We start from the raw sequence: 72089 nt of genomic DNA, 5'->3' as shown, positions 1-72089 counted from the left end.
TTGGTTGCCAATATCATTTCTAAGCTTAGTGTTAGTTGTTTAAAATTTTCAGATTTCAAGCTATGTGTTTATTATTCCATTGATCATTTTTACAGTAGGAATTTGGCAAAGTTGCCAACATGAAAGTTGTTCCTTATTGTGTCTAGTTATATTTAATTTTTTGAATCACTCCATTTGGAGTTTTGTAGCTCAAGTTATGGCCTAAATACCATAACTGGCCGAATTGCAAACTTTCTAGATTTTCTGGGCTGACCGAATCTACAGTTTTTTGTGCAGTGACTGCAGGTCACTTTTTGAGCATGTTATGTCAAAATTTGGGTTAGGTTTCTTCATACAAGTTGTATTTCTATATCTCAGATTTCTGCTGGTAAAATTTCAGGTCAATTGGACCTTACACTGAGTTATGACCAAATGAATAGACACTATTCATTTGGTCATTTTGCCCAGGCACAATGCAAGTCACCCGGATTTGGTCAATTTTTAAGGCATCCTAAGTTTGGTTTCTGGACAAGGTTCCTTCATCAAAGTTGTGCCATTATGTGTCTAATTTCATGTCCAATTGTCTTTGCACCAATTGAACCTATACAACCCAAGTTATGGCTACCCAAACTTGCTGGACTCACATCCAGACCTGCAGGTCATCAAGGGCAGCCTTCCTAACTTCAATTCCCATGGAACAAATCACTTCATTTCCTAATTACACATAGCCAAATGGTCACTAATTGACCATTAGAACTTCCTTTCACCAATACATGAACAAAATCTCAAATTTGTGCCCCAAACCCTAACTCTCAATTCTAGGTTCACCCAACACCTAGCAAATTAAGCAAACTAATCGATTTCAAATTTATGTTTACACATCAATCACCATTTATAAGCCTTTCAAAATCATCAAAAATATCAAACTACCATTCCAATAAAGCTGGCCAAAAATCCAATTCTTCATTCATGCATCATTTATATCATTTTTTCATGAATTTCACCTTCATTCAACTTAGTTTCCACATATGAAAAAGAAAAGAAGTAAAAGTGAGGCACTAACCTCTTTGGGCAGAATTTTTCCCAAGCTTAAACTTTACTTTTCTTGATTTTCTTGGCTGCCAAACACCTTCCCAAGAGGTAAGAACAATTTTTAATGAAAAGAACTTAGGGTTTAGTGGTGAGAATTCAAGGTTTGGAAGAGAGAAAATGAAAGGAATTTTAATGGAGGGAGAGATGGGTCACGGTTGGAAATGGGAAGAAGAAGGAATCTTTTTTTTTTTCATTTTTTGCCCATTTTATTCATTTTAAATGGGTTAAGGACATGTGTCATAATGTTATTGGTCATTAGGGTTTTAATAACATCATAATGATGTCAAAATTCCCATTAAATCCATTTTCTTTTTTTTTTCTTTTCTACTCATTTTCAATTTAATTTTTAGCAATATTTATTCATATTTTATGTCATAATAATTATTTACTTAACTGGACAAGTCGATCAAAAATCATCTCTAAAGACAAAATGACCAAAATGCCCTCCGTTTGGCTTATTGAGCTAAAATCGTCTGTACCAATCAAAAAAATTTTCTAAGTATTTTCTTGGCATTCTAATGCCATAGAAACCTCAATGACTCTTCCCTAGAGTCTCAAAAATTATTTTATGAATTTTCTCCAGGGCTTAGGGCTCCTAGTTGCGAGAACCACAACTTACCACTGGGTTACCCATCGCTAGGGCACCGGCTCATATAACTTGGTTGTATTTTATTTCTAAAATTTTTATTGAACTTTTTTTATTAATATTTGAGTTAATTATGGTTCTTCACTTTAGTTTAAATATTTTTCTAGATGTTCTAGCTGTCCGGACCGACACTAGTCACCAGAATAGTAGAATGTACATAATGGTTACAGTGAATGTGTTACAATTTACATATAGGAGAATGCCTTTTAGTCTTTGTAATGCCCCTACTACCTTTCAAAGATGCATGATGGCTATCTTTTCTTATTAAATTGAAGATATCATGGAAGTTTTTATGGATGATTTTTTGTCTATGGAACTACTTTTGATGATTGCCTAGCTAATTTATCTAAGGTGTTGCAAAGATGTGAAGAATTAAACCTGATCTTAAATTGGGAAAAATGCCACTTCATGGTATGGGAAGCCATAGTTCTAGGACATTTGATATCAGAAAGAGGCATTGAAGTTGATAAGGCAAAAATTGAGATCACTGAAAACATGCCACCACCAACATCAGTCAAGGGAGTGCGAAGCTTTTTATGACATGCAGGATTCTATAGGAGATTCATCAAGGACTTTTCCAAAATAGCTAAGCCACTTACCAACTTGTTAAGTCAAGATGTTCCCTTTGATTTTGATGAAAATATCCTTGTCTCCTTTAACAGGATCAAAGAAGCCCTGATATCAGCACCAATAATGCAGCCACCAAATTGGGAGCTACCATTCGAGGTGATGTGCGACGCGAGTGACTTTGCAGTTGGAGCAGTGCTCAGGCAAAGAAAATATAAAAAGCTCCATGCTATTTATTATGCTAGCAAGACACTCAATGATGCGCAAATCAATTATGCCACCACAGAGAAGGAATTCCTAGCAGTGGTGTTTACAATGGACAAGTTCAGATTTGACCTCATTGGGTCAAAAGTCATTGTATTCACAGATCATGCTGCAATCCGGTACCTTTTTTAACAAGAAGGAAGCAAAACCAAGGCTGATTCGATGGATTATACTCCTGCAAGAATTTGACCTTGAAATTAAGGACAAAAAAGGATCAGATAATGTAATAGCTGACCATCTTTCCAGACTAAAATTGGAGTAAATAGGGGACTTCGAAGATTTGGCAATTGATGATTCATTTCCTGATGAGCAATTACTTGCATTCTCCAAGGCTCCATGATACGCTGACTTTGTTAATTTTCTTGTATGCAGGGTACTGCCTCCATACATGACTTATCAGCAAAGGAAGAAATTCTTACATGATGTGAGATATTACATATGGGTGGAACCTCTACTGTACAAGAGATGTAATGATGGGCTGATAAGAAGATGCATAATAGAGGAAGATATGGAAAGTATCATCCATCACTGCCATTCATCACTATATGGAGGACACTTCGGCACCTCAAAAACCACAGCTAAGATTTTGCAAGCAGGGTTTTAATGACCACATTTGTTTAAGTATGTAAGATCCTTTGTGCTAGCTTGTGATCAATGCCAAAGAATAGGTAACAGTTTAAGAAGGAATGAAATGCCACTGCATGGTATACTTGAGATAGAATTGTTTGATGTATGGGGAATAGACTTCATGAGCCCATTTCCCTCTTCCCTTGGTAACAAGTATATTCTGGTTGGAGTTGATTGTGTGTCAAAATGGGTAGAAGCAATTGCAACACCAACCAACAATGCTAGAGTGGTCACAAGGTTCCTTATGAAGAACATCATTACAAGATTTGGCACACCACGAGCAATAATCAGCGATGGAGGAAGTCACTTCTGTAACCAAAAATTTGAAACACTACTAAAAAAGTATGGAGTGACTCACAAGTTGGCCACACCTTATCATCCTCAAACCAGCGATCAAGTAGAAATCTCAAACATGGAACTAAAAAAGATTATGGAGAAAACTATAAACAGATCCAGGAAGGACTAGTGCATGAAGTTAGATGATGCACTATGGGCATACCGCACTGCATATAAAACCTCAATTGGTACAATACTCTTCTGACTGGTTTATGGAAAATTATGCCATCTCCCTGTTGAACTTAAGCATAAAGCTTACTGGGCAATTCAGATCCTAAACTTTGACCTCAAAGCTGCTGGTGAGAAAAGACTCCTACAACTGAATGAGTTGGAAGAAATCCAACAGGATGCATACGAAAACGCTAAATTTTTCAAGGATAAAACCAAAAGATGGCATAACAGACGCATAGCAATGAAAGAAATAAAAGAAGGAGATCTTGTCCTCTTATTCAAGTCTAGATTGAAACTCTTTCCAGGGAAGCTAAAATCAAGATGGTCCGGACCTTTCAAGGTCACCCAAGTCTTCCCACATGGAGCAGTAGAAGTGTGGAGTGAAATCTCAGGTGCATTTAAGGTCAATGGGCAGAGGCTGAAGCCTTACTTTTAGGGAGAACCCATAGAAATGGGAGTCAATTGCACCCTCGACCATGCTACCGACAGACCATAAACAAGCAAAGTCTAGTTAAAGACTATAAACAAGCGCTTTTTGGGAGGCAACCAAAAAAATTTTTTGAACTTTTCTTTTTTATCCTTTTTCATATTAATTTTTGTTTCGTACTTATTACCATTTCATTTTGTAGGATTTTTTAGAAAGGGGAGTAGAGAACAAGAGAGGAAAGGAATCACCAAGTCAAAACCACAAAAGGGAAAATTGGACAAAACCAGGGAAGTAGTTCTATTGCTAAACTTTACATCCATTTCATGTGTTGTGATGATAAAAATTTTTCATTTGACAAAAATTTGGAAAATCAGAAAATTACACTGGTCATGTACTGGTTTTACACGCCCCGTGTAACTTTCTAGAAGTCCGTAAATTTCTTGTATTTTTAACTCTGAGGGAGACAGAAAGTTACACTGGTCCATAGCCCAATTTACACGAACCATGTAATGTCTCTAGCAAAATAACTTAAAGCCAGGGAGTTACACGGGCCTCCTTGTATTTGACATGAGCCATGTAACATATCCAGTAAAGCAACTTGGGAGACATAAAGTTACATATGTCCCAAAGCTCATTTACACGGGCCGTGTACTACAACAAAATTTGAAATTTTCAGGCAAAAATTTACACGGCCCTACATCTCAAGACCCATCTAGTGATAAACGACCCATATATCATGTCGCAGACGCGACTACTGGGGCGTGAAATGCGCGAAACGAAGAGTCCTAACTGCTCTTTAAATGCACCCCTAGCATTAAAACCATTCATAAAGGCAAAACCCTTCATCTCTACCCCTCCTAGTCTATAAAAACCCCTCAAATCTCATCTCCCTTCACCAAACCCTACTCTTCTCCTTCCCAAAAACTTATCAATGGCTCCTGTAAAGCAATATGTGAGAAGAATTGGCTCTTCCTCGAGGCAAAGAGGAGAATCCTCATCTTCTCCACCTCAGCTGCCTCCCCAATGCCCAAGAACAAGGGTAGTCTCTCCCCAACCATCTCAACCAGCCCATCCTCTACCGTAACCCCAACCACAAGCCGCTCCACAACCCGAAATCTCCATCCCTTAGGGATTCCGTGATGATGCCCATAAGGTAATGTGCACCCAGCTTCACACCTGGAAAATAAGCTCCACCAAATACATGGATTTTCTGCTGCTAGAGTAAATTAGGCTGCACAATGAATTCAATGGGCTACTCGATAGCATCGGGTGGACAAGGTTCGCCCAACTCTAGTTTCTAGCATACCGGGACACCACACTAAAGTTTTTGGGCAGTTTCAAGGCCACCTTATGGCCTACCAATAGGGAGGATAGGGGTAGGATTGAATTTTGCCTCCTCGGTGTCGACCAGGTGATGAACATAGATGAGTTCAATGCCATCTTTGGCTTTGACAGTGTCGGCCACTAGGAGATCCCTAGGAATCGCATGCTCTACAACAGCATCAACTTTTAGAGTTTCATTACACTGAACACGGAGCCATCTAACTCCAGCAAGTCCAAATCCATGGGCATCACAAGTCCAGCCCGGTGCTATATGCATCGGTTTGCCGTCCACACCATCATGGGCCATGGCGATAGCCTTGGCATTGTAAATAACAACGAGCTATTCTTCTTATAGTGTATGGTCACCAGATAGTGCTGCAGCACTGGCTTCTTTTTGTGCAACCATCTCTGCCACCTCTATCATCAGTCTACTGGGCACATCGTGCTTTGTGGCCTTGTCATAACTATTGCCCTCCACTTCAGCTTCGTTCCAGGACATCACAAGCTGCACTCTGTCACTAGAACGATAAGAATAGAACAAATTATCTGTATATCCATAGGGATATGTAAGAAGGTGGGCAATACATGCTACCTGCTGGATGCCGAAAGGAACGCCATCCCTCGAAGAGATGAAGCATGAGAAGGACCCAGCGAGACTTTGCAGCCTCAAGAAGAAGGCTAAGAGCGGATGTTCCAAGAGTCCCCCATTCGAGTGCCTCCATACACACCACCACCAACAGATCCGGTCCTCGCATACCTACAGCCCACGGAGACCACCATATATAACATAATGCGAGCAATTGAGGACAGCCTCCAGGAAGCCCACAACATATTGGACATGCTAATGGAGAAGCTAGATGATGAGGAGGAGCCAGCATCGCCATCATCACCATCAGAGATCTTTTAGAGCTAGGACTATAGAATAGGTGTCACACCTTACCCCTCTGTCAGGCATAACATGATCCTGTAGAATACCTAATGAACTACCGAACTTCATCTACCGATAATTCATTAAGTACCCTACAAGGGATTTTAAAAAAATTTTCTTACTTTTACAAGTAGTGAGCATTTTCAAATAGATATTAAAATCATTTATTCGAAGTTTTAAGATTAGTAAAAATTTTTGACCCATTTTATTTTTTCACAAATTTTATAGAAATTTCGGCAGAGTGCCGTCTGTATTTTGAGAAAACAGTTCTTCAAATACCTAAAAAAAGCACTTCCAATAATTTATCTTAACAACTTCATCAATTCCACAACCATCCCAACAGTTTTCAACATCATTTCTCAATTTCTAAAATTCAACAATCATCAAAATACTATTGATCAATTTCATTAATTTTAAAATAAAATACTTTCATTCATATTTCATTAAAGATAAAACAATTTATATACATTATTACAAAAATTTACATTAAGAAAAATCCAAACAAAAATTTATTACAAGCTTTATATAACTTTATACAACAGCTCATAACCAAATTGACATGTCCATACAGTTACATATATTTACATATATCAAAATAGTTTTTACAATCAGGGTATAAAATATAACCGATAGACTTCAAGCAGGTAGCTCCTCAATCCTCAACAACTTACTCTGTTGCTCCTCTAGTCTTTATATCTACGACAGCAATAATAGCCATCTCTGAGTACTAGGAATTAGTGGTACACAACATAACAAAAATAATCTTTATGCAGAATTTAAATCGTACTTATTCAAAAATTAAACTGCACATGCGATATAAATCCAAAACATGATTTATAAAATTTTAAATCCAAACAATTTCATTTTAAAAGCCTCAAAACAAATTTCATAAAAACACACACAGTTATATCATGCCATTCGAAACATATTAATCTCACTTATGAGAAGTCACAACACAAGGCTAACTAGCTCAAATATATGGGAACCCATTCTTTTTCTTCTTCTACTAGCACACACCTCAACACTTCAGCCAGAGAAGGAATCAAAATTCGAAACTAATTTTCCCCACTAGCCCCACTAGTCATGCTAGTGAGGTATTCAAATATGTGATCATGACACTTTGGTTTCAAAAATATCTTAACAATTTACTAAACATTTAATACCATTTCAAATATATACAAATAAACTTTCAACCATTTGAAACAAAAGCATAATAAATATTTTAATACGATAATGTCACAATTAAATATTTCAATTCATTCAAAACGATGTGCAGAAGAAAATTTACGGAAATTCTATGTTGTGCACAAACCTTATACGAGTCGCCTCTTGGCCTTGATTCGACTCCGCGGGTTTTTTCTCGGTATTCTTTTCCACTGAAATACACAGTTTCATAGTGTTTTAGTATCATAACTTAGCATAAATTCAAAAATAAATTCAAATTCACTTTTACCTAGCTTTAATATGCTAAACTTGACGTTCTTTAAAATTTGTGTTTCGGAGTTACTATCCACGACACTATTCAAGTTAATTTGTTGACTTTCTAAGGCTTAATAGGTATGGAAATTCCAACTTCACCCACATACCACATTTTGGTAACCTAATTTGTTGGTTTTGGTTGTTTTCTCAAATTCTAAGTCTTTTAGGTAAAATTGCAAATTTTCAGTTTTGGTATCCTGTTTTGCACTGTTCCATTGGTTATGTTGCTGTTAGATTTTGGCTAAGATTTCTTCATAGAAATTGTTCCTTATTATCTTAACTTTATGTCCCTTTTTGAATCACTCCATTTGGAGTTTTTTAGCTCAAGTTATAGCCATTTGAACATGGCTGTCGGATTGGACTTAACCCAGATTTTCTGGGCACTAAATTGGTTATGGCAATTTTAGGTCACTAAATTTGGGTGGCCAAATGACTTGGTTAAGGGCATAATTTGGGTTTGTGTTCTTCATAAAAGTTGTATTACTATGTCATAACTTTCTAATTCCACAAAAATCAAGTCATTTGGACCTGCCTAGCCCAAGTTATTGCCAAATGAACAAACACTGTTCATTTGGTCATTTTTGTACAGGTCAGTATGCCCTAATTCGGATTTGGCCAATTTGTTTACTATGCTATGGTCACTTTCTGGGCATGATTCCTGAATGAAAAATGTGTCATTTTGTGTCTAGTTTCATTCTCAATTGGCCTCATACCAATTGGGTTGTTAAATTTTCAATTTTGGTCCCTGAAAGGGACCTTGGTCATGCTGCCTGCATAATGCCCACATCCAATCCAAATCTCCACTTGATTCCAACACTTCCAACATACCCCAATTGGTCACAAATTACCATTTTTCAGCTCAAACTAGGTCAAACACACTATTTGACTAATTCTCCAATTTTTGGCTTCCAAAACCTTAGGCCCAAACCCTAATTCACATATTTGTTACATTTAACTAATTCAAAGCATACCAACATCACTCCATCACTCAATTAAGCTTCCTAACATAATTAATTCAATCAAAATACATACATTTCCATCACAAACCCTAGCTGGCCAAATTTTATACCTAGGCCTACAAAGATGTTTTCATTTAATTTTAAGCATATTTCTAGGTTTTTTCAACTATAATCAAAATTAATTCAATTAGAAAATTAAGTTTAGTTTACTAACCTTAGTGCAGAAAACTTTTCCTTTTCAAACCTCTTATATTCTTCTTTCTCTCTTCTTCAATATCCTCTTCTAGTTGCCAAAACAAGTTTTAACTATAGTGAGTAATTTTTCTATGGTGGAATTTTTGGTTCTTCAAGCTCAAACAATGAGCTTCAATGGAGTTCAGTGAGGAAGAGGGAAGAGAGAGAGAGGTCACGGCTAAGGGAGAAGAAGATGGACTTTTTTTTTTCTTTTCCTTTTATGAATTAATCCTTTAGGAAGACCACAAATTAAATTAATTAAATTTGTTAATTATAATATTTATTGCATCATGCATGATGTCATCGCTTTTCACTTTTCCTTTTTCTTTTTTTTTTCTATTTATTTTTCTATTAGTTTTTTTATTAATTCTCGATTCCAAAATTTTCTTTTCTCCAATTTTATTTGACAGTTAGGTCAGGAGTCAGCTCCAGGGGTCAATTAACTGAATTGCCCCTCTTCAGTTCAACCCGGTTTATAAATAATTCAATATTTCTTCCGGATCCCTGACCTAATTATTTGACTAGCTTAACAATTCTTTTTTGTGATTTTCTCTTTTCCACTGTGTTCACAATAGTCCTAAGGACCGCAGCGTCACATTTTACGATTCAAAATTTGAGTTTCAATCAACCTTGCAGTCCTTCCCGAGAAGGTCACCCATCGCTGTGACTCTTGGCTCATTTAACTTTTTATGTTCTGTTTTTCTTATTTATACTTAACTAATTGACAATTACTAATTATTTATATTTAGGGCTTATCTAGTTGTCTTAAATGTGGTTCTAATCCCCTTAATTATCCGAACTGACACCGATCACCAGAATAGTAAAATATACCAGGCTATGCAAATAGGGGTATTACAATAGGATCTTTATTATAATATCTTACATCCCTTAGTCCTAAGTTGCAATCATAGGTCTCTTTTATATGCTTAATGTCCAAACTTTTCAATTTTTAATAAATAATATGCTTCCTTATAATCTTTGTACATTTTCTCTAATTTTGCATATTATTTTAACATTGAGGACAATATCTGGTTTGAGTTTGGGGGGAGAGGGGGGGGAGGGATACAAGTGCATTGCATATCATTACATTTGCATATCATTGGACTCCATGAGATAGAGGAATGAACGTATCTAGATAGGCAAAAAGTGATTCTAACATGTTGTTTATGAAGAAACTAATCTCTTTAATGGAACTAGACTAGTTAAACGTCTTCATAACTATTAATTTATCACATTGAACTTGTAAAATTAGGAGAACAATTTTTGAAATAAAAACAAACCTAAAAAAATGCCGCACTAGCTCTAGAACATATCTCTTGGACCTATCAAGGTGAAATCCTAGCATATGCTTGATGAAGAAATGATTAAGGCATCTTTGCTATAGCCTCACTAAGCCTTAGCCACCCCAAATTAAAATGTATATCCCTTGTAGCCAACTTGAAGCCTATATTTATCCCTTAGAATTTATTGCTTACCCATGTTATTTACCTAGCCCCTAACCTAAACACCTACCATACCCTTTTGAGGAAGAAAAATGCATAAGTACAGCATATTAAGTGTAAAAAAAAAAAAAAAATGAAGAGAGGATGTGGAACTCAAGAAAGAGTGCAAGTGTGCAATTGAAATCAAAGAAAAATTTACCTTTCCAACCCAGCAAAAGCAACGAGTTTGGGGAAGAGGAGAAAAGGGACATAAAAAATAATAATAATAATAATAATAGAGAAGAAGTCCCAAGATAAGTATCATGGAAGCATGCTTGGCACTATAAAAAATCAAAAGCCCCTCTTCTCCATACAAAATATGTAGAAACGAACTTAGTATACTTAGTATTTTATGCATACATGCTATCCTCATATTTGCATTCCCTAAAAACCTTTCATTGGCAGCCAAGTCATTATTCCCTTAGCCCCTTTACAACCCTTTTTTTAAAAACCTTTTGATCTTTTGAAAAGTTCATGCTATATTAGTGGAGATAGAAAATTGAGATATGCCTATGGAGTTGGAATTGAGTCTCTTCATCACAATTACTCACAATAGGGGCAAATTTGGGGGAGTTAGTATTTCTCAAATCTATCCTGATAAAACAGGTTATTTGTGGATTATTAATGGTCTTGTATAGAGAAATAATTAGTTGAAACACCATGAAATGAGGTGAAGCTCCAAACAGGCAGCTAATAGAACCCTTATGCCTTGAAAGAGGGAAATTGGTATGAAGGTTGGAGGAGTTCAATTCTATGCTTATTAAATTGTTGGTTATATTCCTAAGTATCCCCTGAAATGTGCTTTAAAACAGAATTTTTCTTTGCTTGAGGACAAGCAAAAGTTTGAGTTTGGGGGTATTTGATACACTTGAATTGTATAGATATTTTTAAGCACATTTGTATACTATCTCATAGCATTTAGGCAAGTATTTTCATGCATAGTAGTTGATTTCATTAGTTTTTTGTAATTTCTATTATCAAGCCCTTAATTCCATGTTTTCTGCATCATTTCAGGTGTTTGGGTGAAGCCCCATAGTATAGGAGTGCAAAAGGAAGCTTGGAGAGGTCAAGAGACTGAGTATTGTTGCTGATACAAAGTACACGGGTCATGTAAGCCAAGCCCCAGACCCATGTAACCTTCTGCCAGAAGAAAGCTAGATAGCCAATAGAGAAATAAAAGTACACAAGTCGTGTAATTAGACCCGTGTAATCTACAGGGACCCGTGTAAGTCTCTGCCGGGCACAAGCTTGAAGAACCTTATGGGAACAATAGTACACGACCCATGTAACCAGGCCCGTGTAGTTGGGGCAAACCTGTGTAACTCTTTGTGCCAATGCAAGACTCTATAGTTCCACTCTAGCAAGTTACACGGCCCTGGGCCATGTAGTGACACACGGGTCGTGTACTATGCGGCAGCCAGTTTAATAACTCAAATTCCCGCTCTTGTTTTCTAATTCAAATGAGACTCCTGAAGCCTTTTGGACTCAAAATGACCCAACCCTAGAGCAACCATTATAAATAGAAGAGAAAACATTAGAAAAAGGGGGCTCTTTTTCTTTTTTATCTTTTGACAGCACTTTTGAGGAGTTTTGAAAGAGAGAAATCCACACTCTGCACTCTCTCCAGCCGTCTCGAGGAGAGAAATATCAGTACCCAAAGGAGTTTTCCAGCCAAAGCTCTACAAGATCAAAGCTGTAAACTCTCTTCGGTTCCTTCATTTCATCTCCCTAGACAGATTTTTAGTGTTTTATTTCTTCTACATGATTTTCTTTTTACTGTTTTTACATTTTATCATGATATTTGTTGAACTCACCATGAGTGAGTAGTTTTCTTATTCTGAATTTGGGAGAGTAATACTTGTAATTATTATTATGGATGAACACTAAGTTTTATTTATTGGATTTGAGATTCGTTCCTTGATTTAATTTCTTATGATCTTAATGCATGCTATGTGCTGGTACCCACTTAGCCATGATTGTAGATGTTAATTGAAGGACTGAAAGATGAAGATTAATATTAGAAAATCAAGATCTTGAACCTAGGAATTTTGACCTAGACATAGGCTAATACCTTTGTGGAAATTCAAGGAAAACAATCCTCAATTCAATAAATAAACGAGATAACATCCCTAGTAAGATTTAAGTGTGAAATCTTAATTCCAGAATTGTTTCAAATAAATCATTTTGTTTTAAGTTTACCATTCTAGTGTTTAAAGTTAACAAACTGCATTCCCTAAGTATTTGATAGCCTAGAAAGTCAAAATTACTGTGTAGATTGGTACTTGCTAATCAAATTTCTCATGGGAATGACACTCTACTCATCACTTTATTACTTGTTAGCGATCCGTGCACTTGCGGGGTTGTAAAACCAGTGAAACAGCCATCATCACCAAAACTTTCTTGACTTTGACATATTGCCAACAAATGGGGAAAGGAATTGTCAAGTGTTGTGTTCAACTGTTGTATCTTTGGACTCTTAGCCATGTTTGCCTGTGATAAACCAAAGGGTTGACTTGGTATTCAGATCAGCCTATTATTGAAAAGATATTGAAGATATCAATAGGCGAGAAAGATGAGCATCAATGGCAAGAGCTAATTCTAGGATTTAATAGTCAAAACTATTATTGGAGAAAGCTGTGGGCTTCTAGCCAACCTTTCATATTCAATACAGGGGATTACCAGTTTGTACCTTTGGTTAGGGTAACCGGATGTACAAGTTACTTATCGGCTTTAGTAATGAGGCAGTTCGACTTTACACTGTTTATCTCGTGTACTAAGGGATTTTGCTGAGCTCATTTTTACTATGAGGCTAGTAAAAGCGATGAACTAAAAGCCTTGTGCAAGTCTTGGGAGAAAGTAATCCTGATGGAATGATCTTCCAAAGGACGTAGTACGATAGAAGAATATCCTATATGGAGAGAAAAGAGAGATTAAGGGTACGAAGTTCCTAAGTTGATGGGCCCAAAAAATAAATTGCCTCAAAAGGATACCATAGAGGACTATTTAGAAGAAGCTCATGCCAGGTTGGAAATTCATTTCCAAAGTAAGGTTTTAGTGTAACACCCCTATTGGTATAGCCTGGTATACTTCACTGTTCCGGTGACCGATGTCGGTCTGGACAATTAATGGGATTAGGGCCACACTTAAGACAACTTGAGAAGCCATAAACACAAATAATTAGTAATGTTTAATTAGTTAAGTATAAACAAGAAAAACAGAACATAAGAGGTTAAACGAGCCGAGAGTCACAACGATGAGTGACCTCCTCGGGAACGACTGCGAAGTCATTTTAAACTCAAATTTCGAACCGTAAAAACTGACGCTGCGGTCCTTAGGACCCTTATGAACATAGTGGAAAAGAGAAAATCACGAAAAAGAACTGTTAAGCCAGTCAAATAATTAGGTCAGGGAGCCGGAAGAAATATGGAATTATTTACAAACCAGGATGAACCGGCGAGGGGCAATTTAGTCAATTGACCCAAAGAGCTGACTCCTGACCTAACTATCAAATAAAATCGGAGAAAAGAAAATTTCAGAATCGAGAATTAAATTGAAGAACTGATAGAAAAATAGAAAAAAAAAGAGAAGAAAATCAAAAAGTAAAAAGGTGATGACATCATGCATGATGTCATAAACAAATTAATTAAATTATTTGTTAAATTGGAATTTTGGTCTTCAAAAAGGGATAAAGATTAAAGAAAAGAAAAGAAAAAAAAAAGTAATTAGTCATCTTCACCTCTCTCTTTGCCGCCCCATTTTCCCCAATATCCTCCATGGAATTTTCTTCCATTAAGCTTACACTAAGCTTAATTTTTTCCTTCTCAACCTTCATAAATCCTATAAAAACTCTACTAAATCTTGTTATTACTACTTAAGAAGGAGATTACAAGAAGAAAAAAAAGAAGCAAAAGATAAGGTTTTGAAGATTTAAGTTGAGGTTAGTATGTTAACCCCTTTTTCATTCATTTAAATGCATAATTAGTTGTGAAAATGAGCATAAAACTTGATTAAATGAAACAAATATGGAGGAAGGACAAACTGAATTTTTGGCCAGCTTGAAGGGAGTATGTATTGTATGAATTTAATGGGTTTGAATGTGTAACACCCTCCCGGTAACTACTCCGTACATCCTACTGTTCCGGTGATCGGTGTCGGTCCGGACAGCTAGAACGTCCGGAAAAATAATTAAACTAAAGTTAGGAACCATAATTAACTCAAATATTGATAAGAAAAATTTAGTAAAAATTTTAGAAATAAAATACAAACAAGTTAAACGAGCCGGTGCCCTAGCGATGGGTAACTAGAGGGAAGTTGCGGTTCTCGCAACGAGGAGCCCTAGACCCAGGGGAAAAATTATAAAATAATTTTTGGGACTCCAGAGAAGGGTTATTGAGGTTCTCATGGCATTAGAATGCCAAGAAAATACCTAGAAAAATTTTTCAATCGGTATAGACAATTTTGACCCGTTAAGCCAAACGGAGGGCATTTTGGTCATTTCACCTTCAGAGGTGATTTTTGGCCGACTTGTCCAGCTAAGTAAATAATTAATATGACATAAAATATGAAGAAACATTACTAAAAATTTAATTGAAATTGAGTAGTGATGAAAAGAAAAGAAAAATCAAAATAAAGCAATTTGTGACATCATAATGATGTCATTTATAAATTACCAACCAATCACAAGCTAATAAGCTTTCTTAAATACTTAAAAGAGACAAAACAAAGACCAAAATAATTAAAAATCCAGCATCCATCATCCTCCCCAATTGCATCTGAAATCAAGCCTTGCCCTAAACCTCCATTTTCTTCATTTTCAAGCTTGAAAAACCTCTCAAACCTCACCCCAAAACCCTAAGTCATCTTCACTAAAATTTATCTACACACCCTAAGGAAGCTTTAGGCAGCAAAAAGAGGAAGAAAGAAAGGAGTTTGGGTGGCTAAAAATTCTGCCACTTAAAGGTTAGTGCTATACTTTCACTCTTACTCCTTTAATCCTTGTTAGAGCATCATTTTAAGATAAGAAATTGTAAGAAATTGAAGTAAATCATATATGTTAGGGTATCTTCAATTTTCAGCAGCCCTAAGGAAGGATGATTTTGATTGTTTTAATGAACTTAGAGTGGCTAGAAATGATGTTTAAAGTATGAATATGCATGGGTGTTGAACTAGTATGCTAATTAAGGTTTATGAGTAATTTGAATTGGACATTAGGGTTTTGAGAAGTGAAAAATTGACTTGGCCTATGAAATTGTTAGAGAACATTTTAATGGTCAATTAGTGACCATTTTAGGTAAGTTGAACATAATATGGACTGAAAAATAGCTTGGCAAAGAGAATGACTATGCTGCCTAGGGACAGCAGTAATGGTGACTGAGATTTCAGTCCAATTACACAGCCATAACTTTGGCTGTGTTGGTCCAATTGGTGTTTGGCCAATTGGACATGAAACTAGGCTTATAATGGAACATTTTTTCTGAAGAAACCATGCCCAAAAGACCAAAGCAAGAGGACCAAAAGTTGGCCCCAATCTGGACAACCTGCAACTGATTCTGCAGAATGATCAAATGAACAGTAACTGTTCATTTGGCCATAACTCACTGTAGATTTGGTCATTTGACCTGAAATTTTTACAGCGACAAGTTAAGACATAGAAAAACAACTTTCATGAAAAAACCTACCCCAAATTATGGCCAGAACCAATTCAAAAATGCAATCACATTCACTGTTCATGTTACTGTAGAAATGGTCAATTCTGCAGATTGGCAATCCGGCCAGCTGTGGTTTTTGAGCCATATCTGGAGCTACAAAACTCCAAATGGAGTGATTCAAAAAATGAAATTCAACTAGACAAAATAAGGAACAACTTTCATGTTTTTCATTTCTTCAAATTCCCACTGAAACAGTGCTTAATGGAACAGTAAACATATGCTTTAAAAACTGAAATTTTCTGCCCTCTTGGTTTTAAGTTAGAAATGGTAATGGTGACCAATTCCAACAAGTTTTAAAAGCAAAATGTGGTATGTTGGGAGTGCCAAAACCAATGTACCTAATTTCTACCTAAAAGTCAACATTTTAGTTGACCATAGAGGTGAATAGTAACACCGAAACTTGAAATTCAAAGATTGAAGAATTTTAAAGTATCGAATGCCCTAGTATACCTAACAAGATTGGTTTGGATAGTTTGGCATGCCAATAGGGTTCAGTTAGCAGTACTGCACATGGCAATATGCCATTCCGTGATTTCATGGCTTTTAGCCATTCTGACTTTGTATTGAGACTTGGCCTTGTGCCTGATGTTATTACAGCTTATTAGCTATTCTGTTGCACACCGGGAGATGCATATGTGACTGATGGTGTGACGGCCCGAGGTACTAGGTACCCAGCGCCAGTTTACCCGTTATCCAGTCCAGTCGTCTAGTGTAGGTTACTTGGGCAACCAAATGAATGAAAGTGAACAAAGTTAATGAATTAATGTATATACCCATACTAAACAAATGAATCATACACATTTACGACATATTTGTTTTCTTGCTATTTTCTTTTATTTTATTATTGCACCACTAAGCATTATTGCTTAGCGTGTTGCTTTTGCCACGCGTAGGTACTGGAGATACAGATCGTGAGCCCAGTAGACCGCAGACTGGATGAGTCTATCCTGCAGTTCTGCTTAATGTCCGTGTCACCTCAACTTCTACAGTGCATTGGTAGGACACTAGGTGTCATTTTGACATTTTGTAACTAAATTTTGATTTTCTCATATGAAATTAAACTTGTGTAATGTATATTGATGTTTATGTAAATTATGAAAATTGTATTTGTGAATGGAAAAGTAAATGTTTATTTGTGATTTATATGTGATCATCACATGTGATGGATGAATGAGAATTGAAATTGAAATGTTGAGATCTTGATATTGAGTTTTGTGATGATATTGGAGTTGAGAATGAATGAGTTTGTTTATTGGAAGTGTTTTTCACAGGTTCCGAAGAATTGTTTTCTCCATTTTTAGCCGGTACTCTGCCGGATTTTCTTTAAAATTTTCGGAACCTCAAATAAATTACGATTTCAATAAATGACTTAAATGAGTTATATTTTACAAGTTATATTCAAAGTTATGATAAAAATTAATTGAGGTATATTAGAGTGTGCCGGTACACCATGTGGTATTACTTACTCGGGTATACTGTACACGGGTATGGGGTGTCACATTTAGTGGTATCAGAGCACGGTTTAGGCGTTTCTGGGCCTAGATTGAGTCCATACCATGCATTGCATTTGTAAGAGTCGAGGTGACACTAATGCAGATCTATTTGTTTTTCTTATTTTGAATAGGATATGGACCCTACATCACATAGAGCAGTCGAGGAGGAAGTGGAGAGTCATGCTCCACCTGCAACAGCTGAGACTGGGGGCATGAGAGAATTTGCTCACTTGACTCAAGCGAGCTGCTCGGCCTCCACAGCCATGTTCTAGCAAATGGCCGATTTCTTTAGACAAATGGCCGGAGTAATGCCAAGACACCACCACCACCACGGCTCCACAAGTAAATCACACCGAAAGGCTAAGAAAGTTTGGAGCGGTGGACTTTTTGAAGAGAGAAGATGACTCATTGCGGTAGAATTGGTTGAGCGAGCAGCGAGTCTTAAAACAACTCCACCGCACCTCGAGCAAAATCTAAAAGTTGCGATATCCTTGTTGCAAGACGATGCCTACGAATGGTGGGACACGTGTCCGATGAAGTGCAGCCGGAAGTCAGAACTTGGGACTTCTTTCTCTCCGAGTTCAAGAAGAAATATGTAGTCTTGTATACGGAAGAGAGAAGAAGAGAGTTCATTAACCCGAGGCGAGACATTTATCGGTGGCCGAGTATGAGAATGAATTTGTCCGTTTAAGCATCTACGTAAGGGAGATAGTCCCTAATAAAGCTGAAAGGTGTAAGAGATTTGCAGAGGGACTAAATTATAACATCTAGATCCAGCTCACTGCCTTGGAAATCCACGAATTTAGCAAGTTAGTGGAAGCTGCAATAAGGGTTGAAAAAGTGAGAATCGGTGAGCGGACCCGGAAGGGATAGGCAGAAGAGGGCCGGTCGGTCTAGCTCGGCTCCTGCATCGGGAAGAGGTTCAAGGGTCCACACACGCAGTTCAGTCAGCCACATGGTCGAGTCGGTCTCGGGGCCCAGCCACGATTCACCCCTAGGAGAGATCACCCACACCATCGGTGGGCGCTCTCCGAGGATGGGGTTCGAGGACCAGCCCCAACATCTTTTGCATGTCCGCATTGCCCGAAATGGCACAAGGGGGAATGTTGGAGAGAATCGGTGCTGTTTAAGATGTGGGTCGACGAGCATCAGTGAGGAACCGCCACGCAGAACTACTACTGTTGCTCCAACACAAGCGAGACACTGCTCCTACACCACGAGGGGTAGAAAATGCAAATCGACGCGGTGGGACCATCACAGAGGCTGCATCTCGAGCGCAGAGAGGCCAGATAATAGACCACCGGCCAGAAATTATGCCCTGAGAGCTCAGGAGGAGCAAGATGCCCCGGACGTCATCAGGGGTACGTTCTCCCTCTACAATACTCCTGTGCATGCATTGGTGGATCCAAGATCCACTCATTCATACATCTGCATCAACCTACCCGTAGAAAGGGGGATACTAGTAGGGGAAAGTGACCAAGACATTCTAGTCACTAATCCATTGGGTCACAGTGTAGTGGTGAACAAAGTATACAAGGGTTGCCCGTTAAGGATTGAAGTGCAATTCTTGGCCGACCTGATTGAGTTGCCCTTCCACGAGTTTGACGTGATTTTGGGAATGGACTGGTTGTCAAGTCATCAGGCAATAGTTGATTGCAAATTGAAGAGAATTTCTCTGAAAACTCCTGAGGGTAATGAGATCACAGTTGTGGGGGAAAGGACAGATTTCTTGTCCAATGTCATCTCAGCCACCGTTGCAAGAAGAATGATGAGAAAAGGCTGTGAAGCCTACCTAGCACATGTGGTGGATACTAGGCAGGCTAAGCCAAACCTGGGTGACATACCCACAGTAAGAGACTTCCTGCAGGTATTTCCGAAGAGTTGCACAGTTTGCCATCGAAAGGGAAGTTGAATTTGCTATTGAGACAACTGCACAGATCTGACACCCATTTCCATTGCTCCTTATAGGATGGCACCCACTGAATTGAGGGAGTTGAAAACTCAGTTGCAATAGTTGCTTGATAAGGGGTTCATACGCCCCAGTGTGTCACCATGGGGAGCTCCAGTGTTGTTTGTGAAAAAGAAGGATGGGACTTTGAGACTATGCATCAATTACCGGCAGTTGAATAAAGTGACTGTGAAGAACAAATATCCGTTGCCTAGAATTGATGATCTGTTTGATCAGTTGAAGGAAGCAGGAGTATTTTCTAAGATTGATTTCAGATCAGGGTATCATCAGCTGAGGGTGAAGGATGTAGATGTGCCCAAGACTGCATTCAGGACCCGGTATGGGCATTATGAGTTTCTGGTGATGCCCTTTGGCTTAACAAATGCACCAGCGGCATTCATGGACCTTATGAACCGTATCTTCCATCCATACCTAGATCGGTTCGTAGTGGTCTTTATTGACGATATTTTGGTGCATTCCAAGACCAGTGAAGAACATGATGAGCAATTGAGGATTGTTTCGCAAACCCTGAGAGAAAAGAAGTTGTATGCTAAGTTGTCCAAGTGTGACTTTTGGTTGAGTGAGATTGCATTCCTTGGACACATAATGTCAGCTGATGGGATTAGGGTGGATCCCAAGAAAATAGAAGCATCACTCCCAGGAATACAACTGAGGTCAGAAGCTTCTTGGGGCTAGCTGGGTATTACAGGAGATTTGTGAAGGGATTTTCCCTAATAGCTGCTCCAATGACCAAGTTGTTACACAAGAATGTCATATTTGACTGGAATGATAAGTGTCAGACCAGTTTTGAGAAGTTGAAGGCTATGTTGACAGAGGCACCAGTGTTAACACAGCCAGTGTCAGGAAAAGACTTCGTGGTCTACAGTGATGCCTCTCATAATGGGTTAGGGTGTGTATTGATGTAAGAGGGGAAAGTGGTCGCTTATGCTTCCAGGCAGCTAAGGCCACATGAACAGAACTACCCTACCCATGATCTAGAGCTTGCAGCAATTATCTTCGCACTGAAGATATGGAGGCATTACTTGTATGGTGAAAAGTGTTACATTTACATGGACCACAAAAGCCTGAAATACTTGCCAACCCAAAAGGAGCTCAACCTTAGACAGAGGCAATGGATTGAGTTCTTGAAGGATTATGACTGTGTAATTGACTACCATCCTGGGAAGGCAAATGTAGTTGCTGATGCTTTGAGCAGAAAATCCATAACAGCTTTGAGATTATTGAATGCCCGTCTATCCTTGGTTCGAGATGGAGCTATTTTGGCTGAGTTGCAAGTGAGGCCAAACTTTCAAGCAGATTTTAGATGGGCAAAAGGCAGATGAAAAGTTAATGGCTATTATGAGCAAAATCTCAGAGGGAAAAGCAACTGACTATGAGGTGAAAGCAGATGGGTGTCTGTATTACAAAGGAAGACTGTGTGTACCAGATAATGGGGAATTGAAAGCCAGTATTCTAAAAGAGGCACACACCAGTGTATATGCTATGCACCCATGAAGTACAAAGATGTATCATGATCTGAAGCTCCAGTATTGGTAGCCTGGCATGAAGAAGGACATAACTGACTATATGACTAAATGCTTGACATGTCAGCAAGTCAAGGCAGAACTTCAAGTTCCATCAGGTTTGCTACAGCCTATACACATACCTGAATGGAAATGGGATCGGGTCACCATGGATTTTGTAAGTGGTCTACCTCTCACCCGGAAGAAACATGATGCAGCATAGGTGATAGTGGACAGATTGACGAAGTCAGCACACTTTCTGCCAGTTAGGACTGACTACTCACTGGAGAAGTTAGTAGAATTGTATATCAGTGAGATAGTTAGACTGCATGGAATTCCACTTTCCATCATATCTGATCGAGACCCAAGATTCACATCGAGATTTTGGAAGAAGTTGCATGAATCCTTGGGTACACAACTCCACTTCAGCACAGCTTTCCATCCTCAGACGGATGGGCAATCCGAAAGAGTAATCCAGGTCCTTGAGGATATGCTGAGGAGTTGTGTCATTGAGTTTGAGGGAAGTTGGGATAGATATCTCCCACTGGCAGAATTTGCATACAACAATAGGTACCAAGCTAGCATACAAATGGCCCCATATGAAGCACTGTATGGAAGGAAATGTAGAACTCTAGTGTGCTGGACTGAATTGGGCGAAGACAAACTGGTAGGGCCAGACCTGGTGAAACAGACTGAGGAGAAAGTGAAACTAATCAAAGCCAATCTGAAGGTTGCCTCAGACAGACAGAAATCTTATGCCGATCTGAAGAGAAAAGAAATAGAATATGCGGTTGGCTACAAAGTGTTCCTCAAGGTGTCACCGTGGAAGAAGGTATTGAGGTTTGGAAGGAAAGGTAAGTTGAGCCCTAGGTTCATTGGCCCATATGAAGTCATTGAACGTGTGGGTCCAGTGGCCTATAGGCTAGCTTTACCTCTAGAGCTAGACAAGATCCACAATGTGTTTCACATATCCATGCTCAGAAGATACCGCTCAGATCCTTCACATGTCATCTCCAGGGAAGAAATTGAAATACAACCGGATTTGACGTATGAAGAAGAACCTCTACGGATCCTAGCTCGGGAAGTGAAAGAGTTGAGGAACAAGCAGATTCCACTGGTGAAAGTGCTATGGAGGCACCACAACACCGAGGAGGCAACTAGGGAAAGTGAAGAGATGATGAGGCAACAGTTCCCTCAACTGTTTGCATCAGGCAAATTCCGAGGACGAAATTTAAATTAGAGGGGAAGAGTTGTAACACCCTCCCGGTAACTACTCCGTACATCCTCTTTATTCGTGACGGTGTATCTGTCGATGCATAGAACGTCCGGAAAAATAATTAAACTAAAGTCAGGAACCATAATTAACTCAAATATTAATAAGAAAAATTTAGTAAAAATTTTAGAAATAAAATACAAACAAGTTAAACAAGCCGGTACCCTAGCGATGGGTAACCAGAGGGAAGTTGCGGTTCTTGCAACGAGGAGCCCTAGACCCGGGAGAAAAATTATAAAATAATTTTTGGGACTCCAGAGAAGGGTTATTGAGGTTCTCATAGCATTAAAATGCCAAGAAAATACCTAGAAAAATTTTTCAATTGGTACAGATAATTTTGACCCGTTAAGCCAAACGGAGGGCATTTTGGTCATTTCACCTTCAGAGGTGATTTTTGGCCGACTTGTCCAGCTAAGTAAATAATTAATATGATATAAAATATGAAGAAACATTACTAAAAATTTAATTGAAATTGAGTAGTGATGAAAAGAAAAGAAAAATCAAAATAAAGCAATTTGTGACATCATAATGATGTCATTTATAAATTACCAACCAATCACAAGCTAATAAGCTTTCTTAAATACTTAAAAGAGACAAAACAAAGACCAAAATAATTAAAAATCCAGCAGCCATCATCCTCCCCAATTGCAGCCGAAATCAAGCCTTGCCCTAAACCTCCATTTTCTTCATTTTCAAGCTTGAAAAACCTCTCAAACCTCACCCCAAAACCCTAAGTCATCTTCACTAAAATTTATCTACACACCCTAAGGAAGCTTTAGGCAGCCAAAAGAGGAAGAAAGAAAGGAGTTTGGGTGGCTGAAAATTCTGCCACTTAAAGGTTAGTGCTATACTTTCACTCTCACTCCTTTAATCCTTGTTAGAGCATCATTTTAAGATAAGAAATTGTAAGAAATTGAAGTAAATCATATATGTTAGGGTATCTTCAATTTTCGACAGCCCTAAGGAAGGATGAGTTTGATTGTTTTAATGAACTTAGAGTGTCTAGAAATGATGTTTAAAGTATGAATATGCATGGGTGTTGAACTAGTATGCTAATTAAGGTTTATGAGTAATTTGAATTGGACATTAGGGTTTTGAGAAGTGAAAAATTGACTTGGCTTATGAAATTGTTAGAGAACATTTTAATGGTCAATTAGTGACCATTTTAGGTAAGTTGACCATAATATGAACTGAAAAATAGCTTGGCAAAGAGAATGACTATGCTGCCTAGGGACAGCAGTAATGGTGACTGAGATTTCAGTCCAATTACACAACCATAACTTTGGCTGTGTTGGTCCAATTGGTGTTTGGCCAATTGGACATGAAACTAGGCTTATAATGGCACATTTTTGCTGAAGAAACCATGCCCAAAAGACCAAAGCAAGAGGACCAAAAGTTGGCCCCAATCCGGACACCACAGCGATTCTGCAGAATGACCAAATGAACAGTAACTGTTCATTTGGCCATAACTCACTGTAGATTTGGTCAATTGACCTGAAATTTTTACAGAAACAAGTTAAGACATAGACAAACAACTTTCATGAAGAAACTACCCCAAATTATGGCCAGAACAATTTCAAAAATGCAATCACAGTCACTGTTCATGTTACTGTAGAAATGGTCAATTCTGCAGATTAGCAATCCGGCCAGCTATGGTTTTTGAGCCATGTCTGGAGATACAAAACTCCAAATGGAGTGATTCAAAAAAGGAAATTCAACTAGACAAAATAAGGAACAACTTTCATGTTTTTCATTTCTTCAAATTCCCACTGCAACAGTGCTTAATGGAACAGTAAACATATGCTTCAAAAACTGAAATTTTCTGCCCTCTTGGTTTTAAGTTAGAAATGGTAATGGTGACCAATTCCAACAAGTTTTAAAAGGAAAATATGGTATGTTGGGAGTGCCAAAACCAATGTACCTAATTTCTACCTAAAAGTCAACATTTTAGTTGACCATAGAGGTGAATAGTAACACCGAAACTTGAAATTCAAATATTGAAGAATTTTAAAGTATCGAATGCCCTAGTATACCTAACAAGATTGGTTTGGATAGTTTGGCATGCCAATAGGGTTCAGTTAGCAGTACTGCACATGGCAATATGCCATTTCGTGATTTCATGGCTTTTAGCCATTCTGACGTTGTATTGAGACTTGGCCTTGTGCCTGATGTTATCTGACTTATTAGCCGTTTTGTTGCACTGCCGAGATGCATATGTGACCGATGGTGTGACGGCCCGAGATACTAGGTGCCCAGCACCAGTTTACCCGTTATCTAGTCCAGTCGTCTAGTGTAGGTTACTTGGGCAACCAAATGAATGAAAGTGAACAAAGTTAATGAATTAATGTATATACCCATACTAAACAAATGAATCATACACATTTACTACATATTTGTTTTCTTGCTATTTTCTTTTATTTTATTATTGCACCACTAAGCATTATTGCTTAGTGCGTTGCTTTTGCCACGCGTAGGTACTGGAGATACAGATCGTGAGCCCAGTAGACCGCAGACTGGGTGAGTCTATCCTGCAGTTCAGCTCAGTGTCCGTGTCACCTCAACTTCTGCAGTGCATTGGTAGGACACTAGGTGTCATTTTGACATTTTGTAACTAAATTTTGATTTTCTCATATGAAATTAAACTTGTGTAATGTATATTGATGTTTATGTAAATTATGAAAATTGTATTTGTGAATGGAAAAGTAAATGTTTATTTGTGATTTATATGTGATCATCACATGTGATGGATGAATGAGAATTGAAATTGAAATGTTGAGATCTTGATATTGAGTTTTGTGATGATATTGGAGTTGAGAATGAATGAGTTTGTTTATTGGAAGTGTTTTTCACAGGTTCCGAAGAACTGTTTTCTCCATTTTTAGCTGGTACTCTGCCGGATTTTCTTTAAAATTTTCGGAACCTCAAATAAATTACGATTTCAATAAATGACTTAAATGAGTTATATTTTACAAGTTATATTCAAAGTTATGATAAAAATTAATTGAGGTATATTAGAGTGTGCCGGTACACCATGTGGGATTACTTACTCGGGTATACTATACACGGGTATGGGGTGTCACAGAATGAGTTTAGAAACCTTCCTTAGTTGAATGGTTAAGACTAAGTGCACTACTTGTGATTAAATGCATGAGATGGAGAAGTTAGGGTTTGAAGGTTAGGGTTTGTGAACCAAAATTTGGAGAAATGCATAAATGGCATTTTTGACCTATTGTGAAGTGAAATAATGGTCAATTATGACCAAATAAGTTGTGTGGGAATGATAGGAAATTAAGTTAAATTCGGAGGTAAATGGTCATGCTGCTGGCAGCATGACCAAACCTATTTTGAAGGACCAAAACGGGAATTTTACAAGCCCAATTGATATACCACCAATTGGAGATGAAAATAGACATAAAATAGCACAATTTTCATTAAGGAACCATGGCCAAAAACTGACTAAAACTTGGTGAAACAATTGACCAAAGTGAAATGAGAGCAGGCTGCCACTGCACCAAACTGATCAAATAAACAATATTCATTTGGTCATAACTCGAGCTAGGAAGGTCAAATTGACCTGAAATTTTACCAGCAATTAGATAGGATATAGACCTAAAACTTTCATGAAGAACACCATCCCAAATTATGCCATTAACCTAGTCAAATTATTGAGCAAAGTGGAGTTACGTACCTGCGATTCTGCAGAATTGCCATTGAGCAGTAAAGTTCCAATGGCTATAACTCTCTCTAGAAAACTCCGATTTAGGCGATTCTTAAACCGATGGAAACCTAAGACATAGTAGAACATTTCATATGAAGAAAGTTAGACCAAATTATGAACTTAACTTGATCAAATTACTGAACAAAGTTGGGCAAAAAATCTACCAGAACCAAAATCTCAGTATGAACAGTGCACGTGAATAGTAATTGTATTTTGGCTATAACTTGAGCTACAAAACTCCGATTGGGGTGATTCAAAAGTGAGAATACACTTAAGACAATAAGGAACATTTTCTATGAAGGAAGTTTTGCCAAATTCCAACAGTAGATTGACCAATGGAATAGTGCAACTTCGGAGCACCAAAACCGAAAATTGGCAATTTTGCCAAATTGACCTAAGCTTTGAGAAAATGACCAAAACCAACAAGTTTAATGACCAAAATGTGGTATGTGGGTGAAGTTAGAATTCCCATACCTATTAAGCCTTAGAAAGTCAACTATTTGACTTGAATAGTGCAGTGAATAGTAACCCGAAACACAAAATTTAAAGAACGTCGAATTTAGCACGTTAGAGCTAGGTAATTGTGAAACTAAATTTATTTTGGATTTATGTTAAGTTCTAGTACTGAAACATTGTAAAATTGTGTGTTTCAGTTGAAAAGAATATCGGGAAGGAACCCGAGGAACCGAGTCAAGGCTAAGGGACGACTCGCTTGAGGTTTGTGCACAATAAACCCTACTTAAGCATTTTATCCTTGAAAAATTGATTTAGTACGCATTATGAATTTATGAACTTTTGTGTTGCCACCTTGTGATCAAATTGTAACTTTGGAAATTGATTTGATTTTTGTATGCAATATTTGAATGAAATGTTTGAAATGGATTTTTGATTCACACTTAGCATGACAGTTACTTATTATTCCTCCTCCATTTATGGGGTTGAGATCGTTTATTTTCCTCCCTCTCTGGCTTGCCAGTTGTGGTTGTAGATCGGATGAGTACTCATTAGCTAGCTAGCCACCTCCCTCATTGATTTTCATTAATGGGGTTGAGATTGCTTTGTCGTGGTGTACAACACGGCATTGATCGGAAATTTTGTGTCATTGCTTAAGTTGTGTATGACTTTGGCAACACTGTGTTTATGAAATTATTTGACTAAACTGTGTTTAATAGATTATTTGACAAAATGATGCTATCATGAACTTTAATATTTGTGAAATGTGATTGAGAAACATTTAAATTATGTTTGGCAATGAATAATTTATTTATTGCATTTTAAATTTTTATTGTGCACCATTGAGTATTTTTATACTCAGCGATGGCTTATTTTGCTGTCGCAGATAAGAGCAAGGAAAAGACAGCAGAGTGAGCTGCGATTAAATCGAGGATTACATTGATTTTTGTACGGGTATTATTTTATGCCCTTGTAGATAAATTTTGATGTAAATATGGAAATGTTGTATGTATCAATATAAAGTCGAGCACTTGTAAATAAATTGTAATAATATTATTTTGGATTTTCTATTGTAAATTAATATTTGTACATATGAATTTCCTGCTTTATGTTTTGTGAATGGAATTATTAAATATTCTGAGTTGACAAATTTGATTTGGATTGTGGAACTGTTTTGGAATGAATTGATTTGAGTTGAATTGTGAATTATTGAAGGTTGGGAGTTGTGAAATATTTTTTGGAAGTGCTTTTTACAGGTCTTTGAAGAACTGGTTTCTCAAAATACAGAGGGAACTCTGTCAAAATTTTTATAAAATTTGCGGCAAAACTAAAATGGACAAAAATTTTTACTAGTATTTAAGCTTTGAATAAATAATTTTTAATTCTCATCAAAATGCTCACCACTTCTAAAATGTAAGAAAATCGCTTTAAAATCCCTTGTAGGGTACTTAATGGGTTATCGGTAGGTGAAGTTCGGTAGTTCATTAAGTATTCTACGGGATCATGTTATGCCTTACAGAGGGGTAAGGTGTGACATGTTTTAGCAGTATCAGAGCATGGTTTTTCAATAAATTTTGACTATGTGTATGAATATTTTATTGATAAGTACAACTGCTCAAGTGTCTTTAATTGATACATATGACATATTTACATCATGAATATGTACTAACAGAGGTCAACCTCCTTGTGTTTGATCACAGGAGGTAGAAAATTTGAGAAAACGAAATGGAAGGAGGAGATCATTCCGAAGAACAATCTGTTGAGGCTGAGGTTCAAGGGGAAGCCCCAGCTCCAGAACGTGAGTGGGTCAGCCACTCCAGCTCCTGCTCCAGCACCGTAGTTTCCTGCTTAATTTATGTAGCAGATAACTGCCTTCTTTCAGCAAATGGCGGGTAATGTGCTACCCCAAGCTCAGATGCCAGTACCTGTAGCACAACCACAGCCCTCAGCTCGGCAGTATGAAAAGTTGATGAAATTTGGGGCCACTGAGTTTAAAGGCACTGTGGATCCACTGGAGGCAGAATAGTGGTTGGAAAGAATGGAACGAGTTTTCAGAAAGCAGCAATGTACGGAAGAGCTGAAGTTTGAGTATTCTGTTTTCTTGTTGCAAGGGGATGTGTTTGAATGGTGGAAGACCATCCCCCACAGCCTGGTTGAGCCACCTGTGCTGACATGGATAGACTTTTTGAGGGAGTTCCGACAGAAATGGGTTCCTGATGCATATGTGGACATGAAGTTGCAAGAATTCTTGAGTTTGAAACAAGGGAACCGAACTGTAGCAGAATATGAAAGAGATTTCTCAAGGCTAAGCCACTATACTGGAAGCTTAGTCTCCACCCCCAGAGATAGATGCAAAAGGTTTGAGTCTGGGCTAAGGCAGAGTCTGAGAATGCAAGTTGTGGGTTTCAGACATCAGAATTTTGCTGAATTGATCTCACAAGCCTTGGAATTAGAAAGGATAGAATCCGAAAGGGCAGTGAATAAGGGTTCACAAGAGAAAGAAAAGGCTGAAAAGACTACGGGACAAGCATCTGAAAGTGGTTCTGGCAAGAGGAAATAGTTTGGGGGATCTAGTTCCCGTAGAGGTAGAGGCAGATTTTCTGGCCAAAGACCACCCCGGTCTGGTCAGCAGACCCAACAAGCTTCTCGAGGATCTCTATCAGTACGACAGTGTGAGACTTGTGGGAAAACTCATGGCGGGGTTTGTTTTAAAGCTACTGGCGCATGTTTTAACTGTGGAGGGAGCGGACATTTCGCGAAGGATTGCACTAGCCCGCGCCGGTCTGGATCTTTCACTACATCTGAAGGATCAGCCCAAGTCTCTGCACCCAGAGGGTCACAGTCAGCTGCTAGAGGCAGAGGCAGAGGTAGGGGTCCTGGTAACACCCCTGGAAGTCAAAGCAACATTAACCACCCGGTACCGATGGCGCACGATCGAGTGTATACCATGTGTCAGAGGGAAGAGGCTGAAACATCAGACGTTGTAGTTGGTATTTTCTCCATCCTTGACCAAGATGTGTATGTGTTATTTGATCCTGGCTCCACACAATCATATGTTAGTGCTAGTGTGATGTGTTCTACTGCTATTTCATGTGTACCAATGGACTATGATGTGTTAGTAACTAGTCCATTAGGCCAAGAGGTCAGGGTAAATAGGCTATATAGAGACTGTCCTTTGGTGATCCAAGGACATACTTTTCTATCTGATTTAATTGAAATGCCCTTCAGAGATTATGACATTATCTTGGACATGGATTGGTTAGCCAGGCATCATGCTATGATTGACTGTAGACTGAAGACAGTCACTTTTGGTCTCCCTCAGTATGGTGATGTAGTAATACATGGGGAGAGGCAGTTATTACCTTCAAACATCATTTCAGCTGCACTGGCCAGAAAAATGATTAGAAAAGGGTGTGAGGCGTACTTGGCTCATGTGATAGACACCCAAGTGGGGAGTCCGGATCGAGGACATTCCTACTGTGTGTGACTTTCCGGATGTGTTTCCTGATGAATTGCCAGGATTACCTCCAGAAAGAGAAGTGCAGTTTGAAATTGATGTTATGCCTGGTGTGGACCCAATCTCCATAACGCCATATAGAATGGCACCAGCAGAATTGAAAGAATTGAAAGTGCAATTGCAAGAATTGCTTGACAAGAGCTTTATCCAACCTAGTGTGTCACCTTGGGGAGCGCCAGTGTTGTTTGTAAAGAAGAAAGATGGCACTCTCCGTTTGTGTATTGACTATCGGCAATTGAATAAGGTGACAATAAAGAACAGATATCCATTACCCCGCATTGATGACTTGTTTGATCAGCTAAGGGGTGCAGCTGTATTCTCCAAAATTGACCTGAGATCAGTTTATTATCAGCTGAAAGTATAAGAGCAGAGTATTTCAAAAACTGCCTTCAGAACCTGTTATGGCCATTATGAGTTCTTGGTCATGCCATTCGGGTTAACTAATGCTCCGGCTGCTTTTATGGATCTGATGAACACTATCTTCAGACCATACCTCGACCAGTTTGTTGTGGTATTTATCGATGATATATTGGTCTATTCGAGGAATGCAGAAGAGCATGATAGACATCTGCGGATTGTACTTGATTTTGAGGAGAAAGCGACTATACGCCAAATTGTCGAAATGTGAATTTTGGCTGAAGGAGATATCCTTTTTGGGGCACATAGTATCAGCAGAGGGTATTAAGGTAGATCCTAGCAAGATTGAAGCTGTCCTTAATTGGTAGCCACTCATAAATGTCACAGAGATTCGCAGTTTTCTGGGGTTAGCTGGATACTACCGTCGATTTGTGAAGGGATTCTCCATGTTGGCATCTCCATTGACCAAGCTGCTTAGAAAGGATGTGAAATTTCAGTGGACGGACAAATGCCAGCAAAGTTTTGATGAATTGAAAAGATGTTTGACTGAGGCTCCAGTCCTGACTTTACCTACACCGGGTAAAGAATATACAGTTTACAGCGATGCTTCTCATAATGGGTTAGGTTGTGTGTTGATGCAAGATCGAAATGTCATTGCCTATGCATCATGCTAGCTGAAACTGTATGAGAGGAATTATCCAACACATGATTTGGAGCTTGCAGCAATTGTGTTTGCTCTTAAGATCTGGAGAAATTATTTGTATGGGGAGAAATGCTACATCTACATAGATCATAAGAGTTTGAAGTATTTGGGCACCCAAAAAGAGTTGAATTTGAGACAGAGGAGATGGTTAGAGTTGATAAAAGACTATGATTGTCTGATAGACTATCAGCCAGGAAAAGCTAATGTTGTGGCTGACGCCCTAAGTCGCAAGACTATGGCAACTCTACGGGTTACTCCTTTGTCTTTAGTACATGAGTTGAGATCATTACATGCCAGTTTAGAGATTAATGATGAGGAGCAGACAGCAGTTGCATGGCATGTACAGCCAGTGTTGATTGATCATATTAGAATGGCTGCTCAGAATGATGAAAAGTATCAGAAGCTGTTGGAAGAAGTTCGGCAGGGCATTCAATAACTGCCTCTCCCCATGTATTACTATATCACCATACTGAGGAAGACCAAAAGTGACTGTCTTCAGTCTACAGTCAATCATGGCGTGATGCCTGGCTAACCAATCCATGCCCAAGATAATGTCATAATCTCTGAAGGGCATTTCAATTAAATCAGACAAAAAAGTGTGTCCTTGGATCACCAAAGGACAATCTCTATATAGCCTATTTACTCTGACCTCCTGGCCTAATGGACTAGTTACTATCACATCATAGTCCATTGGTACACACTGAATAGCAGTAGAACACATCACACTAGCACTAACATACGAATGTGTGGAGCCAGGATCAAATAACACATATACATCTTGGTCAAGGATGGAGAAAATACCAGCTACAACATCTGATGTTTCAGCTTCTTCCCTCTGACGCATGGTATACACTCTGACTGGTGCGCCACTGGGTGTTGGCTGGTTAACAGTGCTTTGACTTCCAAGGGTGTTAGCAGGACCCCTACCTCTGCCTCTAGCAGCTGACTGTGACCCTCTAGGTGCAGAGATTTAGGCTGATCCTTCAGATGTAGTGAAGGACCTAGACCGGCGCGGACTAGTGCAATCCTTAGAGAAATGTCCGCTCCCTCCACAGTTAAAACACGCACCAGTAGCTCTGTAACAAACTCCACCATGAGTTCTACCACAAGTTTCACACTGCCGGACTGATAGAGATCCTCGAGAAGCTTGTTGGGTCGGCTGACCAGATCGAGGTGGTCTTTGGCCAGAAAATCTACCTCTGCCTCTACGAGAGCTAAATCCCCCAAACTGTTTCCTCTTCCCATAACCACTTCCAGATACTTGTTCAGTAGTCTTTTCAGTTTTCTCTTTCTCTTGTGAACCGTTCTTCACTGCCCCTTCGGATTCTATCCTTTCCAATTCTAGGGCCTGTGAGATCAATTTAGCAAAATTCTGATGTCTGAAACCCACAACTTGCATTCTCAGACTCTGCCTTAGCCCGAACTCAAAACTCTTGCATCTGTCTCTGGGGGTGGAGACTAAGCTTCTAGCATAGTGGCTTAGCCTTGAGAAATCTCTCTCATATTCTGCTATGGTTTTGTTCCCTTGTTTCAAACTCAGGAATTCTTGTAGTTTCATATCCACATATGTATCAGGGACCCATTTCTGTCGGAACTCCCTCAAGAAGTCTGACCAGGTTAACACAGGTGGCTCCACCAGGCTGTGGGGGATGGTCTTCCACCATTCATAGGCATCCCCTTGTAATAAGGAAATAGAATATTCGAACTTCATCTCTTCTGTACACTGTAGCTTCCTGAAAACTCGTTCCATTCTTTCCAACCATTGTTCTGCCTCCAGTGGATCCACAGTGCCTTTAAACTCGGTGGCCCCAAATTTCATCAATTTTTTATACTGCCAAGCTAAGGGCTGTGGTTGGGCTACAGGTTTTGGCATCTGAGCTTGGGGTGGCACATTACCCGTCATTTCTTTGAAAGAAGGCGACCATCTCTTGCATAAATTAGCGAGAAAGCTGCGGTCTTTGGGCGAGGAGGCTGGAGTGGCTGACCCACTCACATTCTGGAGTGCTGGGGCTTCCCCTTGAACCTCAGCCTCAACAGATTGTTCTTCGGAATGATCTCCTCCTTCCATTCCGTTTTTCACAATTTTCTACTTCCTAAGATCAAACACAAGGAGGTTGACCTCCATTAGTGCATATTCATGATGTAAACATGTCATATGTATCAATTAAAGACACTTGAGCAGTTGTACTTATCAAAGAAATATTCACATACATAGTCAAAATTTATTGCAAAACCATGCTCTGATGCCACTAAAACATGTCACACCTTACCCCTCTGTAAGGCATAACATGATCCCGTAGAATACTTAATGAACTACCGAACTTCACCTACCGATAACTCATTAAGTACCATACAAGGGATTTTAAAACAACTTTCTTACATTTTGGAAGTGGTGAGCATTTTGGTAGGAATTAAAAACCATTTATTCAAAGTTTAAATACTAGTAAAAATTTTTGTCCATTTTAATTTTGCCGCAAATATTATAAAAATTTTGACAGAGTTCCCTCTGTATTTTGAGAAATCAGTTCTTCAAAGACCTGTAAAAAGCACTTCCAAAAGTTTTCCACAACTCCCAATCTCCAATAAAACTCAAATCAACCCAATTCAAATCACTTCAAGGCAATTTCCACAATTTAATCAAATTTGGTCATCACAAAATTTTTAATACTTCATTAACAAGGCATAAAGCAGAAAATTCATATTTACAAATATTAAATTTACAGAAGCAAACCCAAAATAATATTATTACAATTTATTTACAACTGCTCAATTTACATTGATACTTATGACATTACAGTATTTACATCAAAATAACCATAAGGGTATAAAAAAATACCCGTACAAAAGGGGTCAAGAAGTTCTTGTCAATCCCGCAGCTCACTCTGCTGCTTTCTCCTTGCTCTTATCTGTGACAGTAAATTAAACTATCGCTGAGTATAAACATACTCAGTGATGCACAATAAAAATTTAAAATGCGATACATAAATCATTTATCGATGAAACATAATTTAAATATTTCATAACCACATTTCACAAATATCAAAGCTCATAATAACTCATTTTTGTCAAATAATATATTAAACACAGTTTAGTCAAACAATTTCATAAACACAGTGTTGCCAAAATCATACACAACTTAAGTCATGACACAAAATTTTTGATCAATGTCGCGTTGTACACCACGACAAAGCAATCTACAACCCCATTAATCGAAATCAATGAGGGAGGTGGCTAGCTAGCTAATGAGTACTCATCCGATCTACAACCTCAACTGGCAAGCCAGAGAGGGAGGAAAATAAACGATCTCAACCCCATAAATGGAGGAGGAATAATAAGTAACAGTTATGCTAAGTGTGAATCAAAAATCCATTTTAAACATTTCATTCAAATATTGCATACAAAAATCAAATCAATTTCCAAAGTTACAATTTGATCACAAGGTGGCAACACAAAAGTTCATAAATTCATAATGCGTGCTAAATCAATTTTTCAAGGGTAAAATGCTTAAATAGGGTTTATTGTGCACAAACCTCAAGCGAGTCGTCCTTTAGCCTCGACTCGGTTCCTCGGGTTCCTTCCCGATATTCTTTTCAACTGAAACACAAAATTTTACAATGTTTCAGTACTAGAACTTAACATAAATCCAAAAATAAATTTCACTTCATTTTAACTAGCTCTATTGTGTTAAATTCGACGTTCTCGAAGTTTTTGTGTTTCGGGTTACTATTCACTGCACTATTCAAGTCAAATTGTTGACTTTTTAAGGCTTAATAGGTATGGGAACTCCAACTTCACCCACATACCACATGTTGGTCACTAAACTTGTTGGTTTTGGTCATTTACTCAAAGCTTAGGTCGTTTAGGCAAAATTGCCAATTTTCGGTTTTGGAGTTCTAAGTTGCACTATTCCATTGGTCAATCTACTGTTGGAATTTGGCAAAACTTCCTTCATAGAAAATGTTCCTTATTGTCTTAAGTGTATTCTCATTTCTGGATCACCCCAATTGGAGTTTTGTAGCTCAAGTTATGGCCAAAATAATATTACTGTTCATGTGCACTGTTCATGCTGAGATTTTGGGTTTTGGCAGATTTTGATCCAATTTTGGTCAGTAATTTGATTAAGTTAAGTTCATAATTTGGTCTAACTTTCTTCATATGAAATGTTCTACTATGTCTTAGGTTTCCATCGATTCAAGAATCGCCTAAATCAGAGTTTTGTAGAGAGAGTTATAACCCTTCAAACATTGCTGCTCAATGAAAATTCTGCAGAGTTGCAGGTTTGGTAACTTAACTTTCCTCAATAATTTGAATGAGTTAATCGCATAATTTGGGGTGGTGTTCTCCATGACAGTTTTAGATCTATGTCTTATCTAATTGCTGGTAAAATTTCAGGTCATTTTGACCCTCCTAGCTCGAGTTATGACCAAATGAATAGTTACTGTTCATTTGGTCAGTTTAATGCGATGGCACTTTGCTCTCATTTCACTTTGGTCAATTGTTTCACCAAGTTTTAGTCAGTTTTTGGCCATGGTTCCTTAATGAAAATTGTGCTATTTTATGTCTATTTTCATCTCCAATTGGTGGCACATCAATTGGACTTGTAAAATTTGAGTTTTGGTCCTTCAAAGTGGGTTTGGTCATGCTGCCAGCAGCATGACCATTGGACCTACGAATTTGGTTTTCATTCCAACAATTCCCACACACCTCTTTTGGTCATTATTGACCATTTTTCATCTCACAATAGACCAATGTCATTATTTATGTATTTCTCCAAAACTTGGTTCACAAACCCTAGCCTCCAAACCCTAATTCACTTAAATTGTGCAATTAACTAAATTCAAAACTTTAAACTATAATCAATCAACTAATTAGGGTTCCTAAACTCATTCAAACCCATTAAATTCATGCAATCCATACTCTCTTTAGGCTGGCCGAAATTTCAGTTTAGTCCTTTTCCCATGTTTGTTTCATTTCAAGTTTATTTACAAGCTTTTGATGCCACACTAACACTAATTAAACAAAAAAAAATTGAAGTTTATTGTACTATACCTTGAGCAGAATTTTCTTCCTCCTTTTCTTCAAATTTTTCTTCTTTCTTTTCCTTGAATCTTCTTTCTTAGTTGCCCAAACAAGGTCTAGTTATGGTAGGACAATTTTGTATGGTTAGATTTTAGTTTTTCAAGCTCAAAAATGAGCTTTCATGGTGGTTTTGTGAGGGAGAGAAGAGAGTGACGTTTTTGAGAAGATGAAGATGACTTTTTGTTGTTAATTTTTTAATTTTCTTAATTTATTTTAGTTGATGGAAGACCACAAAATCCCATTTAATAAATAACTTAATTAATTTCTTATTGACATCATTCATGATGTCATCACCTTTGACTTTTCTATCTTCTTCTTCTTTTTTTTTCTATTTATTTTTTCTATTAGTTCTTTAATTTAATTCTCGATTCCAAAATTTTCTTTTCTCCGATTTTATTGGACAGTTAGGTCAGGAGTCAGCTCTCGGGGTCAATTGACCAAATTGCCCCTCGCCGATTCATCCCGGTTTGCAAATAATTCCATATTTCTTCCGGCTCCCTGACCTAATTATTTGGTAGCTTAACAGTTCTTTTCATGATTTTCTCTTTTCCACTTGTGTTCATAAGGGTCCTAAGGACCCATTGCGTCACTTTTAAGGTTCGAAATTTGAGTTTAAAAGCGACTTGTGATCGTTCGAGAGGTCACTCATCATTTGTGACTCTCGGCTCGTTTAACCTCTTATGTTCTGTTTTTCTTATTTATAGTTAACTAATTAAACATTACTAATTATTTGTGTTTATGGCTTTTCAAATTGTCTTAAGTGTGGCCCTAATCCCATTAATTGTCCGGACCGACACCGGTCACCGGAACAGTGAAATATACCAGGCTATACCAATAGGGGTGTTACAAAATCATTTTGAAGGAAGCACATGAGTCTCCTTTTGCTATACACCCTGGTGGTACAAAAATGTATAGAGGGCTAAAGGAGCATTACTGGTGGATGGGTTTAAAAAGAGACGTGGCAGAGTTTGTATCCAAATGCCTAACTTGTCAGCAAGTAAAGGCGGAGCATCAAGTTCCCACTGGGTTGTTACATCCACTACCAGTGCCAGAATGGAAATGGGAAGGAATAACGATGGATTTTGTAATGGGACTTTCGTGGACACAGAAGAGTCATGATGCAGTATGGGTCATTATTGACAGACTAACTAAGTCTGCTCATTTTCTGCCAGTCCAAATGGACTACAGTTTGGACAGATTGGCCAGATTGTACATCGATGAGATTGTGAGACTCCATGGAGTGCCAGTATCTATCGTATCAGACAGAGATCCTAGGTTCACTTCTAGATTCTGGGGTAGTCTTCAGAGAGCCCTAGGAACTAGATTGAACTTCAGTACTGCATTCCACCCACAGACAGATGGCCAGTCTGAGAGGGTAATTCAGATTTTGGAGGACATGCTACGGGCTTGTGTGATTGAGTTTGAGGGTAGTTGGGATACACACTTGCCTTTGATTGAATTTGCTTACAACAACAACTACCAATCAAGCATTGGGATGCCTCCATATGAAGCTTTGTATGGCAGGAAATGTAGAACCCCGTTGTGTTGGGATGACGTGGGTGAAAGAAAAATGATTGGACCCGAAATTGTTCAACAGACTGAAGAGAAAATTAGGGTGATCAAAGATCGACTTAAAGCTATATCAGACCGTCAAAAGTCCTATGTTGATTTGAAAAGAAGGGATATTGAGTATGCAGTGGGTGAGAAAGTTTTCCTCAAAGTTTCTCCTTGGAAGAGGATTATGAGATTCGGCAGGAAGGGGAAACTAAGTCCTCGTTTTATCGGGCCATATGAGGTATTGGAAAGAGTGGGTCCTTTAGCTTATCGTTTGGCACTACCTCCAGAGTTGGAGAAGATACATAATGTCTTCCATGTGTCTATGTTGAGGAGGTATCGATCAGACCCATCTCATGTACTACCAGTAGAAGAAATAGAAGTGAATCCAAACCTCACATATGAAGAAGAACCCATAAAGATTCTGGCGTATGAGGTGAAGCAGCTACGAAACAAGCAGATACCATTATTAAAAGTGCTGTGGAACCATCATTCAGGCCAAGAGGCTACTTGGGAACGAGAGGAGGACATGAGGAGACAACATCCACAGCTGTTCAGAGATTGATACCAGGTAAAATTTCAAGACGAAATTTATTTAAGGGGGGGAGAATTGTAACACCCCTATTGGTATAGCCTGGTATATTTCACTGTTCCGGTGACCGGTGTCAGTCCGGACAATTAATGGGATTAGGGCCACACTTAAGACAACTTGAGAAGCCATAAACACAAATAATTAGTAATGTTTAATTAGTTAAGTATAAACAAGAAAAACAGAACATAAGAGGTTAAACAAGCCGAGAGTCACAGCGATGAGTGACCTCCTCGGGAACGACTGCGAAGTCATTTTAAACTCAAATTTCGAACCGTAAAAAGTGATGTTGTGGTCCTTAGGACCCTTATGAACATAGTGGAAAAGAGAAAATCACGAAAAAGAACTGTTAAGCCAGTCAAATAATTAGGTTAGTGAGCCAGAAGAAATATGGAATTATTTGCAAACCGGGATGAACCGACGAGGGGCAATTTGGTCAATTGACCCCGAGAGCTGACTCCTGACCTAACTGTCAAATAAAATCGGAGAAAAGAAAATTTTGAAATCGAGAATTAAATTGAAGAACTGATAGAAAAATAGAAAAAAAAAAGAGAAGAAAATCAAAAAGTAAAAAGGTGATGACATCATGCATGATGTCATAAACAAATTAATTAAATTATTTGTTAAATTGGAATTTTGGTCTTCAAAAAGGGATAAAGATTAAAGAAAAGAAAAGAAAAAAAAAGTAATTAGTCATCTTCACCTCTCTCTTTGCCGCCCCATTTTCCCCAATATCCTCCATGGAATTTTCTTCCATTAAGCTTACACTAAGCTTAATTTTTTCCTTCTCAACCTTCATAAATCCTATAAAAACTCTACTAAAGCTTGTTATTACTACTTAAGAAGGAGATTACAAGAAGAAAAAAAAGAAGCAAAAGATAGGGTTTTGAAGATTTAAGTTGAGGTTAGTATGTTAACTCCTTTTTCATTCATTTAAATGCATAATTAGTTGTGAAAATGAGCATGGAACTTGATTAAATGAAACAAATATGGAGGAAGGACAAACTGAATTTTTGGCCAGCTTGAAGGGAGTATGTATTTCATGAATTTAATGGGTTTGAATGAGTTTAGAAACCTTCCTTAGTTGAATGGTTAAGACTAAGTGCACTACTTGTGATTAAATGCATGAGATGGAGAAGTTAGGGTTTGAAGGTTAGGGTTTGTGAACCAAAATTTGGAGAAATGCATAAATGGCATGTTTGACCTATTGTGAAGTGAAATAATGGTCAATTATGACCAAATAAGTTGTGTGGGAATGATAGGAAATTAAGTTATATTCAGAGGTAAATGGTCATGCTGATGGCAGCATGACCAAACCTACTTTGAAGGACCAAAACGGGAATTTTACAAGCCCAATTGATATGCCACCAATTGGAGATGAAAATAGACATAAAATAGGACAATTTTCATTAAGGAACCATGGCCAAAAACTGACTAAAACTTGGTGAAACAATTGACCAAAGTGAAATGAGAGCAGGCTGTCATTGCACCAAACTGACCAAATGAACAGTATTTATTTGGTCATAACTCGAGCTAGGAAGGTCAAATTGACCTGAAAGTTTAGCAGCAATTAGATAATATATAGACCTAAAACTTTTATGAAGAACACCATCCCAAATTATGCCATTAACCTAGTCAAATTATTGAGCAAAGTGAAGTTACTGTACCTGCGATTCTGCAGAATTGCCATTGAGCAGTAAAGTTCCAATGGCTATAACTCTCTCTAGAAAACTCTGATTTAGGCGATTCTTAAACCAATGGAAACCTAAGACATAGTAGAACATTTCATATGAAGAAAGTTAGACCAAATTATGAATTTAACTTGATCAAATTACTGAACAAATTTGGGCCAAAAATCTGCCAGAACCAAAATCTCAGTATGAACAATGCACGTAAACAGTAATTGTATTTTGGCTATAACTTGAGCTACAAAACTCCGATTGCGGTGATTCAAAAATGAGAATACACTTAAGACAATAAGGAACATTTTCTATGAAGGAAGTTTTGCCAAATTCCAACAGTAGATTGACTAATGGAACAGTGCAACTTCGGAGCACCAAAACCGAAAATTGGCAATTTTGCCAAAATGACCTAAGCTTTGAGAAAATGACCAAAACCAACAAGTTTAATGACCAAAATGTGGTATGTGGGTGAAGTTGGAATTCCCATACCTATTAAGCCTTAGAAAGTCAACTATTTGACTTGAATAGTGCAGTGAATAGTAATCCGAAACACAAAATTTAAAGAACGTCGAATTTAGCACGTTAGAGCTAGGTAATTGTGAAACTAAATTTATTTTAGATTTATGTTAAGTTCTAGTACTGAAACACTATAAAATTGTGTGTTTCAGTTGAAAAGAATATCAGGAAGGAACCCGAGGAACCGATTTGAGGCTAAGGGACGACTCGCTTGAGGTTTGTGCACAATAAACCCTACTTAAGCATTTTATCCTTGAAAAATTGATGTAGTACACATTATGAATTTATGAACTTTTGTGTTGCCACCTTGTGATCAAATTGTAACTTTGGAAATTGATTTGATTTTTGTATGCAATATTTGAATGAAATGTTTGAAATGGATTTTTGATTCACACTTAGCATGACAGTTACTTATTATTCCTCCTCCATTTATGGGGTTGAGATCGTTTATTTTCCTCCCTCTCTGGCTTGCCAGTTGAAGTTGTAGATCGGATGAGTACTCATTAGCTAGCTAGCCACCTCCCTCATTGATTTTCATTAATGGGGTTGAGATTGCTTTGTCGTGGTGTACAACACGGCATTGATCGGAAATTTTGTGTCATTGCTTAAGTTGTGTATGACTTTGGCAACACTGTGTTTATGAAATTATTTGACTAAACTGTGTTTAATAGATTATTTGACAAAATGATGCTATTATGAACTTTAATATTTGTGAAATTTGATTGAGAAACATTTAAATTATGTTTGGCAATGAATAATTTATTTATTGCATTTTAAATTTTTATTGTGCACCATTGAGTATTTTTATACTCAGCGATGGCTTATTTTGTTGTCGCAGATAAGAGCAAGGAAAAGGCAGCAGAGTGAGTTGCAATTAAATCGAGGATTACATTGATCTTTTGTACGGGTATTATTTTATGCCCTTGTAGATAAATTTTGATGTAAATATGGAAATGTTGTATGTATCTGTAACATCCTCTCGGTAGCAACTCCGTACATTCTACTGTTCCGGTGACCGGTGTCGGTTCGGACAGCTAGAACGTCCAGAAAAATATTTAAACTAAAGTCAGGAACCATAATTAACTCAAATATTAATAAGAAAAATTTAGGAAAAATTTTTGAAATAAAATACAACCAAGTTAAACGAGCTGGTGCCCAAGCGATGGGTAACCAGAGTGAAGTTGCGGTTCTCGCAACGAGGAGCCCTAGACCCGGGGAAAAATTCATAAAATAATTTTTGGGACTCCAGAGAAAGGTCATTGAGGTTCCTATGGCATTAGAATGCCAAGAAAATATTTAGAAAAATTTTTCAATCGGTACAGACAATTTTGACCCATTAAGCCAAACGGAGGGCATTTTGGTCATTTCGCCTTCAGAGGCGATTTTTGGCCGACTTGTCCGGTTGAGTAAATAATTATTATGATCTAAAATATGAATAAATATTGTTAAAAATTAAATTGAAAATGAGTAGAAAAGAAAAGAAAAGAAAATGAAATAAAAGTCATATTTATGACATGAGCATGATGCAATTAAAATATTTTCACCCAACCAAATTTTGACACATCATTATAAACTACTTAAACATGAATAAAAGGAGATAAAAATTGGAAAAAGTGGACAGCCATCTTCATCTTTGGGCTGCAGAAACGTTGAGAGAGAGAGAGAGAAGAAAAAACTCTATGAAAGCTCTTGTTCAAAGCTTGATTTTCCCTAAGCTCTCCACCCCAAAACCCTAAACTTCCTTCACAAAAAATTATCCCTAAACCTTGAGGAAGCATAAGGCAGCAGAAATTTGAGGAAATTTTGAAGTTGGGCAAGTCCAAGTTAGGTCACAAGTGAGGTTAGTGCTTATTTATGTAAGTATTCCTTTTATTTCATGTTAGGAACTTGAAATTGATATGAAATGGTAAATTAAATGGACTAAATTCATGTGTATGTATACCATGAATTTTTGGCAGCCCTAAGGAAGGAATGAATTAGATTGTTTTGATGGACTTAGAGTGAACTAGAGAGTATGTTTTAAGGTATATATATATATGTAAGGAATGAAAGTGATTAATTAAGGTATGTTGTGAACATTTATAGTGGGAATTAGGGTTTTGAGGAGTGAAATTTTGATTTGGCTTATGAAATTGTTAAAGAACATTCTAATGGTCAATTAGTGACCATTTGAGGTAAGTTAATCATAAATTGAAGTGTACTAGAGTGTTACAAACCAAAGTGGTAGGCTGCCTAGTGACAGCAGCAGGGAGGCTGTGAGTCCAGCCCACTTAGACAGCCATAACTTTGGCTGTGTAGGTCCAATTGGTGTTTGGCCAATTGGACATGAAACTAGACTTATAATGGCACATTTTTTCTGAAGAAACCATGCCCAAAAGACCAAAGCAAGTGGACCAAAAGTTGGCCCCAATCCGGGTACCCTGCAAGCCAATTCTGCAGAATGACCAAATGAACAGTGTAACTGTTCATTTGGCCATAACTCACTGTAGAATGGGTCAATTGACCTGAAATTTTTACAACAACAATTTAAGACATAGAAAAACAACTTTCATGAAGAAACCTACCCCAAATTATGACCAGAACCTAACCCAAATGGCAGTCACAGTCACTGTTTATGGTACTGTAAATTTGGTGATTCTGCAGTTTTTCCAATCCGGCCAGCTATGGTTTTTGGACCATATCTAGAGCTACAAAACTCCAAATGGAGTGATTCAAAAAACGAAATTCAACTAGACAAAATAAGGAACAACTTTCATGTTTACCATTTCCTCAAATTCTTAGTGTAACAGTCCCTAATGGAACAGTAAAATTAGGGCACAAAATCTAAAATTTCTGCCCCCCTAGTGCTAAGCTTGGAAATGGATTTGGAGATTAATCCCAACAAGTTTTAAATGCAAAATGTGGTATGTTTGGAGTGTCAAAACCAATGTACCTATTTTCTATCCAAAAGTCAACATTTTTGCTGACCAATGAGGTGAATAGTGACACCAAAACTTGAAATTCAAATGTGAAATTAGAAATGCATTTAGGGGACTTTAAATTGCAATTGGCAATTAATACTAGCAAATGTAAAACTCAAAATGTGGGATCTTGGTGTAATTAGAATTAATATATCCATTAAGTATAAAAAAGTCAACATTTTTGTTGACTAGTAAGGTGAATAGTAATCAAAATGATTAGTAAATTAAGATGAAGACCTAGAACCAATTCTAAGCTTAAATGCTTAGAATTGTATGACAAATGTGGACTATGCATCCTAGTCAAAATTGTTAAAAAAGAAATTAAGGCCATAAATTTGAAATCCATGAAATATTCATGGATTACTTGAAACATGAAAAATAAGTCACCTAATTGATGTGAATAGATAGTTAGGGCTTACATGCCCATCACAAATGGAATTCATAAAATATTAATAACTCAACTTGAAATATAAAATTTGTGACTACATAAGTAGATTCTTAAATGTATAAATGAGAAAGCAAAAATGTTTTGAATACAATGGTACATGTGAACCATTGTTTAGAAGTGTGATCAATATGAATAACATAATGAATGAATAAATGAACCATATTAATGTATGAATGAGACATTAGTTCTCATTATTGTAGAGAGGAGAAGTATTTTGAGTACAATGGTAAAAAAAAGGATAATTGATGTGAATTGTGATCATATAAATGATCAAATGAATGTATGAATTATAATTGAAATTTATCATTAAATAATGAAGTCATAAAACACCATATATTAATATTTAATGTTATTATGTGCCCTTGTATTGCCTAGACACGTGTGTCAGATTGGATAGATTGGCATGCCAATAGGGTATTGTTTTTGTCACACCCTACCCCTCAGTAAGGCATAACATGATCCCGTAGTATACCTAATGAATTACCAACTCCGTCTACTGATAACCCATTAAATACACTACAAGGGATTTTAAAAACTTTTCTTACTTCTTTTACAGTGGTGAGCACTATTTACAGGTGTTAAAGACTTTGGTGAACTGAGTGAAATAACTAACTCATTTGGTTTACTTGGAATTTCTATAAAAATTTTGGCAGAGTGCCATCTGTATTTTGGATAAAACAGTTCTTCAGAAAACCTGTAAAAAGTACTTCAATAATTTTCCAAATCTCAACTCCAATACATTTCTCAACACAACAATTTATCAACTCAATTCCATAGAAATTTTTCAAAGTCTGAGATAAGGAAATATAATACAGCTTTTACAAGTCAAAAGCATTTCGTAATTATTTTACAACTTCAAGGTACAATTTGAATTTACAACTGCTCAAAACCAAAAACAAAATGTACATACGATGTCATACATTCTGATACAAAATGCAAAATCTTGGTATACTCATAATACAGGTAATCCTCATTGGATGTATATGCGGCCTAGTCTCTTCACTGTCTGTCTCTACTGCGGCGACAATAAAAGCTATCATTTGAGACAATGTCTCAGTGGTGCACAACATTAACCAAATACAATTTCAAATCACAATTAATAAGTCATGTAAATAGTGGATACTTAAAATCATAGTTAAATTCAAGACAATAAATGTCAATAAGAATTTAAACTCCATTTGTCAATATCACAATAATTTTCAATAAGTCAGATCATGGTTGAATTCAATAGACAGTATATGTCAATAAGAGTTTAAATCAATTTCACAATCTCACAATACATAATAACGCAATTTAGTCGAATAATTTAAGAATACAGTGTTGCCAATTCATTCACAACTTAAGCCATGACACAATTTTCCGATCAATGCCGCGTTGTACACCACGACAAAGCAATCACAACCTCACTAATCGAAATCAATGAGGAAGGGGAGCTAGCTATATAATGAGTACTCATCCGATCACCTCAACTGGTAAACCAGAGAGGGAAAAATAAACGATCACGACTCCATAAATGGAGAAGGAAAATAAACGATCAACCCCATAAATGGAGAAGGAATGATACGATACTGTCATGCTAAGTGTGAACACAAAATCAATTCCAAATATTTTATTCAAATGATTCGTGAGAATCCAATAAATTTCCAAAGTCATAATTTCATTCACAAAATGGCAACACAATTCATAATTAACTTCGATTTTCACAAATCACACTAAACTAACTTTCCCACAATTTCAAACCATTTACAATGCTTTTTAATCAATAAGTATCCATCAATGTCATTCAAACAATTTTTCACAGTTTCAAATCATTCACAATATTTCTAAATCAGTAAGTGTCCATCAAACTCATTTACACAATTTAAAACAATAATATACAAATAGTCAATATTTATTTCAATTGAAAATAATTCAAAAGAAACAGTTGTTGTGCACAAACACAATTTAAAACAATAATATACAAATATTCAATATTTATTTCAATTGAAAAATTCAAAAGCAATAGCCGTTGTGCACAAACCTCTGATGACTGTCTCCCTGGTCTGGACTCAGTGTTTCTTTCCCTTTTGCTGAGTCCTTGTTAGCTGAGAAACACAATTTGAAGTGTTTCAGTACTAAATTAAACTGTCTCTATCGATGGTGTTTGGTAAACAATGCACTGAACTCAATTATTCACTTAATCACCTAATATACCGACCCTCGTTGCGTTTTAGGTACATTAGGTTTTAGTATCGTTAATATGTCACATTCAATAAGGTTTTAGGTTTGGTATGTTTTACCAAAGTCATTTCCTTGTTTGGTGCATTTTAATGCAAATTGCTGGATTCCGGGACACTGGTTTGACCTAGCCGGACGGCCTAGTTCCCTTAGTTTTCGGGTTTCGGTCAAAACTACAAACTTGTAGATCTAGGTCTTATTGCACGCGGGGAAAAATTTCAGGTCAATCCGAGTTAAGTAGACCGAGTTATGGTCATTATACTATTGCTGGTCAAATGGTACCATTTTAGGTCAATTTTAGGTCAAATTGGTCAATTCTGGTTCGGCCAGTTTTTGGACCCGAACTTGTGCAAGTTTTTTGACTTGCTTATGGTCATTTCTGGGCTTTGGTGTCTTCATAAGACTTGTAGGTCTGGGTCTTAACTATTCTTGGTCAAAATTTCAGGTCAATTGGACCTGGTTTGAGTGAGTTATGGCCTAAACACTCACTGCTGCCCAATTGGTCATTTTTCAGGTCCTAATTGCACCTAATCCGAATTGGTCATTTTTTTAGGTCACCTTGCAAGCAGAATTTTGGTATGGTTTCTCAATGAAAGTTGGCACATTTTGTGCCTAGTTTCACCTCAAATTGGTCTCATACCAATTGAGGTTACACATTTCAGGTTATAGGCTAAAATGTACACTGCCCTCAATATGTCTTTCACACCCCACTTCAAACACACATTTAACTTGCAAAGTTTACTTCCATACCCTACCAATCTGTTTTGGTACATTACCAAAAGCATTATCTACTTTACATTAACATTATTTTGGGCAGATTACCATTACCCTCAACACACCAAATATCATTCACAATTACAATTTCTAATTACCATTACAAACACACCTAACCATTACAAATTTTACATACACTTTACAATATCAATCTACATACATCTCATCAACCTTCTGGGTCAATATTCTGCCCACACTTCCTTCAATATATACCATTACTCAAGTGTCCCCAAGCTGCATAAACCATTCTTCAACATCAAAGTGCCATCCAATTTACCAATTCCCATCCAAGTGCATAAATCACCATATAAACATGAAATAATTCACTAGGTTACTAATTCATCATGATCAACACCATTTCTCATCAATTATATGCACAAATATCTCATCAAAAACGTGACTCATGGCTGTCCAAAATGAAAACAACAATAACCCTTCAAACTCAAAATTTTCCTTCACCAAACCAACACCCATAACATGAACATAAACTTTAACAAAGAAATTCTCAAAAATGCAAACTTACCTTTAATTGTAACTTGCTAAACCTTCATCAAACTTCTCAAAATTGGTATCAATATCTTCCTTGTGATGTGTAGACCATTTTTTATGAAGGAACTTAAAGGATTGGAGTTGAAATGGAGAGAGGAAATCAAGCTTTACACAACACGTCCATGGAGGTTTCAAGGTTCTTCATTTCGGCAAGTTGAATGCAAATGAGGAAGATGAATTACTCAGCTGCATTTTTAAGTGTACACATGTCTCACTATGTATTTAATTAATCCCCTTAGTGGTCCACTAAAAATTAAATCATATTTTAAGCTAACTTCCCACTTATTCCACATTTAACCCATGATTTCCACTATTTATTTTAGGTACCACCAATTTAATTTTTCATTTTATTTTCTAAGTGTAATATTATTTATTTTTAATGGACATTTAGGTCAAAAGACACTTTGGAATGTCAAATGACCATAATGCCCCTGTTAGATTCGTTCGATTTTTCGGTAACACCGTATTTTGTCTGTTTTTCGATTTCTCACTTTTCTTTGTACTAATTATTTAATTTTTCTTTAATCTTTCTAATGAGACTTATACTTCAATAAGGGTCTATTTATGTCCTAAAAATGTTTTCCGTGGTTCCTCAGTCCGAGGCAGTCAACGGTCCACACCGTGACTTCCCGGTGCGTTCACCCATCGCTAGGTTTCCTGGCTCACTTACTCGGTTACATTTCTTTGCTATGATTTTTCCTTTGTTTTTCTTGTACTTTCTTTTCTTGTATTTCATTATTTTATGTCTCCTCACTCATATTGAAGTGTAGTTCTAAGCATCCTAGCTGTCAGGACAACACTGGTCACGGTCTGTTGACGCACTCACCGAACTTAGGGTGTTACGATTTTAGCGATCGCGAAGGCTTTATGCCCATATTCATGGCTTTATGCCAACATTTATGGCTTTATGCCTGATTATGTGTTATCATGGCTTTTTAGCCATACCGATTGCATACGTGGTTGGCGTTACTGCGTCCCATGGTATGACAGACGAGGCACCGCGGTGTCGATGCTAACGACCGTTATCGATTTAGTCGACTGTCGTAGGTTACTTGGGCAGTGTAATTTATTGAGATAAGTTAAGAATATTAGCAATTAAAAATATTAGAAATTAAATAAAATAAATGAGTAAGATGACCTAAAATAAATTAGGATAGTTATTTATTAGAAAGAATCGAAATGAACGGATGAGATATCAAAATTTACTTATTATAAAATAATCTGAGACAACCTAGCAAGTATAGAGAAAATGCTAAAAGATTAGCAAAGAAAATTATAACATAAATAAATATGGCAAATGTGCTTATATAACAATATAAGCATAAATTTATTATTTTCAAATCATTTTTCTTTGTACATTATTACTGTACATTGGCAAATAAACACTTTCAAAGAATACTAAATTAGGATATAACACATTAAATTTTAGAAACTGCATGTGAAGTATAAATAAATCTTGATTATTTGAATTATGTTTTATGTCTATCTTTATTTGTATATTATTTCCTTGTTATATTATTGCACCACTAAGCAGCAATGCTTAGCGCGATGGAATTGTTTCCTCGCGCAGGTACTGAAGCTAGAACCCACTGGATGTTTGACTGGAAATTTTGAGAGTTTAGATCTGCAGAGTGTCAAAGGTTGTTACCTCCTTAGCAATGCATGTAGATAGGGCTCACATTAAGCATATCATGTATTTTGTGTATATTAATTATTTCTTATATTGTAATATAAATTAGCAAATTGTAATTAATTTGTATATCATGTAAATTATGAAATTTTGTAATTATTTTGTAAATTATGTAAATTAAGGAAATTTGAAAATTTTGCTTATGTAATTTGAGAATGTTTACATACGAATTGAGTATGCATGGAAATGATTATGAAATTGAAATGTATGAATGAGATTTGAAATATGAGAAAATTATGAGAATGATTGATGAGATAATTATGATTAGCATGGATAAGACTTTATGTCTGAAAATATTGTTAAAACTTTCAAACAGGTAAATAGTAAAACACATCAACTGGTAATAAAATAGGGGAAACTCCGCTGGTTTCTCCGTCAAAAAAATAATTAATATTAAAATATAATGAGATCAAATTATGAAAGGAATAAAGTAAGATAAGATAGGGTGCTCCGGCACCGAATGTAGCACACTTTGCTCGGCTACACTGTAGTCGGGTGAGGGGTGTTACATTTAGTGGTATCAGAGCGCGGTTTAGGCGTTCCTAGGCATAGATAGATAGAATAAGATTGTGTGCATGACATGCATTGCATTCATATGAGTTGAGGTGACACTAATGCAGATCTATTTTCTTGGTTATTTTAGGTTAAGGTATGGACTCAGAATCGCAAAGGGCAGTAGAAGAAGAAGTAGTAAGTCGTATCCCAACTGGGAGTGATATTGGAAATCAGGGAGATCCTGCTCCACTAGTGCAAGAGGTGCCTGTACAACCCCAACAGGCCTTGTTTGAGCAGATGACTGAATTCTTCGGACAGATGACTGGGGTTATTCAACCACCGCTTCAGCAGAAATCACCTCTAGGAAAAATTAGGAAATATGGAGCTGTAGATTTCAATGGTAGAAAGGAAGACGATTCTGTAGTAGCTGAGTATTGGTTAGAAAGGACTAAAAGAGTCTTGCAGCAGCTCTATTGCACACCAGAACAGAGTTTGGAGTGTGCTGTTTCATTGTTACAAGAAGCTGCATATCGGTGGTGGGATGTTGTAACCAAGGTAGTGCCACGGTAAGCGTAACTTGGGAATTCTTTCTGATAGAGTTCAGAAAGAAATATATTAGCTTTGTTCATGAAGAGGAACAGAAGAGGAGTGGTGATCAGCAAAAGAGGAAATTTGGACAGTCTAGTAATAAGAGACCGAGAGAACAGTTAAGCCAGACATCTGATCAAAGTAGGAGATCCAAACCCAGACCTATACCTAGAAGAGATCAACCTGAAACACTAATAGTGAGTGCGCCAGGACAAGCAAGAAAATGTGGCCATTGTAACAAGTGGCATAAAGGTGAATGTAGGGGATTGACTGGAGCCTGTTTTAGATGTGGGGCCATAGACCATCGTCTGAAAGATTGTCCTAAGAGGAATATACCACGGACCAGCATGCAGGCCGTGGAAGGACCAAGTACAACAGTAACACCACTTCCAAATGTCACCCAAGCCGGAGAGGAGCAAGAAGCCCCAGATGTGAATTTGAGGTAAAGTATTTCCTTTATGATATGCCTAAGTGTATAATGATATATTCAGAAAGACTAAATGGTACTATATATATAAAAGAAGTAGAGAGAGGGAGCAATAGAAAGGTAAAAGAATTATCTTGATAGCTACACCCAGTAAATTTCGAGGACGAAATTTAAATAAGAGGGGAAGAGTTGTAACATCCTCTCGGTAGCAACTCCGTACATTCTACTGTTTCGGTGACCGGTGTCGGTTCGGATAGCTAGAACGTCCGGAAAAATATTTAAACTAAAGTCAGGAACCATAATTAACTCAAATATTAATAAGAAAAATTTAGGAAAAATTTTTGAAATAAAATACAACCAAGTTAAGCAGTGGTGCCCAAGCGATGGGTAACGAGTGAAGTTGCGGTTCTATAGCGAGGAGCCCTAGACCCGGGGAAAAATTCATAAAATAATTTTTGGGACTCCAGAGAAGGGTCATTGAGGTTCCTATGGCATTAGAATGCCAAGAAAATATTTAGAGAAATTTTTCAATCGGTACAGACAATTTTGACCCGTTAAGCCAAACGGAGGGCATTTTGGTCATTTCGCCTTCAGAGGCGATTTTTGGCCGACTTGTCCAGTTGAGTAAATAATTATTATGATCTAAAATATGAATAAATATTGTTAAAAATTAAATTGAAAATGAGTAGAAAAGAAAAGAAAAGAAAATGAAATAAAAGTCATATTTATGACATGAGCATGATGTAATTAAAATATTTTCACCCAACCAAATTTTGACACATCATTATAAACTACTTAAACATGAATAAAAGGAGATAAAAATTGGAAAAAGTGGACAGCCATCTGCATCTTTGGGCTGCAGAAACGTTGAGAGAGAGAGAGAAGAAAAACTCCATGAAAGCTCTTGTTCAAAGCTTGATTTTCCTAAGCTCTCCACCCCAAAACCCTAAACTTCCTTCACAAAAAATTATCCCTAAACCTTGAGGAAGCATAAGGCAGCAGAAATTTGAGGAAATTTTGAAGTTGGGCAAGTCCAAGTTAGGTCACAAGTGAGGTTAGTGCTTATTTATGTAAGTATTCCTTTTATTTCATGTTAGGAACTTGAAATTGATATGAAATGGTAAATTAAATGGACTAAATTCATGTGTATGTATACCATGAATTTTTGGCAGCCCTAAGGAAGGAATGAATTAGATTGTTTTGATGGACTTAGAGTGAACTAGAGAGTATGTTTTAAGGTATATATATATATGTAAGGAATGAAAGTGATTAATTAAGGTATGTTGTGAACATTTATAGTGGGAATTAGGGTTTTGAGGAGTGAAATTTTGATTTGGCTTATGAAATTGTTAAAGAACATTCTAATGGTCAATTAGTGACCATTTGAGGTAAGTTAATCATAAATTGAAGTGTACTAGAGTGTTACAAACCAAAGTGGTAGGCTGCCTAGTGACAGCAGCAGGGAGGCTGTGAGTCCAGCCCACTTAGACAGCCATAACTTTGGCTGTGTAGGTCCAATTGGTGTTTGGCCAATTGGACATGAAACTAGACTTATAATGGCACATTGTTTCTGAAGAAACCATGCCCAAAAGACCAAAGCAAGTGGACCAAAAGTTGGCCCCAATCCGGGTACCCTGCAAGCCAATTCTGCAGAATGACCAAATGAACAGTAACTGTTCATTTGGCCATAACTCACTGTAGAATGGGTCAATTGACCTGAAAGTTTTACAGAAACAAGTTAAGACATAGACAAACAATTTTCATGAAGAAACCTACCCCAAATTATGATCAGAACCTAACCCAAATGGCAGTCACAATCACTATTTATGGTACTGTAGATTTGGTAATTCTGCAGTTTTTCCAATCCGGCCAGCTGTGGTTTTTGGACCATATCTGGAGCTACAAAACTCCAAATGGAGTGATTCAAAAAAATAAATTCAACTAGATAAAATAAGGAACAACTTTCATGTTTACCATTTCCTCAAATTCTTAGTGTAACAGTCCCTAATGGAACAGTGAAGTTAGGGCACAAAATCTGAAATTTCTGCCCCCTTAGTGCTAAGCTTGGAAATGGATTTGGAGATTAATCCCAACAAGTTTTAAATGCAAAATGTGGTATGTTTGGAGTGTCAAAACCAATGTACCTATTTTCTATCCAAAAGTCAACATTTTTGCTGACCAATGAGGTGAATAGTGACACCAAAACTTGAAATTCAAATGTGAAATTAGAAATGCATTTAGGGGACTTTAAATTGCAATTGGCAATTAATACTAGCAAATGTAAAACTCAAAATGTGGGATCTTGGTGTAATTAGAATTAATATATCCATTAAGTATAAAAAATTCAACATTTTGGTTGACTAGTAAGGTGAATAGTAATCAAAATGATTAGTAAATTAAGATGAAGACCTAGAACCAATTCTAAGCTTAAATGCTTAGAATTGTATGACAAATGTGGACTATGCATCCTAGTCAAAATTGTTAAAAAAGAAATTAAGGCCATAAATTTGAAATCCATGAAATATTCATGGATTACTTGAAACATGAAAAATAAGTCACCTAATTGATGTGAATAGATAGTTAGGGCTTACATGCCCATCACAAATGGAATTCATAAAATATTAATAACTCAACTTGAAATATAAAATTTGTGACTACATAAGTAGATTCTTAAATGTATAAATGAGAAAGCAAAAATGTTTTGAATACAATGGTACATGTGAACCATTGTTTAGAAGTGTGATCAATATGAATAACATAATGAATGAATAAATGAACCATATTAATGTATGAATGAGACATTAGTTCTCATTATTGTAGAGAGGAGAAGTATTTTGAGTACAATGGTAAAAAAAAGGATAATTGATGTGAATTATGATCATATAAATGATCAAATGAATGTATGAATTATAATTGAAATTTATCATTAAATAATGAAGTCATAAAACACCATATATTAATATTTAATGATATTATGTGCCCTTGTATTGCCTAGACACGTGTGTCAGATTGGATAGATTGGCATGCCAATAGGGTATTGTTTTAGCAGTACTGCGAAAGGCTTTATGCCCGTATTTAAGGCTTTATGCCCGTATTCATGGCTTTATGCCCATATTCATGGCTTTATGCCAACATTTATGGCTTTTATGCCTGATTATGTGTTATCATGGCTTTTTAGCCATACTGACTGCATACGTGGTTGACGTTCTGCGTCCCATGGTATGACGCCCCGAGACACCGCGGTGTCCAGTGCTAACGACCCGTTATCCAGTTTAGTCAGCCTGTCGTAGGTTACTTGGGCAGTGTAATTTATTGAGATAAGTTAAGAATATTAGCAATTAAAAATATTAGAAATTAAATAAAATAAATGAGTAAGATGACCTAAAATAAATTAGGATAGTTATTTATTAGAAAGAATCGAAATGAACTGGACAGATATCAAAATTTACTTATTATGAAATAATCTGAGACAACCTAGCAAGTATAGAGAAAATGCTAAAAGATTAGCAAAGAAAATTATAACATAAATAAATATGGCAAATGTGCTTATATAACAATATAAGCATAAATTTATTATTTTCAAATCATTTTTCTTTGTACATTATTACTGTACATTGGCAAATAAACACTTTCAAAGAAGACTAAATTAGGATATAACACATTAAATTTTAGAAACCGCATGTGAAGTATAAATAAATCTTGATTATTTGAATTATGTTTTATGTCTATCTTTATTTGTATATTATTTCCTTGTTATATTATTGCACCACTAAGCAGCAATGCTTAGCGCGATGGAATTGTTTCCTCGCGCAGGTACTGAAGCTAGAACCCACTGGACGTTTGACTGGAAATTTTGAGAGTTCAGATCTGCAGAGTGTCAAAGGTTGTCACCTCCTCAGCAATGCATGTAGATAGGGCTCACATTAAGCATATCATGTATTTTGTGTATGTTAATTATTTCTTATATTGTAATATAAATTAGCAAATTGTAATTAATTTGTATATCATGTAAATTATGAAATTTTGTAATTATTTTGTAAATTATGTAAATTAAGGAAATTTGAAAATTTTGCTTATGTAATTTGAGAATGTTTACATACGAATTGAGTATGCATGGAAATGATTATGAAATTGAAATGTATGAATGAGATTTGAAATATGAGAAAATTATGAGAATGATTGATGAGATAATTATGATTAGCATGGATAAGACTTTATGTCTGAAAATATTGTTAAAACTTTCAAACAGGTAAATAGTAAAACACGTCAACTGGTAATAAAATAGGGAAACTCATTGGTTTCTCCGTCAAAAAAATAATTAATATTAAAATATAATGAGATCAAATTATGAAAGGAATAAAGTAAGATAAGATAGGGTGCTCCTAACCGAATGTAGCACACTTTGCTCATTTGTAGTCGGGTGAGGGTGTTCTGATATCAATATAAAGTCGAGCAGTTGTAAATGAATTGTAATAATATTATTTTGGATTTTCTATTGTAAATTAATATTTGTACATATGAATTTCCTGCTTTATGTTTTGTGAATGGAATTATTAAATATTCTGAGTTGACAAATTTGATTTGGATTGTGGAACTGTTTTGGAATGAATTGATTTGAGTTAAATTGTGAATTATTGAAGGTTGCGAGTTGTGAAATATTTTTTGGAAGTGCTTTTTACAGGTCTTTGAAGAACTGGTTTCTCAAAATACAGAGGGAACTGTGTCAAAATTTTTATAAAATTTGCGACAAAACTAAAATGGACAAAAAATTTTACTAGTATTTAAGCTTTGAATAAATAATTTTTAATTCTCATCAAAATGCTCACCACTTCTAAAATGTAAGAAAATCGTTTTAAAATCCCTTGTAGGGTACTTAATGGGTTATCGGTAGGTGAAGTTTGGTAGTTCATTAAGTATTCTACGGGATCATGTTATGCCTTACGGAGGGGTAAGGTGTGACATTTAGAGAATCAATAGTTGAAGGAGCAAGTAAAGCAATTGGAAGTGGAAAAGGATCTATTAGCCCAAAACACTCGGCAGACTTTGAAAAAGGAAGGAAAAAGGGTGAGAGAAGAGATCGCAGCAATAGTGGCAGAGTACAGGGAACATAAAGTCCAGTGGGAAAGAGAGAAATCCATGCTCTAAGGCAAAATAAGAGAGGCTGGGATGCAAAACACAAGTTACAAGAAGAATTGAGTCGATAAAAGATATTGGTGGCATAATATAAACAAAAGAACAAAAAGAAGAGGATTGAACTTAAGGGATAAGCGCAGTTGATCAATGACATTTTAAAACAGTGTACTAGGGAAAAGAGTGAAAAAGAGCACCAAGCCACTCTCTATCACAAACTAAAGGAAAAGGTTGACAGGTTAGAGAGGATGGCAGTTCAAAGAAAATGGGAGCTATTACCAGAACCAGAATACGTCCTACGAACATTTGATCCTACAAGATAAGAATAGAGGTTGTATGAGTACCTTTAAAAATGGCACTGCATCTTGAAAAATCTTCCTAAACCCAAACAATAGTCACATTCTCTAATATTTTTGAGCATGTATACAATGTGCCTTTGAGGAACTGTGAATGAATGGCATAACCCTCATAGGATTCATCCTCATTAGGGCTATGTGAAAAACCATGTGCGTTACATGAACAAGTATCATGGATACATACATGGCCCCATCATTCAAAGTTGGACTATTGAACGATGCCATCACAAAGTTGACTTGATTTACCCTTTTCCAATGCCATTTTGGCAATCATTTGCCACCATATCTTTTTAGTCAATAAGGTGAACAATTAAAATGAAAGAATTCAAGATAATCAAACTAACGCATGCATACATTCTCTTCCCAGGAAATAACCAACATTGCTCGAGACAAAGCATGCCTGGTAAAGCAATCTACCATGCCAACAAAAGTTTACTTAATGTGTTCTCGAACAAGAAAGATTATAGAAGAGCAAGAATAGGTCTGAAGTCTCCGGGGCAAGTTGCTGACTTAAAAGAACAAGTTTCTGAGTTAATGCAACTAATGAGAGAGATGGCCTATAGTAAAGAAGCCACAGCGCCACCAAGCTTACCAATAACTACCCTACAAATAATGGTTGGGGATTCAAATCCTCCACTCTACCAAGATCAAGCCTCATCTTCCTTTATTTTCCAACATCCAAACTCTGAACCTGTTGTAGTCACCAACCTTCATAACTCTACATTTCAAATAAATGAGCTAGTTTATCCTGCTCACTAGCCTTATAGTTAGACCCTACCTTTTGCTAAACATCACATGCCAGCCCCCAACACATCGAGAGGAGTAGTATATGAAATAAGCAAAGAAAAGGGGAAAGTAGAAAATGAGAAGTTAACCGCCCTAGAAGAACATCTGCAGGTTATTGAGGGGCTAAACATGTATGGCTCAATGGATGTGTCTGCTTTGAGATTAGTCCCGAATGTCATGGTACCACTAAAGTTTAAAATTCTAGAATTTGAGAAATATAGTGGCACTTCAGATCCTTGCATACATTTGGCCACTTATATAGCCAAGATGTCAGCACTTTCAGATGATGACAAGTTACTAATCCACTTCTTTCATGAAAGTCTTTTTGGCCCAGCTCTGCACTGGTATATTCAGTTGGACAAAAGCAAATTACACACCTGGAAAGATTTATAAGATGCTTTCATAAAGCAATATAAGTTCAATTGTGATATGGCTCCTACTAGGAGGGATCTTTAAAATTTGATGCAAAAAGAGGGAGAGAGTTTTAAAAAACATGCACATAGAAGAGAGAAAGGGTCATGGAAGTGCATTCGCTGGTAACAGACAATGAGCTCTGTTCCTTATTTATTGAAACTTTGAAAGCTCCTTATTTTAATTTGATGATTGGAAATACATCCAATAATTTTGCTGACATCATACAAACAAGGGAAAGAATGGAGGCTAACTTAAGACTAGGGAGATTACAGGAGACAGTAGGGGAAAGCTCAGTAAGAAGGATGACGAATTCAGGAAAGAAAAAGGAAGGGTAAGTACACGCAGTAACACAATAGGCCTATCGACCATGCCCCCCACAAAATGCCTACCATCCTCGATTTCCCTCCTAAAGCCTGATGGTGGCTAATGTCCCCCCACATTTCCTGAACTATTCTCACCCTCGTCCATAATTTTCCCCACTGACCACTTATACTCCAAGACCTCCAACCCAACTAGCTCCTCTCATTTGGCCACCTGCTCCCCAAGCCAATCCTAGACCAGCCAGAAGCCCTGATCCACCCCTCCCAATGCCTTTGGGTAAGATCTATTGCTACTTGTTGAGCATCAACAAGATCATGCCCATACCATTAGACCTTCTACAACCAAGTTACCCTAGGTGGTACAATTCGGATGCCATATGTGAATATCATGAGGGTGCAGTTGGTCATGCAACCGATAGCTATGGGGTATTGAGGAGTAGAGTACAATCTCTTATTAGAAATGGTTGGTTAAAGATAAAGGGAGGAAGTGCAGCTCTGAATGTTGGGACCAATCCATTACCTAACCATGATGCTGGAAGAGGTGGCAATGTGAATATGATAGAGTTTTCTGATGATGCTTTAAAACTAGAAGTTGAACAATTGCAGTCGTTCTTTGATGAAATTTTTAAACTTACCATAAGAGAGGGGTACCTAGACCCCAAAATTGTGAAACCTAAAGAGGATCAATTAGAGTCAGGATGTCCTTACCATAGAGGTACCTCAGACCATGCACTAGTAGACTGTAGGGAATTCAAATATGAGGTTAACAAATTAAGGAAGTTTAAAATTTTGAGGTATCAAAGAAGATCAAAAGTATAAGAAGAAGAAGAAGTAAATATGGTTAGAGAGGATTGGAGCAATCAGAGCCCCAGAATCACGTTTTCTAATCCTTTAGTGACAACCTCATCAACACCCCCAAGGGTTATAATCAGGACACCATCGTAGCTCCCAGTCACTGACACCCATGCTGTGCTATAGAATTATAATTTTCAAGTTTTTACTTAGAATGCTTTGAGCAGTTCATCTTTTCCTACCCTTAACCACACCTACACTCAAGCCATCATTTCATCATTCTCCTCCCATTTCAAGCTCACTTATACTAGACCTTTTATTTCCCAGAACAACACAACCCCATATGAACCTGACCTAAGTTCAATCTCACAACCTGTGAAGACTACCCTTAGCCCCTCTGTGCTTGATAAAGATATTGAATACATTATAAGAAGTGGCAAATGTTATGGCTCAGGAGAGGTAAAAAAGAAGAAAGGGAAAAAAAAAGCGAAAAAAGTGGTAAGAAATGATGAGGGTTCTGAGGAAAGAGAAAAGGAAGAATCAAGTGAGAAGAAATCTAAGGAGGAGTTGCCCTTGCAGATCATGAAACAGAGTGAATGCGACATGATTGAACAATTGAAGAGAACACCTACAAGGATTTCGTTACTGTCACTTATCTTGAGTTCAAACGTGCATCGCCAAGCACTACAAAGGGTTTTAAATTAGGCCTTTGTGACTCCCGATATCACGCCAAGACAATTTGAGAAGATTACTGGGCAAATTCGTGCATCAAATTTCGTTACCTTTTTAGATGACGAGATAGAGCCTACTGGCTTAAAGCACACTAAAGCTTTACATGTGACAGTGAAATGTAAAGCATGTATTGTGGTAAAGGTTCTGATTGATAATGGATATACACTCAATGTGCTATCGAGTGCAACTTTGGCCAAGCTTCCAGTGGAGCCATCTTTAATATGGCAAAGCTGCATGATAGTCCGAGCTTTTGATGAATGAAAAGGCATGTACGAGGAGATATAAAGCTCCCGCTCCAAATTGGAGCTTGCATTTTTTACGTTACCTTCCAAGTGATGAACATTGAGCCGGCTTACCATGGATCCATACAGCCAATGTCATTCCTTCTACCCTACATCAAAGAATTAAATATGTCATTGATGGGAAGATAATTACCATAAGGGGAGAAGAAGCCATGCTAGTAACCAAGCCTTAGTCCGTTCCTTATGTAGAGGCGATTGAGCAGGCCTTAGAAAGTTCTTTCTAGGCATTAGAGCTATAGGGGATACCCTTGAATGATGGTAGAGCCTCAGCCATAGTTGCCAAGATAATGTAGAAAAATGGCTATGAGGAAGGCAAGGGATTGGGGGTCAAACTGCAAGGAATGGTTGAGCCCATCATGGTTTCCCAGAGAAAGGGGCACTTAGGATATGAAGAAGAAGATTTGATGGATAAAAGGTTCTAGATGAGAAATATGCTCCAGGATCATAGATTTGATCATTCATCTGAAGAGAAGAGAAGCATCCCTCAAATTGAAGACATTTTCACCGAGCTGACCATTGAGACAGCAAAAGAGGAAGGAGAAAAACCTCTATCAGATGTATCCATCAATGTCCTATAGCTGAGTCCCATACCTAAGATGCTGAGTGTGTCATTCGCAGGAGACCAGGAGCTGGAAAATTGGGAAGCTGAAGATATCCCGATGCCATTCTTCAGGTAATACATACTTAGTTACTAACACTTGATCACTCTATCCATGGTGTCAAGTGGGGTTTTGTAAATGGACCTTTTCTTATAATGAAACATTTATAAATTAATAACACATTTTTCAAATTCTTTGTCCAGTATATTCTTTTTGTTTAAACCCATTATTAAATTCCATTCTTTAATATGTCCCATTTTAATTTCTCCAGGCTTGATGATCAACCAAAATGTAATAATTCCATTGACTATGAAATTCCTCACGTTAACTTTGAAAGACCCATAATTGCCATGGATTTAAGTAATTCTGATGAAGAGGAAGAACCTGTAACCTTGAAAGAGCAAATAGGAAAACAAGAATTAAATGAGCCCACTCTTATGCCCTATGGCGACAGGATGAGCACCTTGAATTTAGGGACAAAGAAGAATAAGAAAGAGCTTAAAATTGTAGATAATGAAGAATTAGAAGATATGATTCAATTGCTAGAGGAGTTCATTGATGTATTCTCATGGAGTTACAATGACATGCCAGGTCTCGATCCTCAAATAGTAACTCATAAGATCCCTCTGACCCCCAAGACAGTCCCAGTAAAGCAAAAGTTAAGAAGAATGAACTCTGATACACTGCTTAAAGTCAGAGATGAAATCAAGAAGTAGTATGAAGCTGAGTTCCTGGACGTTGTAAAGTACCCTGAATGGATAGCAAATGTGGACCCTGTAATGAAGAAGGATGAAAGAGTGAGAATCTGTGTGGATTACAGAGATCTTAATAAGGCAAGCTTAAAAGATGACTTCCCGCTCGCCTACATTGATGTGCTGGTTGATAACGCAAAAGGACTAGGAAGATGCTCATGTATTGATAGAGCCTCAGGATATAATCAAATTTTAATGGATAAGGAAGATAAGGAAAAGACTGCCTTCATCACCCAGTGGGGAGTATTTTGTTATAGGGTTATGGCTTTTAGATTAAAGAATGCAGGTGCTACATATCAATGCACCCTGGTCACATTATTCTATGACATGATGCATAAAGAAATCAAAGTTTATATGGATGATATGATCATTAAGTCCAGAGGGACTAAAAGCTACATGCAGGTATTGAGAAAAGTATTTGAGAGGTTAAGAAAATATCAGTTAAAATTGAACCAGAGAAAATGTGTTTTTAGGGAAAAGTCAAGAAAATTATTGGGGTTTATAGTTAGTGAGAAAGGGATAGAAATTGACCCAGATAATGTTTAAGTCATTTAAGAAATGCCATCCCCAAAGACAGAAAGGGATATGCGCAGCTTTTTGGAAAAATTAAATTATATCGCCAGATTCATCTTTAAATCTCACAGCCAAGGCTGAAATTTTTAAGCTATTAAAGAAGAATAATACTTCAAAGTGGATGAAACCTGGTCAGCAAACCGACTCAAGCATTATATGTTGAACTACAAAACATGTCTCATCTCCAGGATGGATCCGATTAAGCATGTTTTTGAAAGCCCATTCATACTTGGAAGAATAGTAAAATGGCAAGTCATACTTTCATAATATGACATTGTCTATATGACAAGAAAGGCAGTAAAAAGGAGTGTGATTACAGACCTCCTAGCAGAGAATCCAATTGATGATTATGAGGCTCTAGACTTCGAATTCCCAGATAAGCACATCAATGAGATAAGCGAAGAAATTGAGGGGCAAAATGATGTGTGGGAGATGTATTTTGATGGAACGATATTAATGTCCCCAAATGGGAAACATTTCCCTATGGCAGTTAAATTGAAATTTGAATGTGCCAATAATGTTGCAGAATACGAAGCCTGTATTGTGGTTTTGCAAGCTACCATTGAAATGAAAGTCAAGAAGTTAGAAGTGTATGGAGACTCTGCCCTATCATTTACCAAGTTAAAGGAGAATAGCATACTAAAGACCCAAAGCTAATCTCATACTAGAAGTATCTCCTGGAATTGATTAAGGAGTTCGAAGAAATCTCTTTTACTCACCTGAGTAGTGATAAGAACCAGTTCACAGATGTTTTGGCCACTCTAGCAGTTATGACTCAAATGGAGGAGTGGCAAAAATTGTAGTTATTACATATCAAAGTGAGAAATAAGCCAGCATACTGCCTTATGATCGAAGAAGGCGTAAATGGTAAACCTTGGTCTCACAACATTCAGCAGTATGTCAAAACTAGAGAATACCCCCCAGGTATGAGTAGAAATAAGAAAAGGATGATCAGGAGATTAGCATTGGGATATTTCTCCAGTGGTGAGATTCTATATAAGAGAAGCTTTAATGGTGAACTGTTAAGATGCGTGGATGCAAAAGAGGCTAAAAAGATTCTTTTTGAAACCCACGAGGGGAGCTGTGCCACCCATACCAACAGACACATAAGGCCAAGCCAGTGAGGTTACTATTGGACTACTCTAGAAAGGGACTGTATTAAGTACTTCTGAAAATGTTATAAATGTTAGATTTACGCTAATCAAATAAATGTCCCACCTCATCAATTTCACCACCTTGTAGCCCCGTGGCCATTCGCAATGTGGGCTATCGATGTCATTGGTCCAATTAATCCAAAGGCTTCCAATGGACATGAATTCATTTTGGTGCCATCGACTATTTTACTAAATGGGTTGAAGCCTCCTCATATGCCCACATCACTCAAAGTATATTTGTAAAGTTTTTCAAGAATAATATCATCTACAGATATGGCCTGCCCAGTGAAATTATCACTGACAATGCCAAGAATTTGAATGGCCCAAGTATTCAAAAACTATGCGATTAGCACAAAATTTACTGCCTCAACTTATCACCTTATCAGCCCCAAATGAATGGAGCTATGGAAGCTACCAATAAGAATCTCAAATGAATAATAGAAAAGATGACCATCACCTATAAAGATTGGGATAAATGCTTCCGTTTGCCCTTCACGCCTATCAGACTATAACAAAAATGTCAACTGGGGCAACTCCATACTCACTAGTGTACGGAATGGAAGCCATCTTGGTAATTGAGGTGGAAATTCTCTCTCTAAGGATATTGAAGGAGGCAGAGTTGGATGAGACTGAATAGGTCAAATCAAGGTTGGATTAGCTGAACTTGATTGATGAAAATATGTTAGCAACAGTCTACCATGGGCAATTGTATCAAAACAGGATGGCCTGAGCATTTAATGAGAATGTACGGTCACGAGAATTCTAGCCAGGAGATTTAGTTCTGAAGAAGATACCACCAAATCAGAGTGACCTTCAGGGTAAATGGTCAACAACTTATAAGGGGCCTTATGTGGCTAAAAAGGCATTTTCTGGTGGTGCCCTGATCTTAACTCACATGAATGGGGAAGAATTACTAAGGCCAATAAATGCAGATGCTATAAAGAGGTATTATGCCTAGTAAAAAAAATGTAAGAGTGAAAACCTAAAAGGGTGCTCCTAGCAAAATGAGAGAAAGAAGATGAAAACCCATACGGGCACTTTCTGTAAAATGAGTGAAGGATGAAAACTCGAGAAGGCATCCTGAAAAATTGAGCAAAAAGAGAGAGAGAGAGAGAGAGAGAGAGAGAGAGAGAGAGAGAGAGAGAGAGAGAGTCAGGAGTGAAAACCCAAAAGGGCGCTCCTAATAGAACCAATAATGGAGGAATAAGGAGTAAGCGGCTCGAAGTTGGAAGGTAGCAAAGTCACCATAACACAAGGGTTTCTTCTAAAGATTGCTTGAATCTCTGGCAATTAAGGGGTCTTGAAAGTTAATTGAAAGGAATTTCTGAGATTTTTCCTTTTACCCTTTTTCTTTAAAATTTGTATGCCTTCGTGTATTCCCTTTTCATCAAAACCATAATATGAAAACTCTCATATTTCATGCATGATTCACTTCTAGTTTGTTTACTTTGATTCATGTGCTATTAATCTGTTAAAGTTTCATTATAAGACGAGTTTAAATAAAGGTAACTCCATACATATTACTCTAAGATTACAGGGAATAAATAACCAGCGATAATCGGCATGCTAACACAAGATACTACCGAAAGGTTGGGGCTCGAGCTAAAAAACAAAAGGTAGGAGTGAAAACCCGAAAAAGGGCTCCTAGCAAAATGAGAGAAATAAGGCGAAAACCCATACAGGCGCCTTCTGTAAAATAAGGGAAGGATAAAAACCCAAGAGGGAATCCTAAAAAAGTGAAAAAAAAAAAAAGGGCAACATAGAAGAAGCTACTCTCTGTAACAGATGCCTCTAGATAATGAAATGTGGACACACAAAGGGATGTGCCTTTAGGTTAATTTTTGCCTCTCCCGTCAATCATTCAGCTTCAGAACCGCGTTAAGTAAACTTTTAATGGGATGAACGTCTTGCACTCGGTCTGCTTTGTATTTCGAGCATTAAGGTATGCCTATGAAAATTTATTTGGCTACCTTCTAGCATAAATTTTCTTATTATCAACCTCTGGATTTAATATCCAAGTTGATCTTATTTTCCTACAATTTACATTTCCTGCTATTAGCCTCTAGATTCAAGATCCAAGTTGATTTTATTTTCCTGCAATTTACATTTCCTGTTATCAAACTCTAGATTTAAGATCCAATTTGATTTTATTTTCTTGCAATTTACATTCCCTGCTATCAACCTCTGGATTCAAGAATCAAGTTGATTTTATTTTCCTGCAATTTACATTTGCTGCTATCAACCTCTGGATTCAAGATCCAAGTTGATTTTATTTTCCTACAATTTACATTTCCTGCTATTAACCTCTGGATTCAAGATATAAGTTGATTTTATTTTCCTGCAATTTACATTTCCTGCTATCAACCTCTGGATTCAAGATCCAAGTTGATTTTATTTTCCTACAATTTATATTTCCTCTCTATCAAACTTTGGATTCAATATCCAAGCTGATTTTATTTTCCTGCAATTTACATTTCCTGCTATCAACCTCTGGATTCAAGATCCAAGTTGATTTTATTTTCCTATAATTTGCAATTTTTGTTATTAGCCTCTAGATTCAAGATCCAAGTTCCTGTCATCATAATTCAAGATCCAAGTTGATTTTATTTTCCTGCATTTACATTTCCTGCCATCAACCTCTGGATTCAAGATCCAAGTTTATTTTATTTTCCTGAAATTTACATTTCCTATTATCAACCTCTAGATTCAAGATCTAAGTTGATTTTATTTTCCTATAATTTACATTTCCTGTTATCAACCTTTGAGTTTGAGATCCAAGTTGATTTTACGTTTCAGCTTTTTTAGTTCCCATCATCTATTTCAATCTTTAACATTTTAATATTCTATTAAATTCAATTTTAGCATTTTATTTCTTTAATCCATCTAAAATATGGTTCTGTGTCTTTACATGTTTCCTATATAAGAGAATTTCATCCTCTCCAATAAAAAACATGTAAAAAGGGGCAACTGTAGACATCATATTTTGGCTGGCCATTAAATTTACAATTTGTATAATCAGTATATGGTTGTTTTCTCTTTATAAGCTATAATGTAGTTTTAAATTTACAAAGATGTCATTTTCTTAAAAAGAGTTTCGATCTAAGCATTACCCGACCTTAATAAGTGGCTTTAATCATGGTCTGATCCGAACTCAACAATGGTCCAAGTTATTTTTCAAATGCTTCAAGTTTTGATTGATATCTGGTCTCTGAATTATCTGATCTCATGCTCATTTATTTTTTGATCTCTTTAATGCATGATCTCCTGTGTCCCAAGGTTTTTTATCAATATCCGATCTTAAGGTTATCCAATCTTATGTGCGATTATATTCAATTGTGTTTCGATCTCGATGATGATTTTGTGTTCAAACATCTCAAGTTTCAACTGCAACCTTGTCTAGTCTTGTGTTTGGTTATCCGATCTTAATTAGTTTTGAGGCAAGCACTTGTTTTAATAAAGGAAATACGAAAGTGATCATATAAAAGAAATTATATTATTCATTTTCCTTTTTTTTTTACAAGTTATTCCACGGGTGGGTCTTCCCCAACCTGATCTCTAGTTACATTTTCATTATCTACTCCCTCCTCTCCCTCTGGTTCATCCTCACTCTCAGCTTCAATGCTCGGGGCAAGCTTCTTAAGCTAGGTGAAGTCCTCTTCAGGATGGCGCTTGATCAGCTCAGTAAAGAGATCACTATGGGCATGCACATAAGCGCCAGCTTCTTTCTCCAAGGCCTCATTCTCTTTCGCCTTGATCTCCTCCGAAAATTTAGCTAGGTTGATAGCTTGACTAGCATGTGAATCCTCGAGTTCCTTCTATAACTGAGCTGTTTGTTCTTTAAAAAACCTCAGTTGTTCCTTAAGCTCCAAAATTTGGGCATTAGTAGCGGAGAGCTAGCTCTTAACAGACATTATCTTGTTGAACACCCTTGACATCTCCCTCCTCAAGAAGTGGACCTTCTCTCTAATCATGTGCTGGGTTGCCACAGCTTCCAAGCCCAAGCTCATCGAGTGGTTGAGGAGATCCTTGATGCTCTCTAGGCTCATTCGAGTCTGGTCCTTAGCAAAGCAGATAGTGGCACCCATAACTCTCGCTAAGTCAATGTTGTCCTGCACTGACTTGTTCCTTTCCAGTGATTGAAGTAATATTTGGGCACCTCTAAAGAGTGGTCACTCACACAGGACCATCTACCCTGAGGATCCACCCTTCGAAGCAGAGATGACCAGACGTTAGGAAGGAGCCTCGGTGGGTTGAGTGGGAGGCTCCACAGTTGGGATTGACGATTTTGAAGCATGTAGTTCTGGTGAGCTCATCACTTCCACCCAAGCTCATTTTTGGGACTTAGCAGTGGCAGCAGCCTCTTTCATTTCCAATACCTTCTTGGCGAGCTCCTTCTTTCGCTTTCGAGTTTCCTTGTTAGTGTCACCTCTTGCCATGTCTGCACAGAAAAATAATTTAGTGAGATTGCCAGGACTAAAAGACCAAAGATTTGGGTTTTACCCATTCTAGGGCCAAAATCAGAGAGTTGCAGCTGAATGTTCTCATGGGCGATCACGTTCATCATCCACCACTTCAGTTTTTTCATGATCACGTCCAAGCACGAATATCTACAAGAGATGGCCTGGCTTTTAAGCTCCTTCACCATGGCATTCTCGATATCATTTAGGATGATCTTTTTCTCGGGCCTTGTGGGATCCCCTCAAAGCCACAGGGATCTTTACTCTGGAGGATGAAGAACCAATCTTTCTAATTTTTTAGTGAGCAAAGGAGATCAGTGAAGAGCCCATAGTGCGATTTTGCTTAAAAGAACCAAAATTCATCGTCTTTTCATATAGCAAGTCTATGTAGTTCGGCAAAGACCTTTACTATGGGCTCGAGTCCTTTAGTTCAGCATAATCCTCTGAAGGCCATCAGAGTTTGCCAGAAGTTCAAATGCACTTGGGCGACAGAAACTCGGTGGTACCTTAGGACATCCTTATAAAATTGCTCTAGAGGAAACAACAATTCGACCTTCAATTATTCTTCGTACACTATAATCAAATCTCCCTCCTTGAAGAAGTGATTGGACCAAAGATCCCCGTGACACCGAATTAGCTCAAATGAGTCGAATGGAAGATTGAACTCCTAGCTTATTAGTTTAAGATCAGACATCCCAAGGACTAAGGGGAGCTCATCTACAAGTGGAGTCACCTTCCTCGCGACAGGAGCCTACTGTCGGCTCGACCTAATGGGCTAAACGATAGCCGTAATAACTTTAGGTTGTTCGTTTAGTCCAGCTTCCTCACCTTCTTCAGAGGACTAGGAAATGTGAACTGAAAGTGGGCTTGCAACTCTCTGCTCGTCGGTGCCACTCATTTTCAAGAAATCAAAAGGAATGTGATTAGAAAAAGATCAAAAGATTACCTGAATGAAGAATCGTTGCTGGAAAAGCAAAGAACAAAAGAGAACCCTCATCAAAGATTTGAGAGAATGAGGGGAGAGAACGAGACCAAAAGTGAAAATAACTTGAGCCCCCTCCCCTATTTATACAGGCCCGAGCATTAAATGATCGCGAGAACCTAAGCGGTGCATCAGTCAATGGAAAATTTAATGTTATCCCAATTTTCGATGGGCAGCCAAAGAAAATGGAGGGAGAGGGATCGGACGAAAAAGATCAGTTGTAAGGGCATGACTAGAGATCGGATAAAAGTGGGATCGCAAGAATAATGAGAGCGGTGCAAAAATAAAATAAAAATAAATAAATAAATAAAATAAATTCATTTCATTTCCAAAAAATCATGTTACATCACTGGGTGGGTCCTCTCTAGTCTGATCATTAATTTCAAGTGCATTATCTATGATCTACCTACATTCTACCCATCTTGCTTCCATAGTTCGGACACCTCCATAGTTTGGACACCTGCCGATCTTAAGACGCCGTTTAAGAGATACGTGGAGATCAGGGGGGGGGGGGGGGGCTCTCATCAATTATGATAAAGTTTATAAAAAGCTTATTGTCATCGCTGATGTCATTGACCAGAATTGTAACACCCCTATTTGCATAGCCTGGTATATTTTACTATTCCGGTGATCGGAGTCGGTCCAGACAATTAAGGGGATTAGAACCACACTTAAGACAACTAAATAAGCCATAAATACAAATAATTAGTAATTGATAATTAGTTAAGTATAAATAAGAAAAACAGAACATAAGAAGTTAAACGAGCCGAGAGTCACAGCGATGGGTGACTTTCTCGGGAAGGACTGCAAAGTCGATTTAAACTCAAATTTCGAACCGTAAAATGTGATGCCGCGGTCCTTAAGACTATTATGAACACAGTGGAAAAGAGAAAATCACGAAAAAAAGGTTGTTAAGCCAGTTAAATAATTAGGTTAGGGAGCCGGAAGAAATATTGAATTATTTGCAAACTGGGTTGAACCGGTGAGGGGCAATTTAGTCAATTGACTCCGAGAGCTGACTCCTAACCTAACTATCAAATAAAATCGGAGAAAAGAAAATTTCGGAGTCAGGAATTAAATTAAAGAACTAATAGAAAATAAATAAAAAAAAAAAGTTAAAAAGGTAATGACATCATGTGGTGACATAAGCGTGATGCAATAAATTTTTATTTTTAAAATTTGACATTTTGGGATAATTACTAACAATTAAAAAGCAAAAAGAGAAAAGAAAAAAAAATGGTCTTCTTCCTTCTTCAAGCCGTCTCCCATCTCACTCTCCCTCTCCATTTCTAAACCTCTATGGAAGCTTGCACTCAAGCTTTTGAACCCACCAATTAAACCCTAATTTCCCTAAATTATCAACTTAAACCTCATCCTTGCATCTTGAAGAGTATAGAGAAGCAAGAAATAGAAAGCAAATTGGAAAAAAGGGGAGTTAGAAATTGCTACACAAAGGTTAGTAATAAACTCTAAATTATTTCTTTAAATTTCATGCAAATATGCTTAAAGTAACTTAGAAACTAAAGAAATGAAGTAAAAACATTTGTGAGGGACCATGAGTAAATTTCGGCCAGCATATTGTGGAGGTGTATTTGCATGGTTTGATTGAATTTAATATGTTAAGCAAGCTTGTCTGGATATGGTAATGAGATTGATATGCATTGAATTGGTTAAATGCAAGAATTTGTGAATTAGGGTTTTGGACCCTTAGGGTTTTGGACCCTTAGGGTTCAGAGACAAAAATATGAAAAATTGGTAAATGTTGTCTTTGACCTAATTTAAAGTAAGAAATGGTCAATGGTGACTAAATGAAGTGTGTTGAAAGTGTTGGAGTTGAAACCAAATTCGGATTCAGTGTGGTCATGCTGCTGGAAGCATGACCAAGGTCCCTTTGAGTGACCAAAACTGAAAATTTACAAGTCCAATTGGTATGAGACTAATTGGGAATGAAAATAGATACTAAATGACACAATTTTCATTTAGGAAGCATGCCCAAAAAGTGACCAAAACTTAGTGAACAAATTAACCAAACATGGAAAATCTCAGCCTGCCATGTACAAACAGATCAAATGAACAGTATTTGTTCATTTGACCATAACTTGAGCTAGGCAGGTCAAAATGACCTTAAATTTTACTAGTGGATAGTTGAGATATAGACCTAAAATTTTCATGAAGAACACAAACTCAAATTATGCCATTAACTAAGTCATTTGGCCACCCAAAGTTGGTGACCTAAAACTGCCAGAACCAAAATTTGCCCAAAAAATCTGGGTTAAGTCCAATCCGGCAACCATGGTTCAAATGGCTATAACTTGAGCTAAAAAACTCCAATTGGAGTGATTCAAAAAGGAGAATAAACTTAGGAACATTTTCTATGAAGAAAGTTTTGCCAAATTCCAACAGTAAAATGACTAATGGAACAGTGCAACTTAAGACACCAAAACTAAAAATTTGCAATTTTGCCTAAAAGACCTAAGTTTTGAGAAAACAACCAAAACCAACAAAATTGGTAACCAAAATATGGTATGTGAGTGAAGTTGGAGTTCTCATACCTATTAAGCCTTAGAAAGTCAACAAATTAACTTGAATAGTACCATGAATAGTGACTCCAAAATGAAAATTTCCAAGATTGTTAGTTTAAGCATATTTGGGCTAGAATTAAGTATTTATGAATTAATTATTGGATTTATTGTGAAATAAGATACTGAAATAGTATAAATTTTGTGTTTCAGCTGAAAAAGACCCGAAAGATATAAGGGACTGAGTCAACGCCTAGAGGCAACTCACGTCAGGTTTGTGCACAACAAACTTAAAATTTTTTGTTTCTACTTGACAATTCTTGAAATAAATGTTGTGAATCATTTTGATTATTATGGCTTTGAAAATATTATTTGAAAAATAGTGTATTGCCTACTTTGTAAACTAAAAGTTTAGAATGAAGTATGATTTGTGAATTGTATAAAATATTTGAATAACTTGATTTAAATTATTTTTAATTCACACTTAGCATGGCAATATTAATATGTTCCTCCTCCACTTGTGGGGTGAGTTTGATATTTGACTATATTCCTCCCTCTCTGGCTTCCCAGTCTGAGGGGTGAGTTTGGATGAGTACTCATTAGCTAGCTAGCCACCTCCCTCATTAATTTCGATTAGTGGGGTGAGTTTGCCTTGTCGTGATGTACACATGACATGTTAGAAAATTTTGTGTCATGACCTAAGTTGTGTTATTGTTTGGCAACACTATGTTTATTAAATTGTTTGATCAAGTTGTGCTATATTAATCTTTGAAAATTATGATTTGTTATAAATGTGATTTGAGAAAAAAATTGTGAAATGCGATTATGAGATTTTCGAATGATGATTTGTTCATAAATGTTTTATATTATGCATTTTATGCTTTATTGTGCACCACTGAGTATTTATATACTCAGCGATAGCTTTAACTTGCTGTCGCAGATAGAGAAAAGGATATAGCAGCAGAGCGAGCTGCTACAGTTAGAGAGAAGCATAATTGAAGAATTTTTGTATGGGTATTTGTCTATACCCTGGCAGTTTAGTTTGATGTAAATATGATAGTAAGCATATGTATCTCTGTAATTTGAGCAGTTGTACAGATAAAATTGTAATAATATTATTTTTGAGATTTTGCATCTGTAAATTAACTTATAATTGTAAATTAATGATTTAAAATGCAATGTGCATGAGTTATGAAATGTTTTGAGATATTAATACTTGATTTGAAATTTGGATTTTGAATTGAAGTGTTGCTATTGCTATTGATTTGAAGTTTGGTGGTTGCAAATGGAGTTGTGATTGAGAAATATATTGGGAGTGTTTCTATTTTCAGGTTTTGAAGAACTGTTTTCTCAAAATATAGATGGCACTCTGCCGAAATTTTTGTAAAAATTGCGGAGATTTTAAATATCCAAAAATTTGATTTATGTTTGGACTCTAAATGAAGGT

Source organism: Hevea brasiliensis, chromosome 7, assembly GCF_030052815.1.
Source record: "Hevea brasiliensis isolate MT/VB/25A 57/8 chromosome 7, ASM3005281v1, whole genome shotgun sequence".
Lineage (NCBI taxonomy): Eukaryota > Viridiplantae > Streptophyta > Magnoliopsida > Malpighiales > Euphorbiaceae > Hevea > Hevea brasiliensis.
Note: the sequence above shows the minus strand (reverse complement) of the source record.